We start from the raw sequence: 72089 nt of genomic DNA, 5'->3' as shown, positions 1-72089 counted from the left end.
GAGATAGTCTAAAAGCGACTTCCGATCGTCAAAAATCATATGCCGACCTTAAACGAAAAGAGATTGAATTTCAAGTCGGTGACAAGGTATTCTGAAAGTGTCTCCTTGGAAGAAAGTCCTCCGATTTGGTCGAAAGGGTAAACCGAGTCCAAGATTTATCGGCCATATGAAATCATAGATGTAATTGGACCTGCCGCTTATCGATTGGCATTATCACCGAACTTGATAGAATCCATAATGTTTTTCATGTATCTATGTTACGACGATATTGATCAGATCCTTCACATGTTATTTCTCCGACAGAAGTGGGGATTCAACCGGATATGACTTACAGTGAAGAACAGGTCAAGATATTGGCACGAGAGACAAAAGAGCTTAGAAATAAAAAGATAAATTTGGTGAAAGTATTGTGGAAAAAGCACGGGATTGAGGAAGCGACATGGGAATCGAAGGAGGCAATGAGGAAACAATACCCAAATCTCTTTACTGGTAAGATTTTCGAAGACGAAAATCCTTAAAGGGGGGAGAGTTGTAATGACCTAAATTCAAAATTTTTGGAACAGTGGTTTCATAACCACAAATCCGATTTAAAGAGAAATTTATTTCAATATTTTTGCATGAAAATTAATATGATAGGAAAATCGTATGAAAATATTGATAGAAAAATTTTACCGATTTAGTGATTAGATAGAAAAAGAAATTATTGAAGAAATTGGGTAAAAACAAGGTATCGAGACCTCTATCTCATAAAACCGAGTCCAAAATAATTTTATAAATATTTATGAAATGTTATTAATGTGGTATTAAAATTTCGTTAGGAAATTTTAATGTTTGGGTAGTCAATTAAATGAAAAGGACTAAATTGTAATAGGTGTAAAAGTTGCTAGAATGATTAAATAGCTTAAAACTCTAATGAGAAAAGATTTAAAAGGCAATTAGACCCAAAATTTATTTGGGCTGGACGGCAAGGGTATGAAATCAGCAGAAAATTTGATAAATTAAGGGTAAAATTGGAATATTACAAAATTAACTAAATAAAAGTAGGACTAAATAGGAAATATCTAGATTTCTCTTCATTTCTCTTCAATTCCAGCAGCTAAAAACACCATAGGAGGGTTATCTAAGCTGGTATTTCATAATTTTTGTACCAAGTGAGTTAATCATTGCCTTTTTCTTGTAATTTTTGTGTTTCTAAGACTTTTACAACTAGGTCCTACTATTAAATTCATTAGTTTTTGATTTCATGGATGAAATTGAAAGTCACCATGGTTGATTGCTGTAATTTTATGATGAAATAGAATGAAATTAAAGCTTTAATTTGTTTATGAGATGATTTTATTAGGTAATTTCAATAGAAATTAATTTTTAGGACCAAATTGTGAAAATGCTTGGAATTAAAGTCTATTGCTGAAATTCTGATTCCTAAAGGTTGTAACTAGTTTAAGGTGATAGAATAAAATGTTGATTGAAAAAAATCAGCTCAATTGAGAGGCTAATTGAGTACGGACGAAATTATCATTTATTAAAAGCTTAGGGGAAAAATGGTAATAAACAGCTTGCACAAAAACAGTTTGGACAGCAGCAGTAGACTAAATTTGAAAAATTACCATAAATTTTAGAAATAAAATTAGAAGATAAAAAAAATATGGCATTAAAGCTTATTGAGTCTAGTTTCTCATAGAAGAAATAGTGTAAGTAATGGATTTGTAAATTTTGAGATATAATAAATTTTGTGAGACAAGGTCAGAATGAATTCGGGTTCCCCTGTTCTGACTTTGAAAACTCATAAAAAATTGAATAAAAACAATTATGGGCTTAAATTTATATTTCTAGAATCTTTAATGAGTCTATTTTTAATAGAAATAAACGAGAACATTATTTGAATTCTGTATGAAGAGATAATTAATTTTTAGTGAAAAAGGGTCAGAACTGTCGACAGCAGAACAGGGTTGACTTTAAAGAATAAAATTTACTTATTGGATAAACCAAAAATTCTTAAAATTTTATGGTAAAAATATATATGAGTCTAGTTTCAGAGAAAATTAACAGATCTTAATTTGGAGTTCCGTAGCTCAAGTTATAAATAATTTAGTGACTATGACTCAAGTAGACAGCTTTGAATGAACTATAAATAATAGTTGAATTATAGAGAATGTTGCATATGAACATGAAATGTATTAAATTGATAATTAAATTTATTTATTTAGATCCGGAAGATTCAAATACGAAGCTAGATCGAGGAAAAGAAAAAGTTCGGGATTAGTAGATTTTTATTGTTTACAAATAAGTATCAAGGTAAGTTCGTGTAACTTGAATTATATTCTTAAATGTTTAAGATTGTATGTTATTGATGTGAATATGATTTGAGTGTTCATTGTATGAAAATTAATGAAACATTGATATATTTGATAAAATGGGAAGAAATCCCGATTGAATGAAAGGAAAATTCGATGAATCTGTGAAAAGGAATTGACGGTAAAAAGGATCTAGCCCGAACGGGTGATCCTATCCTGATATAGCCCTCCCGAATAATATGTGTAAAATGGATTTAGCCCGAACGGGTATTCGAATTAGGGTCTCAATTTAGCTCGATGGTAATTCAGATCCAAGCTCATTAGAGTAATTGTCGTTGTGAGGATTTAGCTCGACCGGTAATCCCGACAATACTCTATGAGTTTATATTGCGGATTTAGCCTGACCGGTAATCCCGCTGCAAGGTTAAGGTTCGTGGGAGTGTGCTCTCTGAAATGGAAATGTGCGCACATGAATATGAATTGATGGACCCGGAATTGTACACTAAAAGTGTACTTCTGAAAATCCATCGAAATTCCGATAAATTCAACGGGATAAATATGGAAAATAATAAAGGAATGAAAATCATGGTATTGATGAGTACATCAATCATGGTATATATTATTGGTACATGGAAATTATTGTACTAACTTGAATGTTGAGTTTGTGCATATTAGGGTAATAATGCATTGAATGGATATATGGATGTTTATTGTATTGTATTGAAAATATTAGGTAAGTATAATTCTTGTTACATGAGCTTACTAAGCACGAAGTGCTTACCCCGTTTCCTTTTTCCCTGTTTTGTAGTGTTAAGAGCTCAGAGGTCGGATTTGGTCGGAGACACATCACACTGTCAACCTCAGGATTTCAGTATATAAAGAAACTTTATTTTGGAAATCAATGGCATGTATAAGCTAACAAAGTAAATGTTAATGTGAAATGAATGTAAAGTTAGCCATTAGTATGGTTAACAAACCTGGTTTTAGATATGTGATGGCGTTATCTTATAAATATGCATGAATTTATCTTGAAAATATGTTGAATTGATTTGGTTGATGTGGATTGGTCTCGATTTAATATTGCAGGGAATGTTAGATATTTATAAAGGGGCTATATTGAATATAAAAAAAAATTTAATTCGTAAACTCCGGTAATGCCTCGTACCCTATTCCTGCAATGAATACGGGTAGGGGTATTACAATTTTTCTTCCATGTGTCAGACACCCTCACCTGCGACTGAAAAAGATGTTGGTCGTCATAATCACCCACAACTTGAACATTGACCTTTACAGAAATATACCCCTAAGACCACACCATCGAACCTTCAATTTTAGGGGTCTCTTGGGGTTTTGATATTAAAAAGTTTGTATACCCCTAGGACCACACCTTATCTACGATGGCAAATGCTATCGGGAGCACGATCCTGTTTCCGTCTTGAGTAACCGAAAGAAGTAAGATCTGTGTATATTTTCCATATAGCCAGGTCTCATCCACTTGCACAAACGGCTTGCAGTGGGGAAATGCGCGCACACATGGATCAAACGTTCAGAACATCTGATGAAAAATTCTTTTTCCCGACTGTAGTTGGTCATCTGGGCTGTAATAAGGTCGTGTCTGTAACTCAATTTTAGTCCTCGGCACGTACTCTCGCATAGCGGCTATCCATCCCTGTAGCTCGTTATACGACGCATCAAAATCCCCATACAATTGCTCTATTGCCATTTGTTTAGCTATCCACGCCTTTCGATATGATACTTGATACTGAAATCATGCCTGCATTTCGGCTATCAGTATCGAAATCCCCATACAATTGCTCCATTGCCATACGTGTTGATGTGCATGTGTGAGGCCCAGTAAATTTACGTATCTCCCACATCTACGAATTTTGAATAAATGTAGCTCGTACCTGCCAATTGCAACCTTCCGTCAACTTCCAACATTCCCCAATGTATAATATCGGTTTAGACACTGCAACTTTGTAATCCACTGATATATTCATGCTATACCGCTTAATAGTAAAAACACACTCTTCTTTACTTTCGAATTTCTGGCCTACGAACAACTCCTTAGGTTTGGAACTTACGGCCAGCCGGTGAGTAGGAAGTATTTTAGGGTACTCCGGGAACTCAGCTGCATACACCGTGTTGGGGTCTATGAGTGACATATTTGGCCCAGGATTATTGTGTATCATAATACTTCGCATCTGGTTCCCAACCGATGACGCGTTAATGTTTCCATCGTCATTCACGTCTTCATCGTCAATATCATCGGGGACATCGTCTACATCGGGATCACTATCACTATCGACCTCTTGATCACAAGGATCATTACTATCGTATCCATCATCACCAACCACATCAATATCGGGTGTAACATTAAGATCAATATCGATCCCACGTATAGTCGATTCACCATCAACACGTACGATATTGGAGCCACCATACACGGTTCTTGAACTCCATGTTCTTCATCATATGCATTGAGATCATCATTTTGCTCTGTACCAGCAACTCAGCAAATAAGTGAATCGGTGCATTTTTGTCACTCTCATTCCCACAGTAAAGAGCGATCATTGTCTCAACGTCTTCGTCATCTACAAGTTTCATTTCGGTGAATTTGATGGGATCTGTCGAAATTAAAAACTTGTAGAAAAGTTTTGAGATCTTTCTCCCACAACGTCTAACAATTTTTGCGTTAATCATTCCCTTCATATCATCCAACGAGACATTTCTATTAAATCTCATTGCTATTTATTGCCGACATTCAAATATGCATCCAACGGTTGTTGTCAAGATGATTTCATCGAAATAAATGCATACGAAAAATTGATTATCCATCTTCAATACTCAATATGTTAAAAAATAAACAAAATTTCCCAAAATAATTTCGAACAGCAAATAAATTACTTAAATAAAAATTAATTAATCAATATGCAATTTTAAATATATTAAAATAAAACATAACATTCATAATAAACACATAATTAATCTAAATACAAAACTTACTAAAAATCACAATAAACAAAATAACTTTTAAAACAAAACACAAAAATAACATTAAACAAACTATATTAATACTAACAAAATATTTTTTCTTATCATATTCTATTCTATTTAAAAATAACAAAAAAAAGAAAAGATACCTTTTATTTCTTCCTTCTCTCTATTCTCTTCTCGTAATCTTTTTTTTACTGAAATTTTTTTCCTTCTATCTTTTTTCTTCTCTTCTCCCTCTCTTCTTCTTCTGCAAGTTTTTTTTCACTGCTATGTGCTTCGTTTTAACACTGAGGGGTTTAAATAAGGGATTGGGGGTGTGGGTGCCGCCTCTGCCATGTCACCAACTAGTGCTGCCTCTGGAAGAGGCTTCACCAGTATTTTAATTTTTTTTCTAATTTTTTTCAGATTCAACTTTTTTTTTCAGTTTTCAGTTTTTTCAGCTTTTTTTTTACTGTAGATGCCAGCTGGCAGGGTGGTCACGCCATTGCCATAGGTGGCACCACCCTGCCCATACCATTTCCGTCAATAATTTGGCCTTAGTACCATTTTGGTATTTTTTTAATTATTTTATATTATATTGGTAAAAAAACCCAGTGAAATGACAACAAAACAGTGGAAAATAACAACAACAAAACAATAGATTTTTTATCTGGGCCGGGTCTAGGCCAAAAAACCTTACTCGGGGCTCAACCAATTTTCTAAATGGGCATTAATTTTTTTGCCCAAACTTATTTTTTGAGCTTATATTTTTACCCAAATCCTTTTACTTTTCGGATGGGCCTTTTGGCCAAATCGAGTAATCTGACCCATGGACATGTCTAATTTAATTTACCCCCATAATTATTCAACTATTCAAAATTATCATTTAGGCTACCTTGCCATTAACTTGTCCCGTTAACTCAACTTTTCTCAAATATATCATTATTATCAAATTGTTAATAAATTGTTATTTTGGTCATCAATTATAAAAAGTTGCAAAATAATCATTGGTGTTATAAAAAGTTACAAAATAAACCATAGACCCCGAACCTGAACCTTGAACTCAAACTCAAACTTCGAACTCAAACCTTGAACCTTGACCTTAAAACTAATATGCCAAGTTCAGGGTTTTGGTTAAATTTTTTTTACCAAAATTATGTATCAATAAGGTGGAAAAAAAATTTCTAAAACATCGTTACATAATTGGAAAGGGATATGGGATAACATAATGCTCTTGTTTCATACAATCCTTTCTCCAAAGTATTAAAGTGTTAAAAAAATAGAAAAATTTCAATGCATTAATAGGAGGAAATTCAAAGTAAAAAGGGTCATTAAAATTATCAAAAGATAAAAGTGACATTTTAAAAAAAAAATTATGTTTCTCTTTTTCTCACTTTCCCCCAAATTAAGGTATAAAAAATTGAGAGAAAATAAGAGGAAGCAAGGGATTCTCAACTTCATTAACTTTCTCTACTATGTAAAAAATAGGTTATCCAAACAAGTAAGGGCATAGCTAGTGAGCTGGCAGGAGCCCTCAGACTTTCTTAAAATGGAAAAACTTTTATTTAGGCATTTTAAATTAATAAAGATAAAATTATACTTTAGTCCCTTAAAAAATTATAAAAATTTGATTTAATCCTTTTAAAAATTATAAAGATACTTGCTATTCAAATAGTGAAATTACATTTTTATTATTGTAAAAATAAAAATTAAATTTCAGCTCCCTAAAAAAAATTCTGCCTTTGCCCTTGCAAACAAGGAAAAAATTCTTTCCATTGAGTTACTTAACTTTCCTTCCCCTTACCTCAATCCAAACATAGTGTTAGTCATTAACATTATCCATATTTGTATTTTGATTATTTCTCCATTAAATTATTAAGAATGCAAATGTTATCATTCCTTATTCACATGATAATAAATTTAACTCTTTCTTATTTACAAATTCTATAAATTTGATCTTAATTCTAAAAAATTAACAAATTTAGCTCTCAAATTTTCACATTTTATCAATTTAATTTTTATTTTTAAAAAAATTAAAAAACTTATACTAGATCTAAATAAAAATTTAAGAAAATAAAATTGATGCAAATCACTCCAAGAAAAACAATAGCTTGATATTTTTTCCTTGTCGACCCTTAAGTGCATCTTTAATTACATGAAACCATTTTACTAGTTAGAATAAAAAATTGAGAAATCGAAAATCCAACCAAATTATGGTGTTTAGATAATTTGGTTTACAAGTTAAATAATTATAATTACTCGCATTAAACTTAAGCAATTTTTATTTTATTTAATTTACAATTATTTTTAATTTTTATGATGTAAAAATAAATAATTTATATTGAAAATAACTTTAAAATTATATATAACAAATTATTTTCAAAAATTATATATATAAGAGTTAGTGGAATATTAAATTTAAAAAATAAATTAATCAAAAATTGAAAATAACATTATTAAAACAAACAATTACAAACCTGAAACCTTTGTATGGAAACTTCTATCAAAGTAAAGCAATCAACTTTTTAAAAGTGAGGCAATCATAATCTTTCCTCGAAATTTTAAAATTTTAAATTTGGTTAAAATATGCTATATAAGTAACTTTTATATATTCAAAATTAAAATTTTTATATTTAAAAATTTAAATTTAATTGTTAATTTCAACTAAAATTTCTTTTAAATTTATTGGGAGTAATATTTTAAAATAAAAATAATATCCACTTAGTAGTCATATGATAAAAAAGACATCGTAATGAATAATTAGACTTATATTTTAAATTTGAAAAGTAAAGGTATTAAATTATCTAAAATAAAAATAGGAGGTTAAATTCAAAATTTACAAATACTACCGACAAGTTAAGCAAAAATTTGTACATTGATAAATTAACCCATGCCGTTTCATATTTTTTAAAAGTGTTACAGTACAATACAACTAAAGTATATATATATATATATATATATATATATATATATATATATATATATATATATATATATATATATATATCTAAGTAACCACATAGTATCAAATTATTAGTACAAATAAATTATTCAAGTAATTGTAAAGAAAATTAAACTTATTATAATATAAACAGACTAAAAATTAATACAATAATACTCAGATAATGAAACTAGAGAGCGACACGTATAATAAATCATACTTGTGTAAAAGAAGGTTAGGACTTATGGTATTCGGATTGCAGTAAAAGGCGGAAAGGAACCCAAGGTAAAGTAGCACACCTTTTCCCTTGGTTGGTTAACTTCTTTTCTTTTAAAATTGCAAAATATCTTTTTATCCTATTAATATTTATATAAATTATTTTATAAAATGATATAATTAAAATAATCATTATAGTCAAACATTTCCTCTACTTTCCATAGTTTAACTAAATAAGGGTCGTAAATATTACTTTACTTTACTAATTTTAATTATTCAAACAAAAAATTTACTCAAACATAGAATTAAAAATTATTTCTTAGAGAGTATTTGGTATGATGGAAGATGATTAATTTCCTGAGGATTTAATTGGTGGGAGAGTAACTCCCATTTTGGTATGCTAAATATTATAAACTTTCCGAAAAATGTTACTTTCCTTCAACCCTGAGAATGTGTTGGTGGGAAAGTAATTTTTCTTGTAGGTGGAAAGTTAAAATTTATTTTGAGACAAAACCACCCTTTTTATTATTTATTTATTTTCATTATTTTTGCGCAATATTTTTCACCATAAAATCATAAAAAATTATTTAACTTTTTCTTACATACTATTGAATCAAATTATAAAGTATATACTAATTTAATACATATTATATATTTAAATTTTATTTTCAACTTAATCATGATAAAAGAGATAAATTTATAGATTTATTTTCTTTTAAAATATATTAATCAGTATTATTAAAATAAGTAAATAAAATTATTTATTTATTAATAATAAACTAACCTTTGTTAATAATAAATATCATTGAAAATATTAAAAATACTTAAATTTATATTTTATTTGGTGGAGTATTTTTAAAAGGCAACACATTGTTAGCAAAGTGATTAATAAACCAAACACATTAATGTAACTTTCTCAAAAAAGAAAAACAAAATTTGGTAAAAAAAAGTACATCATAAAGCAAAAACCAATAATCAATTAAAGCTTAGTCCGACATTGGCACAACACGATCAGCAATCAACAAGCTTTGAATTGCAATTATGCTTTTTATCATCAATTGATGTTACATTCAATATTTCATACTATCATTGATTGGTGTGTGTTCAAGCATCTGTTCACATCAATTTCACATACACAATTAATTTCATGCAAACTAAAAACAATTTTGCAAGTACATTATCAACATGTGAAATAAAGAGCCTAGCTCGGCTGACACATGCAATTAGGTTTGCAAGTAGGGTTCGTACATAGGGGCTCGCACACCAACTCATGTTGGGGTTCGCATACCAATCATACAGGGTTCACTTATTATAGTATGTAGGGTTCGCATGTAACATCCTGATTTTGGGCCCAGTCAAAATAGTGGTTTCGGGACCACGAATCTGACGTAGTAAATCTTGTTTTTATTATATTTTCATGGTCTACAGTTTCACGGAGGTCTCGAAACCATTGTTTTGACTGGGCCCAAAATTGGGATGTTACATCACAAATTTAACCTACAGGGTTCACATACTTCAGTATGCAAGGTTTGCGTATATAAACATATAGGTTCTCATGTAACAACATTTAGGGTTCGCAAGCAATATAGGGTTCACATATTAAATCCTATATGGTTCAATATATGGATTCACATATATAACAATTTATATAAGGTTTTACATGCATGGGCTCGTGTACAGAGGTTCGCCTACACGGGTTAGCGCATATGGGTTCACATGCATTAGGGTTCGCATATAAGTATGCTTACACTACATGTAGGGTTCGCATAAATATCCTAAGGGTTCATATATCAATTCCTATAAGGCTTTGCATATGAGTTCGCAATAAGGGGTTCGCCTATAAGGATTAGCATACAAGGGAGTTTGCCTATTGAGTTTTACATGCAAAAGGGTTCGCATATACAAGGAGTTCTCTAAAGGAATTCACCTATATGGTCTCGCGTACAAGGGATTACACATACATGGGGTTCTCCTAGGGTGCTTTCCTATACAAGTCCTTTACTTTCTACTACCTCAATTATACATAAAGATTTAAGTTTAGATCTCATACATGATGTTAAGACACAAAAACCTTAATTTGGGTGAAGATATTAATGATTTACTCGAGAGGAGAGGGGCAATTTTGAAAACTTTGAATTCTTTTGCTTGAAGATTGTTTTGGTAATAGTGGAGAAAAAGATGAACTTGGGAGTTTCTTTTTGAAAAATTTGCTAGATAAAAATTCTAGGGTTTGAAAAGATTTTTTTATTTATAAAATTATTTTTCCCTAATTGAAATAGGTTTTAGAAATTTATGTAGAATTTAGACTATTTTAAATAAGGGCTAAATTAAAAAAATAGTTTTAGGCTGGGTATTTTGAAAATTTGGCACTTTTATAGGGTAAAAGTAAGAAAATAAAATATTTTGACTGAATGGTACACAAGGGGTTTCAAACCTAAAACCTATGGGTAAGTTAAGACTTTACCACTAAACCAACAAAATCATTCTTACTAATTCTTTAACAAAAATAATTTTTAAGGCATTCTAAGTTCTCTTACTCCATACTTAAAAAAGTAAAAATCTAAATTTTATTCCTATTTCTTCTAGGCTTATTTTTGAGATGTGACAATTACGGTCCTTCTAAACCAATCAGGAAATTATTGAGAAAACTATGTCGTTGTTACCATAGTTTCCTAAATTCTGCATGTTCCATAAAAACCACTCCTTGAAAGAAGATTGAAAAAAAAATACCCTGCACTCGCCTTGGAACTTCTGGTAACCATCCTGATTTAAAGAATGTGCAATCCCGAATGACATGTAAACGTGTTTCTAGAACACAGCTACATCTAGGACAACCACCATCGCTTGTCATGTGTCTCCTCACTCGTTTTCTATTAGTCAATAGTTTATCATGCCATAAAAGCCATAAAAAAACCCAAACCCTCTAAGATGTCTTCACTTTCTAAACTGTCTTTCAAACATCAGAACCACCCCTATTGTCAAAGTGAAACATGTTCCTATAAGTTTCAACAGCGAAAAATACATTTTTCCTCATCCATTTTTATGCCAAGCAATCTTGACCTGCATTAGGAAAAGGAGGTAAGATAGGTGCAATTTGTGTGATAATTTGATCCGATACAAGACATCTCAAACGACACCCATCCTAACTTCCACTTTTTGTAACCAAATCACATACTCGTAAGGTATCATTCAGTTGTCCAAAACCTTCATAAAGCAATCGAAGTGGCCCTATTTGTCGAACCTACACATCATTCTAAAATTCACAAGATAACCATTCCCAATAGACCAGTAAACATTAGCTATAACTTCATGCCATACCTTCATCAACGATCTCCAAAGAAATAGATAGTTACTTCTGGAAGTAGAATTTGGCAGCAGTCATTGTATACTATATTTGTTTCTCAACACTTTAACCTACAAAGCATCTGTTTTAGATAAAATCTGAAAACCAAAATTTAAAAGGAAAATTTTATTTTGGTCAGCTAAACTCCTTAATCCCAATACTCCAACATCAATAGGATGGAAAAAAATCATCCCAAGATGCTAAAACTAGCTTTCTAGAATTAGAACTAGATCCCTAAAAGAATTTTTTGGCAATTTGTTCAATCTCCCTGCATACAGAAACAAGAATAAGAACCGTATACATAAAGTAGTTAGAAATAGCCAAAAGAACTACTTTTACCAATGTTAAACGACCTGCCAGTGAAAGCCTTATCGCCTCCCATCCTAACAACTTTTTTCTTATTTTATCCACTATGAAAACAAAGGTACTTGTTGTAACTCTATTATGGAATAGTGACATTCCAAGATAGATACCCATATCCTCCACACAGGAAAACCCCACATCATTACAAATAGCCTTAACCAGATCTTTAGGCGTATTAAAAGAGAAAAAGACTTGTGATTTACTTTTGTTCACCTTTTGATTCAAGAAGTAGCAAAAAGTGTCCAAAATACTATTAGCAACATCCACTTGAACTCTACTAGCCTCACAGAACAAAATAAGATCATCTGTAAAAAATACGTGAGATAAGGTCGGGCCACTCTCTGATAGAAGACGTGGTTTCCAAACACCATATTCAAATGACTCTCTAATTAGATGCCCAAATCTTTCCATGCAAATAAAGAACAGATAAAAGATAGCGGATTGCCTTATCTTAATCCACGAGTAAGCCGAAAAGAATCTATAATAGCACTATTCCAAAGAACATGAAAAGTTGATGTAGACACACAATTCAAAATCACAGTGACTATTAATGAAGGAAAATTGACCTCCAATAGGGAATCTTTTAAAAAGTCCCACTTGATTCTATCATATGCCTTCTTTAGATCAATTTTCAACATCATCCCATACTTAGTACCTCGAAAACCTTTCATCAAATGTACCACTTATTGCACAATCACTATATTATCAGTTATATATCTGCCTGAAATAAAGCTTACTTGATTTGGACTAGAAAGTTTCACCATTAAAGACCTCAATCTATTAACTAAAGTCTTCACGATAATTTTATACATCACCATGCATAACCTTATAGGTCTGAACTAAGAAACCCTTTCAAAATTTTGAGACTTGAGTAACAAAACTAGCAAAGTCCTGTTAAGTTTAGGATCCAGATCTTGCCTTGTCAACACTTTCTTAACAAGATAACAAACTGACGACCTAACAACATCCCATTGAGGCTAAAACAATTTTTCCTAAAAACCATCCACTCCAGGGGCTTTTAATGGAGCCATACCAAAAACCGTCTTCTTACTTCATAATTAGAAATTGTCAATAATAAATTACCCAACTCATCAGAAGTGATTTGGGGAAATTTACCATGACATGAAAAGTCACCAGTAACCGAAGAGTCCATAGTGTAAAGATATTTATAAAAATCCACAACATGATTATTCAACACCTCATCATTGAAACACCAATCATATTCAATAATAAGACTCTCAATTCTATTTTTTCTCCGCCTAGTCAATGTTCAACTATGACAATAGCTCGTGTTTCTGTCACCATTCATAAGCCACATAGATCGAGAATTCTAGAACCACAATAACTCCTCGTGCTTTAGAACTTCCTTAATTTCCTGAAAAAGTGTCAATTCCCGATATCGGAGTCCAGAAGAACTTCTCCACTCCAAAATTCTTTGTAGCTGACTTAACTCAGAAATCAATTTTCATTTACGCACAAAAATATTTCCATAAACCCGTTTATTCCACTCATGAACTACTTCCTGAAAATGCTATAAATTTATACTAATATCGCCTTTATTATTCCAACTTTCTCAAAATTTTAATTAATAATTTCACAATATACCAAATATTGTAATGTTACATCCTATTACCATGATAATGTGCCAATCCCACCAATAAAGTGGATGACATGGGAGTTTTAAGGTTGTAATGAAGCCCAAGTTACGACAAAGCAAAGATTTAGTCCAACATGATGAAACTATACAAAGAAACGCAAATGGACCATTTGGCATCCATTAAAGATGGAGGAGAAGACTCATACTAGCAAAAATATTAATTTTGGAAAAAGAAATTATATGATCCCTATGATTACAATTAGGCAAGACCCCCGAAAGTTTGGTCGATAATGTGATTAATACCTAAATTTTGAAATTTTTCATTTTAAGTTACTAACAAAATACAAAGGCTAAAGGTAATCCTAATCAATAATTAGTATTTTAATAGTAATTTTTATTTATCGCTGTACTTAAAACAAATAATCGAAAGAGAGCGAAAATAAAGCCATTTTTTGCTTAAAGATGCGTTAGTGACTGCATCCTGTTCGTTTCCATCTCTTCTCTTTTACTCTCAGGTCAGTCTCCTTCAATTAATTAAATGTTTTGGATTGAACAAAGTTCTGTATTGGTTGTTAAATTTAATTTGGGTCAGTCTATTTTTATTTTAGCATATACTTTATAAGATTTTAAATACTGGGCAAGTATTATTTCCTTTTCTTTTTCTCTTTTTGAACTAATGCCTTTTTCAGTTTTTCTAATAAAGAAATTCTTTTTAAAATTAAATGAAGAAAACAAATACATTTTTTAGGTATATTTGGGAATTGCTAAAACATGAGTTGATTTATGTACCCAACTGTCAATAAAAAACCTGGTTTCCATGAGTTCACCTGAGTTTAGTGTAGAATATAATGAATGGTATCCCTGTTTGTTGAATCAATTATATTTCTAAGTTCCCAGAATAACATATAATCAAGGTTGGGATACTTGTTTCTAATGAATTGATTTAGATTTTTTTTCTTTTTTTGGAGAAATAAATTGATTTAGATTTGATTATATCTGTTGGCTAGTTTTCTTATATAAGTAATTCTTTAAGATTATTGGTTTCATGTCTTATAGCTGAATTAAGTCGTGAAGTTCCAAAATTTTACACCTTTCCAACACTTTTAATAAGTTACCCCCTTGATCTGGTACGCCTAGCTGCAACTCTCACACCATAAAATTTTAAGCATCTATCTTGATCTTTGTAATTAAACCTTAAGATATTATAGTTCTGACATTTATGATATTAATTCTATTTTCTTTTTACTATTTTTATCCAGGATTAAGCCTAAACAATATGAAGTTCAAAAAAGGGAACTTGGTGGAGGTGTTAAGAAGAGAACATGATCCATACGGCTCCTAGTTTACTAGTAACAGAATTTTAGCAGATGGTGACAACTATATTGTTAGGTAAAAACTGCTCATGGACCACGAAGCAAAATGAGTTGTAGAGAATGTGCGAGGGATGGATGTTAGACCCCTGCCTCTAAGTGTAAATGGTAAGCGTTGGGTAGTTGGGGATATAGTTAAGGTGTTTGATACTCAGTGTTGGAGGGTTGCAAAGGTCGCAAAAGTGTTGAACAACAGCAGCCGATTTGTCATTAAGTTCTTTGGGTCCATACAACTTAAGGAATTTCATGCATCAAGTTTAAGGATTAGGCAGGCTTGGCATGACAACATGTGGATAGTAATAAGGAAGGTAGATGTCTTACATCATCATGCTTTTTCCTATATTCTTGTCTAAATGTGTATACTTGATTCTTGCTTGCAGTTTATCTTTACTATTATTTCTTATAATAATCATAGTAGTTCTTAAGATTTGGTATTATGAGAGAGTTTAAAGAAAAAAACTTCATATAATAAGTCCTAACTAATGTGTTGAACCAACCAGAATATCTAAACCAGACTACATACATTGTAGGTTGCTAAGAATTTTACACCAAAAACTCCATACCGAGCTGGTGGCTTGCGTTTTAGGACTTCATTGCATTTTAGCATTGCCATGCAATCTAAAGTAAGGTATAAAGAGGGAGAATATAATAATGGTGAGGCTCATAATATCACCAAGCTGCTGCCTGTGAGAGCAAAGAGTAAAGGCTATGCCCATAAATATGAAGAATACAACATGGGGAAACCTCTCTATATTCTAGAGGCTGTGATGGAAAGAGAACTCTTCCTTCGTATACGCAGATAGATATTTCTTGCTCACATGTAGCGGTTGATGAAAACTTCATTAAGCAATCAACTAACAGGAATAACAGAATGGAAGGCAAATTTCCTCACTGTTTATATGATTCTTCTAGGCCTGTTTGGTCTACTGAAGATAATGATCAATGCTCTGTTGCTAGCTGTAGTTTTAACGGTGACTGTGTCATCCCATTCTCTCATAAATTGTTGGACAACGCACCTGATAATTTCGATGTTGAGTCAGCTTTCCCTTCTTTGTGTGGCAAAAGAGACTTACCCTTGCCTTCTGTGAACAAAGTATACTATATCCATGAACTAGAGCTTTGTGCTTACAAGTCAACAATGGAGGCATTGTTTGCTTCAGGTCCTTTATCTTGGGAGCAGGAAACCCTGTTTACAAATCTCTGCCTCAGCCGTAAGATTTCAGATGAGGAACACCTATTCCAGCTGAGACACCTTTTGTCTGCTCAAGTTCTTTGATCTTGTATCTGTATCTTGCCTATGGAACTGCTCAACCATTGACAGTTTAGAGATGTGAGAGCTATTGCATCTAAATCTCATACAGGCAGAGCTTAACCTTAATGGGCCAATAATGGGAACTCATGCCTTTTAAAGATTGATTTGACTGAATAACTTGAATGTCATTTTGCTTTGGTAATATCGGTTGTATGTGGAAATAACTTTCTCCAATTCTTAGTTCCTGTTAATTCATCGCCATGTCTCATTCTCTGATGCATTCTTAACTTTGAAATGATTGTATGAACATGGGTTGAAATTGTGCACATTAATACCATGGATTTTCATTTCATGAATAGATATCAGGATTACTGTCCTGAAACAAGTTCATAGAATCAAGTAATATATGGAACAACTTCGAGAAGAGGCTAAACAAAGAGAAGAATGATCTGTTTGGAAGCTCATATCTGCAAGAGATGCATCTGATATACAAATTTCATCTGAATCAGAAAAGTAAATTATAGAATTTAATTTGAGCCATCCATAACTTTTTGGTATTGCCCATTGTTGATTGAAACATTTGTTAACATAAACAACTCAGCTGTAACATTTTAACATGTCTTGGGAACAAATGTTAGATTGCCTCAAATCAAAGAATCTGGCATCTACAACCTTTGGCATCTTGGGGCCCTTCAAACCATCTATCCCAAGATGGGTTTATAGGACCATTTGTTCTGTGATCAGAATAAACCTACGAATTAGAAGGAAATGCAACTTTATCTACAACAAAAGATACAAGAACAAAACAAGTTGTAATTATAATGGGAGTAGTGGATCAGGTCTTTTCTCCATTATAAGCAGCAACCTGAGAAGGAAACAAGAGATAGATATTAATTCCAATCAAACTGGTTAGCATACAACTTTTTGTGTGATAAAATGATAACCATTTAGATCCCAACATCCTATCCCTCCCCCACCTACTTGTGCAACTTCCTTGGAAAGAAAATTATTATACTTACTCCTCAGACAATGTTGATACATTGTTAGTTCTCTCAAGCTCTTCCATCTATTCCTGGGAAAAATGAAAAATACATGAAATAATAAGACATACTAAACTGTAATGTGTTACCTTTTTAGGGCACAGCAAATTTTTGAGTCACTAAAGTTTGACATTGCTCAAAGTAAGACATGTCAATTAGAAATCATCATCTGCCTAAGAAAGCAGTAAAGATGTGCAAAAATGAGACACGACAAAAGCTAAATTTATGAGCCTATGATCAACAACTTTATACTAATTAGGCTAGTCTATGGGGTGCTAATGTACAAGATAATATAAGGCAAATTGAGGCACTCTATATAGGTTTTATTACGTGGTGCAAGTGCATAACATTGCTAAAAGTATGACCAATCAAAGTGACGGTTAGCAAGATCAGCAAGTCAAAGTCAAAGTCGAATAATAATTCCAAAAGCTCTTAGTCATAACAGGATTCATCCAGCCCTTTTTACACTGAATATCACCTTAATTCTTCAAATACGGGAAGCAATCAAGACCAAAAAAGTTCAGAATTCAGATTATAGTGTTTTAAGAACTAAAGGTTATCTCGTTAGGTAAAAAAGGAAAAAAAAAAGTTTAGCACATCCCATATAGAGCGACCATAACATGACTGATCTGGAACTTTATCCCGCCTCCAATAGGGACTTCCTAAACATCAGTATAACTTGATGAAGAGCATATCTGCAACATCCCTGGCAAATTTTTGCAAATCCAAGAATTACTATTTTGCAAAAAAAATTACAGTATTCCAGTAAAACATCTAAAATTTTTATCAGAAGCCTATTAAATTAGACCTCACGTAAGTGGTAAGAAAACTATTAACCACTCATGATACTAACTGCTAGGTAGGATACTTGAATTCCACAATTATAGTAGTGAGAGTTTTGTATGGAGCCGAGGTCTTTTACCCTGGAAGCTAGCTTTTAGGGCGTGGTTCTAAATTGCAAAGCCAACCTAAAGGGTTGCTTGGATTCTAGTGGATGGTTGACTTAAATACCGCATTAAATTTATAGTATTTTATAGGAAGTTTATTTGGACTTTTGACTCTCCTATCGAAAGCTAGCTTTTGGATGTGGTTGTCTTGTGTTCCCAACCCAATGTTAAGATCTACCATGAATACTTTCCTCCTCAACTCAAGCATAAAGAGCTTGGCTTCCAATTAAAACTATTACCCAAATAATACCATTCAACAAAATTTCAGTTGGATATGAGAATTATAGAAAAAAAAGTTTACAAGAGGCAGCAAAATCAAGAAATAAGAGGAAAAAAGGAAAAAAGAGGGAGAAGGAAAGCAAAAATATAAACATGAAAAAGAAAAAGAAAACGCTAACCTCGAGGAACTTGGATTCTTGTTTGACACACTTAAGTTCAGCAAGAATTCAATGCTTGCCTCTGGTATCAGTTGCAGAACCGGATAGTTGTTGTTCATCCGCCGACGACATCGTTTCTGACCCATTACTACTTTCGCCTGCCCTGCCTGGCTTCAAAGATCCAAAAATTCAATGCGGCTTGCTCATTCTAAAACGACAGCGAATCATTCCAGTTACTTTTTAGAATTTTGAATTTTTTTCACAGCATACAGTCAAAAGGCAACCAACTCTTTTAAAAACCTGCAGATCTGAAGTTATTACAAAGCTTTGATCTTTTATTTATTTTCCTTTCTATTTACTCACTCTGAAACGACTTATTTCTTCCTCACTGTTTTCTTCGAAAGCTGTTCTGCTTTTGCTAGTTTCCTAAAAAATAAACACACACAAAAATAAAATAATAATATTTGTAAACAATGGACAACCTTTTTTTCCTTTCCTTTCCTAATTCCTAATCAACCCATTTTGATAATCTTGTGGCATTTAATATCCAATGTCCCGAACTTGAAGTAGACTAATAATTGAAATTATTTTATGAGAAAAAGTGGAGAAATTGTAGCAGGCGGCCAGTGGCGTAACATCCTGATTTTGAGCTTACTTGGAACAATGGTTTCGGGACCACAAATCCGATGAAGAAAATTTTATTTTTATTATATTTTTATGGTCTACGATTTCATGGGATAATTTCGTGAAAATTTTGTTCAAAAATTTTGACGTTTAGGCACTCAATTTAGTTAAAGGACTAAATTGTAAAAGGTTGCAAAATGTGTGTTCTAGTTCACAAAGGTACTAAGTACTTGTGAGTAATGGGTTTTTAAATTGGAAATCCTTAAATGGTAAATAGCCCATTTTGTAATTAGTGGACAAAAATGGACATGGCATGGTATGTTTTTATTTATTTTTCATTAAGGGTATTTTAGTAAGAAAAAGATGTCATCTTCTTTATTTTTCTCATGCTATAACCGTATATGGAGATGGAAGACATGGCTACGGTTTGTAAAACTTCCAAGCTTGATTATTAAGGAAATCGAGATTCAGGCTAAAATCGAGAAAATACCAAGTAGTGGACTTAAATGGTAAAAATGACCATTTTCGTATACGAGGTAAGTTCATATGATTTTTAATAATGCAATGTGTATTTTAATGTTATTGCTTTGATAGTATATGAGATGCAAGTTTATATGTAAATAATATATTGTTTTATTATATTATAATATTTTATTTTGTGACATGTGATATAAGTTTTAGTATTGTTCAATTAATGGACACAAACGGTGATTTGTGGTTGATGAATTTAGATTAAATGAGGAAATCTCAGTTGAACCTTCGGAATGGAAAAACGTGGTGCTAAGTGGATATACCACGGTTATACGTGTAACGTGGTGCTAAGTGGATATACCACGATTACACATATTGATACATGTAATGTAGTGCTAAGTGGATATGCCACGGTTACATATATCGATTCATTAACGTGGTGCTAAGTGGATATACCACGCTTAAACATGTAACGTGGTGCTAAGTGGATATGCCACAGTTATACATGTTAATTTGAAAAGTGGCGCTAAGTGCGTATGCCACAATTGTATGTTAGCCCAATAGTGTGGTGTTATGTGCATATACCACTAAGTTGGGCATTGATTACGAAAAGTGGAGCTATGTGCTAAAACCACCGGATATTGTTACTTTTCGAAGTGTTCACCGGGAGAAACAAGTTTGCTAAATGAAATTTAACGTAAAAAAAATGTGGGATAATATCAGAATATGAATATATGAGTTTTGAATTATGAGTTAGATATGTGACTAAATTTTTGATAAGATGAATATGGATAAGTATTATCTTGAAAGTTGATAACAAGAAATTTTAGTGAAGGAATGAAATTTGGGATAAACAATCTAAAACAGAAGCAGGGGAGTGACTTTGAAAAATCACCAAAAATGGTAGAAGTTGAACTAGAAGCGGAATGAGATACGAAATTAAAGCTTATTGAATATATTTTCATATAAAAGAAACAGAGAAAACAAAGGAATTTTGTATTTTGAGATATTTATATTTTTGTAAGACTAGTTCAGACTAATTTTGTGATCCCCTGTTCTGAAATATAAAAATCATTAAAAGTTTGTACAAAAATATTTAAGGAACATAATTTATATGTTTGGATTCCTTATTGAATTTATTTTCAGAAGAAAGAAATGAAAACCTCATTTGAATTTGGTAGCGAAAGATAATTAAATTTTAGTGAAGAGTGGTCAGAGCTACTGAACCGCGAAATAGGGGAGAATTCAATGAATAAACTGTATTAATTTGCCAGACCAAAAATTATGAAATTTTTATTGTAAGAAGACATGTGAATCTAGTTTCTGGGAAAATTAACGGAATTTGGAATCCTGTATCTTGAGTTATAAATAAATTACCGACTATGACTCGTGTAGACAGCTTGACCAGAATATGAATAAAAGTGTAATTATAGTTGTTTTAGCTAAGGAAACATATTGGTAAATTGCTTATTAATTTCATATGGACTTACTAAGCGTAAAGCTTACCCCCCTCTCCATTTTTTTAGTATTTACAGGTCAGCTCGGGGTTGGAGATTGTCGGAAGCAGCATCACATTATCAGAACATTGATGTGTAGCGTCGATAAACTTCAAGTGTTTTCAAGTGAGTGACATGTATAGAGTTTTAGTCTGTATGATAGTTGTTAGTATGATTTAGCCAAACGTATTGGCTTATTATGGTTAAATCGTATATAGCCATGTAATATGGTTTATATTCGATTATTGGGTTGTAAGTCTAATTGATTATGCGTGCTTGATTCATTGCTTTATGATCTATGTGCATGTGAATGAATGTTTCGAAATAAAAATGAAATTTTATAGCCCGTATTTTAGTTGGATGTTTGTATATTTGTCCGATAATGCCTCGTACCCTATCCCGATCTCTGGTACGGGTAAGGGGTGTTACAAGCGGAGACAAATTCCCTTTTTGTTATTGATAGGGAAAATCGGTCCACCCTTGTTTGGAAAATTTTCCTATCACTGCTGTCTATTTCTATTATACCATCATCTGCATTTAGACACTTTAGTCATTCCTTTCGGCTCTTGTTTGTCTCAATCCATTGCATTTCATTTTTTCTCTTTTCCCCCCAACCATCTCCATTAGGAATTTTTTGAGTACTGATACTAATGTAGAAGCTTTCACAATTACAAGAGTGCTATGCAAAATAACAAATTTCATTTTAAAGGACAAACTTCTCTAACTGTTGAATTGACTTTGGGTTAATTGGTATAAATTGGTTTGGTGTCGTAGACATTATAAGACAATGTCAAAGATGTATTTATTAAGAGTGTCTCCAATACAATAGAAAAATAAATTGACAAAAAAGAAAAAGCTGAACGGAAAATGCAAAGTTGAAATAGCACCAAAATATATGATTGTATTCAATAAGAAATCAAGAGTGAAAGCTTGGTAGAGTTCTTATTTCTATCGATGGGCACCTTAATTTCTCACTTTTTGCTTTCCTGGTTCAACCGACTTACGTGGAATCTAATCATTAGAAATGAAAAACGACAATCAAAACGACAATACAGTAAAAAAGTGGGAACAAACATTCAGAAGAAGTTATGGGACCAATTCGCCACAATGTGTGACTGTGAAGCACACATGATCAAATCAAGCCAGTTGATTCATTTGAACCTTACCACCTTTTGATGGTGGTGGGAATTCTTCATAAATGGAATTCAGCTTAGATTCATAATTCTCCCCGTCACCCCACAGTGCATAAGCTTCCTCTCCATGGATTACGTCATCCCCGGTTTGTAATTCGTCCTCAGCTAATCTCAGTGGAATGACTAGACTGATCAACAGACATATCACGCTAGTGGTGAATATGTTGAGGAGCACTACAAATACGATTCCTAGCAATTGAATATCGAGTTGCTTGAACCCGACTGTGGTGTGACCTGTATGGAGTCCGTAGAAAAAACCAATGTAGTGTTGCCAGTTGTCTACCACGTAGAAAAGTCGGTTGAGCTTAGGCACCACAAACAGGCCAGTCAAGATGCCTCTTAGGCTACTTGCTACGGCATGCGTGTGGAATACCACCATGGTGTCATCGACTTACTTGAGGAGCCCTATCTTCTTGTGGAGGACCATCATGGTGTACCATGGGATGCTACCAGACATCATCCCCATTAATATTGCTGCCCAACCTTGCACCACTCCTAACCAAAGCAAGATGACAAAAATCTTTGGTTACTATCGATATATAAATACATTGTCATGTCATGCATCTATAGGTAATATCATGCACGTTATTACCATAGCTCATGGTCTTTTACCTGCTGTAGAGGTGATGCAAACTAAGCCAGTGATCATTCCCTGTGTGGCTCCAATCACTAATGGCTTTCCAAAGAAAATAATGTCAAGCATGAGCCATGTCAATAAACTTGTGGCAGTGCAGACGTGGGTGTTAAGGACAACTAACGATGCATCGGTCCTGACGGTATAGGGATCACCACCGTTGAAACCAGTCCATCCTATCCAAAGTAGTCCTGCCCCTGCCAGCATCAGCATGATATTGTTTGGTGGGAACCTCTCCTTGTCCTTGGTGGTTCTTGGTCCAACCTTCACCAATTTATACAACAATTGACTCAATTAAAAACCCTTTTTTTCTTATTAAAAATTGAACGCATTGATTGTGTAATATAATATTCTGGTCATTACTCAGTAAGCTGCAGTAAAACCAGCTACACCAGAAGACAAATGAATAACATATCCTCCAGAGTAATCGATAATGCTTTTCTTAGATAGCCACCCTTCAGGGCACCAAATACTGTATGCAGTTATAGTATAGGAAAATGTCAACCAAAGTGGCACAAACAACATCCATGCAAGGAAATTCATCCTTCCAAGCAATGCCCCAGCCACCAGAATCAAAGTGATAGCTGCAAACACAAACTGGAAGTAGATCATGGTTGCATTTGGTAAATATCCGAGAAAAGCCTGCTCGATGAGGTACTGAGCGTCCAAGGAAATATTAGGCATTCTTAGGAAATGAATGAACTTGTCCCCGAATGCCATCCGGTAACCCCACCCAACCCAACATACAAGAACCGCTGCAAAGGCGTAAAGTGCCATGAAGGTTGAGTTCACAGCCCATTTCTTTTTCACTATGCTACCGTATAGGATTACAAGACCCGACACACTTTGGAGACCTACCAGGGTAGCTGCAGTTAGCTGCCAAGAATTATCACCTTTGTTCAGCCAGGGCGGACTAGCCTCATCAGGGTTCAAGTTAGACGGCAGAGACATTTTGTGTTGGACCTAGTGTGTTTGTGTGTGAGGCTTAACAATTAAGATGTCGGAGTTCGGTATGTATGAAATAAATGATGTAGGCTCGGATGAAAAGAATAGAAACGAGAAGTGCTTATATATTGCCAAGTTCATTGGAAAAAAAGGTTTCTAAAATTGTTGTGACATGTCTGGATCATGTCGTCTTTGTAAATTTTTCTGTCTAAGCCGACGCAGGTATAAAAATACATCAATGACCTTGTTGTCTTTCATGTCTTTCGAGAGTGATTAAGGGAACAAGAATTATAAAAGTCAGAATAAGAAGTTAAGATCTGAGGTGTTTTTTTCTTGTTTTATCATCGTATGGCGGAGAATCCAAAAGCTGTTACTGGAACCTTTTTCCCTTTTGATATCGTCGAAGCTTTTTATTTTTTATCAAAGATATTGTCCAAGAGTTTATTATATGATAAATTAATAATTCATTTACACCTTGTTTGCCTTTAAAATATAATATAACCTGTCAATCACCCTTTTATTTTTGGTAATTACTTTCACTTTAATTACTCATTTTATATGTTTGTCATCATTTTATATAAATTCTTAAGTGATGACATAGTACAATCTTAGAATCTCACGTACAGTGATTCAATAATTGGACAAGTGGTTGAATTGATCAAACCATTGATTTCCGATTCAATCGATTCAATTACTAAACTAACAACAATTAATTAATTACTTAATTAATTAAAAATTTATAATTTTTAAAATAAAATTTTATTAAATTATTCAACTAGTGATTTTTAATTTTTATTAATTTTGAGCAATTTTCAATTCAACCAGTTCAATCATATTTTAAGAACGCTAATCACATCATTAAATTTTAACAGAATTCATGTTTAAAAGCAAAAAGAGATGTAGTTCATCCATTTTTCTTGGACTACGGATTGTTGGACTACGTCCAGGCTCAAATTAATAAACTTAATGGGAGAAGGCAATAGGCTTGAGTTTTTCCCTTCGAAGACCCAAACTCATCATTTTTCTTTTCTAATTTTTAATTAGAATTTGGGATTAATTCTACTTAGAAGTGTTCATACATGAGGTCAAGTTAAGTTCAAAAAATTTTTGTTTAAATCCGACCTTTTTTATATATGCTAAATTCGGACCTACCCTTATTACTATATATTGAATTCAATATATATATATAAAATAAATTTAAAAAATATATTATATAGCCAATCAACTTAGCAATATTTGGATGATCAACATGAACTACAATTCTGAGCTCAGATAAGAAATCGATGGTCATCTCTTCCAACGGACCATGGTTTAGCCGCTTAATCGCAACGGGGTTTCCAGTTTTCAATTTCCCTTTATAAACTTCTGCATACCTTCCTTCACCTATCCGAAAAGTGACACCACCATGTTTTTAGCAAAGATCATTGATGTTTTTCTATATCAAATAAATGAATGATTTGATTACCACAAGTTGCAGTCATGTCGGCGAAAGCGTTTCGATGTTGCCGTCTCCGTATATTGCGAAAACGAAAAGGTTCCCATCTCCTCTTTCAGAGGCTTTCTTGGTTAGTTTGATGTCAATTGGTGTTTCACCACTACAAGTGGAAAATTTTAACAAACAGATAGTGTGAACAAATTGAATGAAAAGAAATTAAAGAACAAGATGGCAAGAAACAGCAATGATTACAAATGCATCATATATATATATATATATATATATATATGAAAAGAGGCCTAGAAAGATCAAACATGAGTATAAATACATAAACCCAAAGCTACAAAACATAAACGAGGGACTCAAAGGCTAAATGTCCAAAAAGGATGCATTCAAAAGTACCATAGCGAGCAGAATCTTTGGTACCTGAGAACCCACAAAAAAGGAAGAAGAAAATCATCAAATGCTAATTATTTTATGAAAATAAACCTTAAAATTAAACTCAAAGCATCCACACAATATACATATATACACATATAACATCAAAGCATAAAAACATATGAATATTCTAAAATTCTTTGAGAACCCAATGCTGCAAAAACACAAACAAAATGAAAATGAAAAAAAGAAGCAATATGCAAGAATATACCATAAATGAACAGTAGGTTCTTGCGTACCTCCCATGTTTTTTTTTTTTTTTTTTAAACCAGGGAGACCAGAGAAGAAAAAAAGAAAAAAGAAAAATAAAGCTAAAGAAATATGGAGATACTTTAAAAACAATAGCCAAATAAATTAGAAAGGGGAATTAGGAATAGGGAGGAGTCTGGGAATAAGGTTGAAAAAATCTCGGCCGGCCCAGGGTTAAAATTTTTTTACTCATGTTTATTTTTTAAACGGCTTTGATTTTTGAGTTTATATTTTTTTCTGAATTTTTTTAAATTTTGAGTGGATCTTTAACAGTTGTACCTATGGATAGGTATATTTTATAACTATAATTATGCCCTTTTTGTCAAAATTTAGGAAATTTTTTTTTAAAGGAAATTGCTAACTGAAATATTAGACAAGAAGTTGATTTATTTATTTTTGGTACAAGAATTTGATATATTCAATTGTTATTTACATAAAATTCTTGGAAATGAATTTAAACTTAAAATGAAAAAGAAAGGAATGAAAGATTATAAAAGAGAAAATGAAATTACCATAAATCATCTCTTTCATGTATACGTCATTCTCATTTCTCATTAGAAAGGAGGAAAAGTCGTTGGAGAAATGAAACAAAAAGAAGGAAATATAAATTGGATTAGGAACATGAGGAGAGTAAAGAGTCCACGAACCACGATTGACAAATAAGCGTATTGTATAGCCAACATCAGCTGATTTACTTCTCTTACTTCACTACATTTGAACCATTAATTCCTAATCACAAACATAAGCACAATAATTGATTCAAGCTAGAATTACAAACAATTTCTAATTACAGAGAATAAATAAACAAACCTGCAGACTGAAACCGCCAGAGAGCAGAGTCCAGTCCAAAAGCTGTGGTGTCCGTTTCCTTTAAGTCTCAACCAAAGTTGCAGAAAGCCAGACGCTAAAATACTAAAACTAGCTAGCCCAAAACGGTACCCTTTTTTTGCTCCAATCTCGTTTACCCTTAAGGTGTTTATCTTGGTAATTGATATTTTGCTCAAATCTTTCAACAAGTAAAGATTGCAGCTTTTCAAATCGTGGGTTTTTTTTTTTTTTTTGCTTGCTTAATCCATGGCTTCTTCCATGCTCAATGGAGCAGAAAACTTCACTCTCATTAGGGGGGTAACCCCAAATAGGATTGATTTTTTAGGGTCAGGTTTTCATGGGAAACACTTATCCAATTTGGGTTTAGCCTCTAGTGCGAGGATCTCCAGGCCAGGAACAACAATGGCTCCAAAGTGCGGCTTATCAGCATCAAGGCCAGCTTCACAACCAAGATTCATACAACACAAAAAGGAGGCTTTTTGGTTCTACAGGTTCCTCTCAATTATATATGACCATGTGATAAACCCTGGTCACTGGACTGAAGACATGAGGGATGATGCACTTGAGCCAGCCGATCTTAACAACAGGAACATGATTGTTGTAGATGTTGGTGGTGGAACTGGTTTCACTACTTTGGGTATCGTTAAGCATGTGGATGCTAAGAACGTTACAATTCTCGACCAATCTCCGCACCAGCTTGCCAAGGCTAAGCAAAAGGAGTCTCTGAAGGAGTGCAGGATAATTGAAGGTGATGCAGAAGATCTCCCCTTCCGTACTGATTATGCCGACAGATATGTGTCTGCTGGCAGGTACATTTTTCCAACTCTTTTGGTGTTACTCGAATTTGTTTGCTTGAAATGCACTGACTATATGTTTTCACAATAAGATGCAAAATTTTGGGGGTTTGTGGTTGGATGGTGCTCTTTGTAATTGTTATGCACGATGGCTTAATTGGCCTTGTCATTATAGATTGGTTTTATTGTTCTTGTCTCTACGATATGATTTTGTAGAAGATACTGTCAATTGGGGCATCTCGGAGTACATAATCTATAATCACAAAATATGGTAATTTGCTAGCTGGTTTGCATGGATGATTTATTTTGAATTTAAGGGAGGGGAGATGGTAACTTGATGAAGTTTTATTGGGATCATGCTGTTATGTTTTTCAGCATAGAGTACTGGCCAGACCCACAACGGGGCATCAAGGAAGCATACAGGGTGTTGAAACTAGGAGGAAAAGCTTGTCTGATTGGTCCTGTGTACCCTACATTCTGGTTGTCACGCTTCTTTGCGGATGTTTGGATGCTTTTCCCTAAGGAGGAAGAGTACATTGAGTGGTTTGAAAAGGCTGGATTTAAGGATGTCCAACTCAAAAGGATTGGCCCTAAGTGGTATCGTGGAGTTCGCAGACATGGTTTGATCATGGGGTGCTCTGTAACTGGTGTCAAACCTGCATCTGGGGACTCTCCTTTGCAGGTAATCACTTTTTGATGTGGGAAATGGCTCGCTGCATCATTTTGTTGAACTTTTTCTCTATTGTTGACCATGCATGTATTGTATATCTTGAACATCCCGTATTATGAGCAAAGGATTTGATATCTGAGGTAAGGGTATCGTACATAGTTCCCCTATGTTAGCCTCCAGTTTAAGGACTCATAATCATAAGCTTATATTACTCTGTTGGAACTGCCTCAATCTCCTTGTCTTCAATATTGTTGAAATTCTGGTTCTGCTTTTGCTGTTTGCTCAGCATTAACTCTCAATCACCAGTTTATAAATATTAAATTTTCTTCCCCTCGGTAACTATTAACTAAACATAAGTCACTCCCCTTCCCTCCTCCTTTCATAATATGAAGTCATTGTATCAAGTACATTCTACATGGGTACTTTGTGTGTGTGGTGCAAAACAATATCCTTCGATAATGCAGGTTACTTAATCCTTTTTTCTATGAGGCCTCCGCTTGTTGGTTAAGGCGGAAGTCTTGGGTCTTTGAATATCTAAGTTCGAGTTCACCATATGCAATTGCGATATGTGGGTTTCCAGTCCTACCATGTGTGAATTTTGTCCGGTTTGGTCTGAATATTTCGTACTAGTTTGATTCTACATTGTAATTGGGTGGACTTTTGTTTGTACTTGTATTGTATTTGTAATAGTGAAACTTTCAGAAAATAGCATTTCATGTAGACGTGAGGCCATTTCGTGTTATTACTAAACTCTCTTGCTTCTCATTTATCTTTCCTTTTCAGCTTGGCCCGAAGGCAGAGGATGTATCGAAACCGATAAACCCATTAACATTCCTGTTGCGCTTTATACTGGGTACCATGGCAGCTACGTATTATGTATTGGTACCTATCTATATGTGGTTGAAGGATCAAATTGTGCCGGAAGGTCAACCAATCTAAACAGCGGCCATACCTGCTGCTGCCCTTCCAAGTTGCCTATATTTCTTTAGTCATAGCGTATGTAATGCAAGACATCTTCTAGCTATGTGTTTTATCATCTAATATTATCCTGTTTGTGATTCATATCTTCAAGCCTGTTTTCATGTAACATATTAGCTTTCTGTTTTCTTTGTTCAGAGCTGAATTATCATAGATAAACAAGAGATTAGAAAATAAAAAAAGTCCAGAGATCACCCTGGGGATCAATTCAGCAGATCAGCCTCTATGAACAAGTTTACCATATCAGCTTTCTGAAACATACTAGAGGCAGAGGGGGTAATTGGCAAATGTTTGTGATAGCATTTTCATTACCCGTTTCGTTTCTTACTTATAAGTGAAGCTTGTTGCCCTTGTTTAATTTGCATCTCCCAAAGCTGTCTGGTTTTTTACTACATGATCTCGTTTGCCTTCTGGCAGCGAAATATGAGCCTCTGATACGCAGCCAGTACATCCGTTAAATTTGTCAATAAAAAAATGTGGTAATCAGTTTTCATAAAATTAAAAAAAAAAAAATCATAAATACAAATAAATAATAACAACTAGTTCAAACAATTCTGTAATGGATCTTTTACCCTGTCTAGTCAGTCTTGTTTACTAGTTCAACAATTTTTTTCTTTCTTGGTTTGAAATATTTTCGGTTTTATGGTTAAATCGATTGGACATTTAATTTTTGGTTCAATCGGTTGGTCCAATTTGAATATGATAATCATAATTAATATGGATACAGAAATTGTAAAGTAAGAAATTATTGTTGTTGATATAAAACTAAACAAAATCCTTTTCTATTATTATTAAATAATGAATAATTTTTGTTTTTAGTTTCATGATTGTCTCTATCAACGCAATGTATTTATAGCAACACTCTAATAAATAGTTTTGATTTTGTCCATCATTTAAAATTCGTTTAATTTTTCTATATCTACAAAATAGAAGCAAATAGTCTTAAATGAAATTCCCTAAAGTTATAAAGCCAAAATTATAGGTTTTCTTCTTTGAAACGCGTAAGAAGTTCAGAACCCAAAAAAAAAAAAGAAAAAAGACGCGTAAGAAGTAAACTAATCTAATATACATATGAGAGAGAGGGGGAAAAGAAGAAAAGTGATTAAATGAATGTTTGCTCCAATTACCATTATTTTTTGTGAAGGAAAGAAATTGCATCGGTGTGAAACCTAAATCGTATGCTAGAAAAATCTTCATATTACAATAACCACTCTGACCAGAATTAGTTGAATGTCGCATTTTTTATTCCTTCCTTTTTAAAATATATTTTAGAAAAAATTTAAAAAAGGAGGAGAAGGAGAGTCAAAATTTATATGATTATATAATTTTTAAACACGATTATGATTATGATATGAGAAGACATAGAGAGATATAAGATCTACTTTATCAAAGATTATGATGTGAACCAAAAAAAGAAAAAAAAAATGGTAGTAATTAAAGATAAAAAGTCATGGTGTAGCTGAATTTAGGATGGAATGCCAAGTCCAAGACACAGAATTTGATGGAAATTCTAAACCTTTTTCCTGGGAGTTGATTCAAGGCTTCAATAATTTTCTGAAAAATTTAATGCTTTGAATGGAATTCAAACTCAAGCGTGTTTGAATATTTCCAATTCCTTTTGGCTGAAGTATACCAACTCCCCTATTTATATTCTTCCATACAAGGAGGCAACTAACTTATTCCTCTACCTTTCATTTCTTTCCTATTTCATCGCTAAAACCAGAATGGCAGATACATTGACAGAAGATCAAATTTCTGAGTTTCGTGAAGCCTTTTGCTTGATCGATAAAGATTCAGATGGTACGCACATACTGTCGTACGTTTTCTATCTTAATCAGTATTAGTGAAGATTAAGTTTACCCTTCACACCTATATGTTGAACATTAATGCAGGGTTCATTACCATGGGAGAGTTGGCAGCAGTGATCCAAACATTAGATGTAAACCCTACAAAAGAAGTTCAAGGCATGTTCAGTGAGGCTAATGTTGAAGGAAATGGGACGACCATCGATTTCAAAGATTTCTTAAATATTATGGCAAGTAAAATGAAGGTAAATTTTAAACAATTTTTATTTGCAAGTGATGCTCTTTTTTTCTTTTTAAGCTTAACAAAGTGGACTAGTGGAGAATGAAGCATGTACATAAATGTGACAGGAAAACTTGATGGATGAACTACAAGAAGCTTTCAAAGTATTTGACAGAGATGAAGATGGATTCATATCAGCAAACGAGGTAAAAACATTGCTTACCCATTACTTATCTAATTTGACAAGTGGAGGGAATTCATATTGAATTAAATGCCATGCAGTTGAGACAAGTGATGATGAATCTGGGAGAAAGATTAACAATGGAAGAAGCAGAGCAGATGATAAGAGAAGCCGACGTGGATGGAGATGGAGTAGTCAGCTATGAGGAGTTTGCAAGGATGATGATGATGGCCTTCTAAATACCTCTAACTCATTTTCCAGTTATTCTTTTAACTTTTTTTTTTTTTTTGGTTGGAGAATGGAATTATTTCTCCTATATCCTCAGCTTGTACCATACTGCAAATAACTATCCTTTTTTTTATCTTTCGATATTCCATGGTCTCATTGTATCTGATTAAATTTAAATTTACGTTAAATTAAACCTTTAAATGAAGTCAAGTTTTTTTAATTTTCTTTTCTTTGTTCACATTAGTCAAATTCTAAAATTACTTACAATTCTTTACCCATTTCCCAATTTTATAGAGGTTGAAATTTATAAATAATTTATGAATGAAAATTTGAGTAAATTAATAAAAATTTAAAATATACACCTCAAAAATGATAAATTTATTATTTAATATTTTCAAATTATAAAAATTAAATTTATTTTAACTCCCAAAATTTTATAATGTAAATTTGAAAAAAAATTAGCTTCCTCTCGATTGGCACTCGAAACCATGTTTTACGTATTTTGCAATTTTCCCAATGACGCGAAGTCCAGTTGTGGTTGTGACATCAGCAGTGACAAAATGGAATGAATGGAAAAAATTAAAATGTTTACACGGTGATTTTCTTTTTTCCTTTCCTTTTACAACATGATTGGGTGGGGAAAGGAATAGCACTCCCAGGGTAATTTTTTTTTTCTTATTTGGTTGAATGTAATACTTTTTTAATAGAATATTATTATTTCTCCGTTTCTTGTCTTATCAAAATAATAATTCTTTAGTATCATTAAAGAATGGTTATTTCATGTAATATTAAATAACAAAATAAAATTATGATCGCGGCTTTTGGAAAGTCATCATTCGAATAGATAACCTTGAAGCTGTCAATCTCATTCATGATGGAGTTCGCGATGGTTCTAATTCTGCTTTAGTTACGAGAATTATTTTGCTTTTGAAGGTTCTGAGTAAATGGAACCTTCAACATATTCCCAGAGAAGAGAATAGTATTGCTGACGGGATAGTTAGAAGAGACAAATAAATAGGGTTGCGGTTGATTGATAAAAACTACGAGATGAGTTTTTTTAGTGGTTGATAATTAAGTTATAATTTCCTTTTTACCAAAAAAGAAAAATAACAAAAATAAAATTAATTTTCACGTTAATCCTTTAAAACTTAGACTCAAAAAATATAAAAAATAAAATATCTGAAATACTTTAATATAATTTAATATAAAAATAATTAATTAAGAATGCTGTTAAATTATATATATTTATTTTTATTAAATTATATTTAATAATAATCCTATAAAAATTTAACAATAATAACAATAATTATTTACCTACAAAAATTCTGCTAAAGGTACTGTAACGGCCTAATTTTTAGTGGTGTCGGAAATAGTGATTTGAGATCACTAAATTCGACAAATAAGATTGAACAAGATAGTAATTTAATATTTATGAGTCAAGTAAGAATTTAGAAGAATTTGTGAAATGATGAAATTAGTGAATTAAAAGAATTTATTAGGTCAAACGGGTCAAAAATGAGGTATCGAGACCTCAAAGTTGAAAATCGAGCTATAAATATTTTTATAAATATTTATGGAGTGTCATTGAGTTAGTATTAAAGTTTCGTTAGAAAATTTTAACGTTTGGATGGCTAATTAATTAAAAAGGACTAAATTGAAAATAGCGCAAAATTTGTTAAATTGTGAGTAAATAGCTTAAGTATTTAAAAAGATGGATTTAAAGAGCAATTAGACCCAAAGGTTAATGGCTGGACGGTTTGGGTATGAAATAAGCAAGAAAACAATGTGAACAAGGGGCAAAATTGGAAATAGCATAAAAGTTAATAGTTAAATAATGATGTAATTGAAAATCTAGACATTTCTTCATATTTTCTCAGCTAAAACGCCATAGAAGGTCTGGAGAAAGCTGGTTTTTCATATTTTACATCATGTGAGTTTAATTCTTACTTTTCTTGATAATTTTTATGTTTTTATGACTTTTACAATTAGGTCCACTTGTAGAATTCATTAGTTTTTGATTTTATGGGTGAAATTGGAAGTTACCCTGGATGGATAATGGAATTTTATGATGAATTATTATGAAATTTAAGTTCTAATTTTATATTAAGGTGGTTTTATTAAGTGATTTTGATAGGAAATGATATTTAGGACCTAATTGTGAAAAAGTTGTGAATTGAAGGTTTCTGTTGAAATTAAGAATATAAAAGGCTTTGAAATAGTTTATAATGATAAAATAAAGTGTTAATTGAGAAAAATTAGTTCAATTGATGGGTGAATTGAGAAGGGACTAGATTGTCAAAATTGTAAATTTTGGGGTAAAAGTGCAATTTCGAAATTTGAACAGCATAAATTGTGAACTGAAATAGAATTGAAATGGATGCTAATGAAGGAATGATTTTATAATTATAGATCAAGAAAACGAACTGAATCGTGGAAAGGAGAAAATTCAAGAATAGTCCCTGAATTTCTACGACTTTTACAAATTAGTCCAGGTAAGTTCATATGGCAAATTTCAATGTTTTGATATGAAAATATTATGATTGTTAAAGTATTTTATTGTTGATGAATACTATCAATTTGCATTAACTAATGAATAATGTGTAACTAAAAGTACAAATTAGTAGGAACAATGGATTTGAGTGCTTCTATTCTGTGACCCTGATGAGTTGACGAAACATATGTGACAAGTGTGCCCGTTTAAGACCATAGCTGGGCTATGGCATCGGTGCAATGTGATAATGTGACTCCGTATAAGACCATAGCTAGGCTATGGCATCGGTATAATGTGATAATGTGATTCCGTATAAGACCATGTCTGGGATATGGCTTCGGTATGATATGTGAACCGTGTAAGACCATGGCAAGGCTATGGCTTCGGTGTGTGATGCGTATCAATGTGAAAGTCCATGGTTTACTATGGCAATGTGATAATGAAGCACTCAATTCCCTTATTGTTCCCTAATTTGACAATGAAGTAAATGAGAAATGGGCCTAAAGGAGTTAAATTGTGAGTTGCCATATGGAAATTATTCCAATGAGTTATTAATGAAATTGTGATTTGGAGGATGAAATAGTTAAACTAATAGATATATGATTGTGTACGATATTTGATATGATTTGTGTTTATATGCCTATGAGCTTACTAAGCTTCAATAAGCTTACTTGTGTGTGTTTAATATTTTTATGTAGATTGACTTGAAGTGAAGTGGGTAGATTGGATCAACACAACAGGGCACACTATTCAGATCAATTCCGGTAGTTTTTGTTTTATGTTTAAAGATTTATATGGCATGTATAGAGTTTGAATGAATTGAAGTAAAGATGTTATAAACTAGTTAACAATATTTGTACTAAAACAGTTTTCGTAAGTAGCAGTAGTTTGACTTTGAAAAATCACTAAAAATAGTAGAAATAGAATTAAATAATGAATAAATTATGGAATCTAATCTTGATGAGTCTATTTTCATATGGAAGAAGCAAAACAGGTATATGAGCTATATTTTATGAGATGTTTAAATTTTTGTGAAACAGGGCCAGAGCGATTTTGGATCCCCTGTTCTGACTTTGGAAATTCACCATAAATTTTACAAAGATAATTAGAAGTCATACTTTATATGTACAGATTCCTTATTGAGTCTAGTTTTATTAGAGACAAACGGCATAGTCATTGAAGCTCTGTACAGAGAGATATCTGATTCGTAATACACAAAGGTCAGAGTAGTCAAACCCTAAAACAGGGGAGATTTTAAATAATAAACTGTACTAATTGGCTTGACCAAAAATTCTAGAAAAAAATTGGTAAGTAGATATATGAGTATAAATTCAGAGAAAATTTACGGATTTGGATTTCGATTTTTATAACTCGCGATATGAATTATTTAGCAACTATGACACAGTTGGACAGCTTGTCTGAAAAGTATTATATAAATTATCTAAATTTGGTTAAGTGCTCAAATAAGTTTAGTAGTGCCTTGTGCTCGACTCCGGCAACGGTCTCGGGTAAGGGGCGTTACAGGTACTCTTACCATTTCATCTTTTTTCTTTATATTATTACAACATCTATTCATTCAATTAAACACAAGAATACTATTACAGTTCTATTCTATTCTATTCAACCAAACAATTGAATTTTTAATTATAACTCTATTCCATTACAGTGCTATCTATTCTACTGAACCAAACATGTCGTTAATGTTTAAACATTGGAGTTACTATTTTTTTGGCAAAAAAAAAAGGTTAACGGTGTAAAAAACCCTCAAACTTTTTCAAAAAAAAATTAAGTCTCCCTTTTTTTTGCACTTAATTGGTTACTTGAATTTTTAAAATGTATCAAAAAGACCTTTAAACTTTTTCAAAAAGAGTAATTAAGCCCCTAATTTTTCTTTTTGCACTCAATTGAGTACTTGAACTGTCAAATGCATTAAAAAGGCTATTTGACCATTAACTTTGACAGTTAATTATTAAAGTTAACTACCCTTAATTTTTTCAAATAAAGCGACTTGTGTCACAACTACGGAGTGACATGCAGTAAAAATTATAAAAATAAAAATAAATAAAAGTTATAAAATTATTAAATTTTAAATAAAAATATAAAATTTTATAAAATCATAAATAATTATAAAAGACATCAAAAAGACCTTTTAACCATTAATTTTAACCGTTGATCGTTAAACTAACGACCTCAAATTTTTTTCAGTTAAAGCCATCATGTGCCGCAACACAGCGTGACATATGATGAAAAATGATAAAAAATAAAAATCAATAAAAGTTATAGAAAGATTATAAAATACTTTTTTAGTACGATAATTTTTATAATTTTTTACTAATTTTATATTTCTTTACATTTTTATAATTTTCTTACAACTTTATAAAATTTTATAACTTTTTCTATATTTGTATATATTTTATAATTTTTACAATTTTAATAAATTTTATATTTTTAAAATTTAATTATTTTTATAATTTTTAATTATTTTAATTTTTATTATTTTTTCCCACATGTCACATCGTGATTGTGGCACAAATAACTTTAACTAAAAAAGTTAAAGCGCAATCCAAACTCAATTGAATGCAAAAAAGTAGGGATTTAATTACTTTTTTGAAACAAATTTAGAGTATTTTATTACATTGTGAAAATTTAAGTATCCAATTAAGTGTAAAAAAAAATAGGATTTAATTATTATTATTTTAATTTGAGAGCTTTTAGTAAGCCAAAAAATATTGAAGTTAATAGAAGTAGTGATATAATAACTATTTCGTTACAATTTAAAAAAAAAAAATGTATAACATGTATAAAAATAATATGTAACACGACAAATAAATTGTTTTATAAAGTTTAAGGAATAAAACTCACAATATTTAAAAACTCCGAATATTAAATTTCATTTTTGGCCAGAGGAATATTAATTACTTACTAAAAGAAATTAATTAAAATATAAGTATATAGATTTATATCCGTGTAAGACCTACTTGATTAAAGTTTTTTTATTTTTTTAATTTAAAATGATGTTTTCTTTTAAATGTACAATCTGTCGTACTACTACATCTAATACTTATTAATTAAGTATTATTTTGTTCTTAAATCTAGAATAAATTACAAATTCAATTATTTATAAATAATTTAAATTACACTTTGATTATCAAATTTTAAAACTAATGTTATCTACATATTTTGTTATAGTCACTGAATTGTTACCGAATATTAAGGGTATGGCCATAAAATCAACATTTGAATTCCACAATTTTTCATATAGGTTATTTAATTTAATTAAAATAATCTTCTCTATTCAACTATTTAACATTTTTTAACCACTTAAATTTCTTTTAACACTTAAAAACCTATTTTGTTGAGGGAATCTAGTTTTTCATTAATTAAACATATTTACCATAATTACTCTACTACATTGAAATTTAAATCAGTCATTAATCAAACCGTCCTCCTTCGAGTTTCAATCCACCTTCCTCCTTGAAACTCCAACTTCAACTTACCTTCCTTCTCTCTCTCAATTAAACCCCCAAAGCCCAAGATCAAGACCCCCAAATTTACACCTTTAGCTTCCATTTCTCCTTCCATATAACTTCTTCGTCTAATTTGTCAATTCCTTATAATTTTTGTAACATAAAAGATCATGCATATTCTTTAAGTAGAGAATTATTGCAGTGTTATGTGACGGCTTTTTACCACAACAATCATGATGCGATTCCTCCATCACGTTGTGCCAATATTGTGGTACGATAGCTTTCAAAACCGTTACAATACGGACATTACTCTAGGTTGCGGCCATAACTGAATACTATTCCAGAAGTTTAAACCATAAGATTAACATGCAGTCCATGATTCGTCGAGCTAGCATGCGAGCTTGGGCGCCATTGTGCATGACTTGAATGAACTCATGAGGGTCCGCATTGTGCAGCCGATGGCCGGATTGCATAGCGCCACATGGGCGAAGACCTAAGCCTTGCTAATGGGACTAAAGTTTGCACATGAGGAGAGCTCTGCAACATAGAGATCGAGAGTGACTCTTATGCAGTAGTTCTGAAACTCAATTATTTTTGTAATGATTTGATCTGTTGAGCTATTTGTTAAATGAGGTCTGAACTTAAGGGTTTTTTTTGTGTTATCTTTAAATATGTAGTCTGAATGGGTAATAAGCTAAAAGAATCTTTGAGCCACATGGGCTTAAGTGGGTTAGAGGACTTAAGGTGGCTTAAAGATTAATGAATTACCCAATGAACCTTTTATTTAAAAAAAAAACTACTACCAAGTTTCATAATATTATATTATGTTTCATTCTCTCCTCTCTCTCTCTTTCGGTAGTATTATGGTAAAGCAGCCAATGAACATTGTGAGAAAAAAAAAAAAAGCCCCAGACAAGGGAAATGTAGAAGCTATCCATGCTTGGGGGGATAAAGATGGGATCTCAAAAGTACCTACCAAGTAACCTTTTAGAGTTGGGAGAAACTCTGCCACTGAAAACCCTAAACATTAACTTCTTTGGGGCTTTTAAGATTCCCTCCAACACCAACCACACATCCCCAAACAACCAAAAGGAGAAGTGATGAATGGGGGAATATGCTGTACCACGTACTTGGTCCTGTTGCATGGCTCAACCTTCTATGACCCTTTTTCTTTTTCTTTTTTTATCCATTAGTCACCGGGACAAATGATTTAGATTGCTTAAGTTTTTGTTTATATTAGATCACGGATTCAAACATACCCTAATAAAAAAAATGCTTTGATCTTTGTGTTTTTCTGCTTAATGTGAAAAGTAATTCAATCCCTCTAGAAGATGTGGACTAAAACCTGCAACCGGCTGCTGCGGTTGCACCCAATTGACACATAATATGAAAGCAGAAAAAAGGACAGTCAAACTCAAACCCAAGCCTTGAAAAAGTTACCCAAAAATAAAAAATTAAAAAAAGGCAAGAAAAGCAAGAGTTAAAATAGAAAGAGAGAAATGAAAATGCATATATGGGGCAGCCTGCAATAGAAGATGATCTAATGACGTCCTTTCTTCAGTGATGATGGAGAAAACTGGAAATGATGATGTAGTGGTGAATATCTATCAAGCTCGTGATCCCAACAACAGGTGAAGCTACCACATGATCCCATCTATCCCTCAACAGAGAAGGAAGTTTAGATCATGCTGGCAGCTTCAACTGCTTGTAGGTTCACGCCACCCTCGTAATCTAATCATCCACCTCTTCAACCCAAACAAACACATTTATCTAATCTACTCATCTCAATAATTATCAAACAGATTAATATGAGAGAAATAAGGGCATATATATAGAGACAGAGAGAGAGAGGGGGGGGGATTTGAGTGATTTTGATGATTTGTTTGTTGATTATTTATAAGCAAGAGTAGTTAAGTTATGATGAAAAAGCTTAGGAAATAAAGTATAGTTTATAATATTTAAAAAAAAAAAAAAGAGCAAATGATAACAGAGGGCAGTGGGCAGTGGTCCAAAGTGAGACAAAATGAATATTATGATGGCCACGCCAATGCCATGCACACAGACAAAGGGCAGTGTGAAAGTTCTGAACTTTTTCACACAGTCTTCCTTCTTTATCTACATGTCTAGCTACTTCATCTTTTCATTTTCTTAAAATAATATCTGCTATCCCAAAATACCAATTGTTGACAATTGACTTATTAGTAGTAAACATGCTGTGCCAATTTTTAATCAGTTCTTTTAATAAATTCTTGGGCAAAAAAAAAATGGTTATAAGAAATTGTAATTGATGATCTGTTTTTAAAGGTGATGTAAATTTAAGCCTTGCTTCTGTTTGCATCTAAGCAAAAGAAAAAAAGAGACATAATCTTTGATCAAGCACTTAAGAGTCTAATCAATAAAAAGTGAGAAAACAGGTTGATAAAAAGATTGTAAAGTTGTAATGTACTGATTTTCACAATCTTTTATTATTTGCTTTTGGAAAACCTAACATTTACTATGATATAATTTGTAATAAATACCTATTAACATCAAATAAGTAAAACTATTTGTTTTAAGCGTTTGATGGTAGGGTTAGGCACAACTATAGCTGCTGATGTATGTGAAACCCGCCCTGGTTCAATGATTTGTTTAAATGAAAAAGGTTTAGATAAATACATGAAGCTTAAAAAATGAGTTTGGACAAAATTTAACACTCGTTTTTTTATATGGGCCTAGCATTGGGTCAGATTTTTTTTTTATTAGAGCTTGAGCCCAAACCCAGTTTGAATATATTATGTTAAAAATATATATTAATTATACATGTTAAATAATAATTATATATATTTATATTAAATCACTAACTCAATAACAATTAAATCTATTACCTAAAACCTAAAAAAGACCTTACCCAACTAAATAATCCAACCAAAAATATAAAATTTTAAAAATTATATTTAATATAATAAAGCATTATAATATTTATTTTTGTTTTTAATATAATAAAATATTTATTATATGTATGGTAGTGCTTATCATATAAATACTTTTTAATATATTAGAAACTTTTATTTTAGCCTTTTTTTAGTGCATTTAGTATTATATTTTTTAAAAAATTTAAATAAAATTTAATTAAAAAATTAAACATGGGTGAATCAAACCGAGCTCAAGTTTACTAATTTAAAATTAGATCATACTTGGATAAAAAAATAAACTCATTTTCGGACTGAGCCTAAACTTAAAAAAATAATTTAAATACTTTACATAAATCCGACTCGACTCAACTCATTAGTACCTCTAGACAAAAGAAACCAAATAGAGGCATGCCATTGCAAAGTCAACATCATAAAGGTATCCAAAATCTAGAGTTGATTTATCATTACTTTTAAATAGATAAGAAAAAAAATTGTTGCTTAGAATTTGGCTCAAATGGGGGTGCCAACAATGACTTAAAAATTTTCATTTGTAAATGTAAAGAGAAAAGTAAGAGGAATGCATATAGATTTCCACTTCCCATTATTCAGTCTTATAGAACATCTCCTTGCTCCAGAATTTCGTTTTTGATTCAGCCGAGAAATTTACTTTGGCTAATGGAAAATCATTTTTTCGTAATTGAATTTCAGTAACCAAATTGGTCTCCTTCAACTATGGCCTTTCCAGTTAATTATATCGTTCTTCGATTGGTTGTTTTATGTGGGATTAAGGTATAAGATTACCCAAGATTGGTAAGAACAAAAAAAAAAAAAAAAAAACACAGAGTGGCATATTACCAGTTCAATAACATCATTTGACTAGATATAGGATTGAAAAAACCAGAAGGGGAGCTATTAAGGCAGTTGATGTACGGCATACGAGGTTAATAGTTCACAGACGCACGCACGGTGCTGCAAATAATTTATATCCCATTCAAATGTAAAGAACAGCTTCACCTGGTGATGTGTAAAAAGGAAGGCATAATAAACAAGGGAACAACGAAAAGCTAAAGTTAGCAACGCATGCTTTCACCCTTCACCTAACCAAAAATATAAAGTAAAGAAACAACTTGCTCACCCTCTTCTTTTTTTCCTTTGCTGAGTAGAGAGATAGGATACATGGAAAGATTCTTTTAGGAAGGGGTGCATTTTAATTTTTTGAAATTATTTGGATAATCTTAAAAATAATTTCGTTCAATTGAAATTAACCATTTTACTCCAATTCATCAAAGTTTAGTATTCCGATGTTATTTTGATTATTACTTAAAATTAAGTCAGTTGATTTGATGTTACATTACAACTTGTAATGTTATATTCTAAAATGAAATTACATTTTTGAATTTTCAACATTTTGATTATCTCTTAATTTCATATTATTAAATAATATCAAGAAATCATAATATAAAATGTAATATCGTTATAACCCCTTTCTTAGGATATCTAAACTGTGGAATAGAATCTGAAATTAAAGAAAAAATTATCCTCTATTCTTATTATATTAATCAATATAGTCTTTTTTCTTAAAAGAAAAAATTCTATAATATCTATTAAGACCAATACTTAAAGTTCAACTGTTCCAACGATGACACATGGCAAGGGATTCTGCATATAAGACTTACCATGGATTATGTTATGTAAAGATTTAAGAGTTAAATTTTTAATGAAAAATGATTGTATAAAATAGTGATGCCGCATCATCTGTATTCCTTTATTAATTAGGTATGAATAAATATTTTCATTTTTCTCATATTTCTTAACAGTATTTAATTTCTACTTTCAATTTATTATTAATTAATTAAAATAAACCCCCAACAGAGTTAATTCTAATTATAATTAAAACCAAATCTTTTTTTCTTTAACTTTTCTCTCGTAATTTTGAACACCAAAATATAATATAATTTGTAATATAAAACTTCATAAATCAAATACAATTAAATTTAAAAAGTAAATATATCATAAATAAAATAAAATAAAATATTTTTATTTAAATATCATCAAATAGATTGCAATCAACTTTCAATATATTCATATTCTCTACTGCAAAATTTTCAAAACAGAGCAATGACAGATATGACTGAATCCTTTTAGGAAAATTTCTTTTACGAGTTGTATTTAGCATATTACCTTATGGTAATTCATTTCAATTCAATTTAGGCTTTAATTTTGTAATAATAAAAAGATGACATGGGAAGCAAAGAGATTCATCTCATAAAATTAAAGTGAAATAAAAATCAATCTATTAAATTATTATAATGTTATGAAAATTGAAAAGAAAAATATGAAAGAAAGTAAATTTATAAAAGACAATTCTATAACAAAAATAATATAGTAAAATTTATTTTAACGAGATATTACATCTCGTCAATCAAGCACTCAAATAAAGAGATTACATTTCATTTGTAATCTTACATTTTATTACTGAAATGTAATTTAAAATTCAACAAATCAAAGGCACCCTAAATATTATTATTTTTAATATTTTAATATGTTTTTCTTTCTTTAGTTTGTTTTAATTCCCTATTTAAAAGTTATTAACATGTTTTGATTTGTTATGGTATTTTGGTTGAACAAATAAAACATTTATTAAAAGATATTGAGTTTAATAAATCGAATTTCATTTGATGAATTCGTTCATAATTAATTTCAATAAATTAACAGAATTTCGATCAATAAAAGTTGGGGTGGTTAGGTTTTCTAGCAGCATTATGAAAATCATGAAGAAACGCAAAGCTTCATTTGTATAGCACCTGATGATAAAAATAAAAAAATAAAAAAGGAAGAAGAAGAAGAAGAAGAAAGAACGGTGGGAATTTGAGAGGTGAAACTTTATATAGGCTTGGGATAACATAATTGGATGGAACAAAATCTGGAGAGGAAAGGAGTTAGCATATTGAAATTGGTGCAATCGTGGAATTTGCAAGCAGAAACAGGTACAACAGCAAATTCGATTTCAACAGGTAGTAGGCTCTGAAGGGTAAACCAGCGGCAGCAGAAACTCAACACCTTGCCACACCGAGGTTCAAGGTAAAAATACTAATCAAATTCTCCAAAGAATTCAAACTATGATTCACAATAAAAATGGGAATTTTAGCCGAAAGTACTACACTCAAAAAATTCCTACAAACTATCCCTTCGTCCATTATAACCAGACCAATTCCACCAAATGATCCAGTTCTAATGCAATTTTGTTTTCTGCTATACAACTTCATTACACACTGTTAACAATTCCATGTATTTACATGCAAAAGACCAGAAGAGAGATATTTTCAAAAGCAATATCCCCCGGTTGCCAAAAATACAACAAAAGAGTCGCCTGTAATTCCACCATCGCAATGGAGAGCTCAAGCCATTAAATGCTTTCTAATTTTCAACATAAATAATAATATGCAAGGTTGGAGGAAATTTTCCCCACCTCATCCCCATAAATTATCCCAGCTTGTCCTGTTACAATACCTGGCCAGCCCTGTTGTCTTGCTTTTCCTTTTCATGTTATATGATGAACAAAGAACCACTTCCTCTCACAAATGCTTGCACAGACCTGATTAGGGTTTTAACACAACCAGGAACTGATCCTAGAGCTGAAAATCACACACATGCTACTTCAACATCATCACCCTTGATTGAAAGAGGATTTCAAGCTCTCATCCGGTAATGTCCAAGACAGCAGATGCCCACTAGAATCACCACTCAGCAACTGCTTCAGGTCACTCGTTAAGTGAAGAGCAGTAACTGGATGTTTATGGAACTTCAGGACCTTCTGGAGCACCAATCTGTACTCTGGAGACTTGCCCAAATCTAATCCTCCTGTTCCAATCATATTTGACTTGCTGTTGGTCTTATCTTGGTCAGTGCAGTGAACCATATGCCAGACCTTAATAGCCCCACTCTGGTGACCCGTTACATACCAGTTTGTGTCCTGCCAATCAGAGAAGGTACAGCTTGTAACAGAAAGTATAGAATCAGATGGCAGCTGGGATGTACTAATTACTGCTAGACAGTCCCCATTGATGCTCCAAACAGCAAGCAGAATTCCAGCAGCCGTCACAATTTCCCCAGATAAATCACTCACGTAAACTGCAGAAACTGGTGCTGGGAACTCAGGCAGTTGCCTAACAAATACTAATGTGCTTAGGTCCCATATGATAACAGTGCAGTCATCTGATCCACTCACAATCAGCATGTAAGGCTGACTGACACGAAGACATGTGATTTTAGCTGTATGACCACAAAGCACTTTTTCCAACAGCAATCGTCTAGAGGCACGGGGACCGTCCTCACTGATTCTCCAAACAGAAACTAAACCATCATCGGCGCCAGTCACCAAAATATGACCATCATGACTAACACCAGCACACTGAATTTGGTTGCCACCATGAAGATTCTCATGTGTTGAAAGGAGACGATCTTGGTCATAGCCCATAAATCTCAAGCTGCGATCAGGAAACCCCCATGCAAAATATTTGGCATATGTTCTAGGTTTAAGCAATGTGTTTGCCCCAGCAACAAGAATTTTCTCATTGAAAGTGACAATTTGAGAAATGGAAGAAGAGCTTTTCCGTATTTCATGTGGAACAAGAAAAGCTGAATGCTTCAGCGGATGAGGAGGAAGCTTTCTGTCAGACCGCCTTTTCACATGGGGTTTGAGGAATAGTTGCTTAGGTGTCTGTCCAAAATGATTGATCTGAGCTAGAATGGAGGCTTTCATTGAAGGATCTGTAACCGAGTCTATGTCTACACTTCCTTCATATGTGTAATGGTAGAAAACATTAACAGCTTCTTCAGCCGCCTGTCAGTTACAACAACAATAAACAGGATTAAAGAAGAAAACTGAAAAGATTTAAGACATTATCTTGGAATGACAACTTGGCATTGCTTATACAAGGGGCAGTACATGAAGTCAGACTAGGAAAAGAAAGAGAGAAAACAAACATAATACCGACTGACCCAGTATAACTTCACAGCAATCCAGAAAAGGACAAAGCAAATTATATCAGCAGGAATTGCTTATGACAGAAAACTTAAGTACTTTAATCATCTTTTTCAAGTGTGCATGTGGGTTAAAATGAGTAGCAATCTTTACAAATTACATGAAATTGAGGTTTAAATATGCTTCACAGACAGTGCCAATACCCACCTTTCCCCTTTGTTTATATCCAAAAATGAGGTCTATCCAATGGTGCAGATTTTCTGAGACAAAATCAGATTCTAGGGCCTCTCTATGCTTCCTGATGAACTCCCTAGCACTGCCTTTAGCCCAAGGAGGTAGGACAACATCTCCAACCTGGGTAATACAAACAACGGAAAAAAATAAATGAGAAATTAGAATCAAGTTTATTTTGGCACATTATCAAACAACAGAATAAAGATCAAATATCATAAACACAATTTAAGATCTAAAATTTTAACAAGACCTTTTCCCCTGACTGCTTCTCCCCCAAGTCAAGGTTGAAGCGATTTTCCAAAAATTCAGGCATGTAAAAGAATTCTGGAATCAGTTCTTTCACATCTGATGTATTACCCTTCCCAGCAGCACTGAACCAAGTGTCTCTTATGCAATTGAAAAGACGATCAGCATGATCAAACTGGCCACCCTGTAGCTTCTGATTTTCCACACTAAATGGAGGCAAGCGAAGAAGATAAAAGAGAACAATGCCAGCACTAGAATAATGGGAACCGTAATGAAATTTTGGGACCTCAGGGTCATCCCAGCTTTCGTATCTGAAAAACAGAAAGAGAACTGGAACGATAAGCAGTATAGGCATACAACTTCATATTTAAAGACAATGCAAAACAAGCATGCCAGCCATGATATGATCATTCCAAAAATGGTGAACATATACAGGATAATTATTAAATTGTTTTTTCCTTTTAAGTGGAAGGATTTTGGAAAATATTAGAATTGACCTTTTCTTAAATTCCTCTTCCCCTTCTGGTGTCTGACAACCCATTGGTTTGTCAAGTTTGCGGAAGGTTTTGGGATCTGACAAGTCCAGATTTTCACTCTCATAGTCAGCAAGAACCCATGGAAAGACTGGGTATTGAGTAAGATCACTGTATCCACGTCCCGCCAAGGTATTGAGATGCATGAGGTACTGGAAATTGCTGATTTCTCCATTTTGCCACCTCTTTGAGAAAGATTTAGCCATTATTTTAAAAAGACGGCCACCCTCACTGCTTTCCTGTTTTGTAGATCCTGAAATGGTCGTATCCAACCTGGTACAAGGGAAAGAATAACAAATGTGAATGATCTTTTCCAAGATGCAGACGATAAAGAAGAAAAACAAACAATTCAGGGATGAAGCTTAAGTGCAGCAAAGAAAAGAACATCAAAAGAAAAAGAGAAAAAATTCATTTGCCACAGGTAGATGATAAAAGGAAAGACAAAGGGATGCCCTTTTGTGTAACATGAGTATTGCAGCTTGCTTTTGAGAAGCAGTTAATACCACATCTCAAAGCCATTGTAGAAACATAATAAAAAGAAAGAGAAAAATGAATTCCAGGTTACATACAAGCTGTTCCTCGGTAGATTCATTGCAACCAGATTTTTGAATACTTCATCTCTCTCTCTTTTGTGAAACACCAGGAGATCATTACATCCATCCATGCTGAATAACTCAACAGCAACAGGACGAAGCTGGTAATCACGCTTCAAAATCTCATGAACACTATCAAGCTTCCACATACGCCAAGCGTGAGGTAAATTAACACTGCTGACCACTTTCTCCTTTCCCCATGCACCACCATTGTAGGCCCAGGCCCTGCCCCCTACCAATGTCTTGGGAGGTGAGGGACAGGATGAAGCTGATTTTGACTGGAAATCCATACAACCCATAACATCCTTCTTTACACCCAATGCCTGATCAATAACAGAGAGATCATCTTCGCATTCCTTCTCACAGATGCAACCAGAACTGTCAATGTAAAAGTTCTCTATTACATACAAACAAAACTCCCCAATCAGAAATATGCCATCATGTTTGTCAAGACCCACTACTCGCTCACAGTTATATCTGAATCTTATCTTTTCAAGAGGTTCCAGATAAGGTCTGATTAAATATTCACCATTATCATTTAGTTCCTTATCTGATTTATCCTCAGCAACTTTGACTTCATCCATTTTAACAGAAGATGACAGCCTAGGAGATCCATGTTCAGATTTTCCAGGTATGCTATCAGATATAGGGACAGAGACTGCACTGGATTTCCCACCAAACTCAAGGGCTGAGTGAAGACTAGCTTCTTCATTCCCACTACTATCTCTGTCATAATTCCATCCATCTCTAACAGATGTTACATCCTTCACATCATATGACTCTTTATACAATGACTCATCATATAGCTCAGTGTCAACACCATTCTGTTCAACACTATCATTCAAAAGATTAAATATTGCTTCAGAATCAGAATCAGAAACATCAGGACCATCCTCATTTTTCACTTTGGAGAACTCCGTCTCGCCTAATTCCATCTGCCAATCAAGAACATTTTGGATACTATCAATTCTCAATTTACAGCGCTCAAGCTTTTTGCGCATCCTGTATGGTCCCTCAATGGGGCAAAGTTGCCACTGAGGATCTTCTGGCATAGAGGATTGACGAATTGGGAATATTCCACGTTCGTGTACAAGTTGCTGGAGATGGGTTTGCCATTCGCTCTCAGCATGGAGAACCCATCCATACTTATCCTGACGGACAACTCGTAACTCAGTGGACATTGTATCACGAACCACCTCCAATGCATATCTCCTTTCATTCACTTTCTCCCAGTGTTTTAGGTCAACCTTTGAAGTATCTCGTGATCTTCTTCCCATTTCCCTCTTACGACGACCTTCCATGCCTTTAATTCTTACTCCAGGAAATTTTGCTGAGCCAGCAATATACTGTACCCACATTATTGCCGCACATTGCTCCAATACTTTATTTACCATCTGTTCAGAGTTCTGAAACCAATCAAAGAAAGACGATAAGCTTCCAGTCAACAATTTGTCAAAACCACCATGCAGTACATCTAGGTGCTGTCCTTGGTTAGGTTTAGAGACAAGCAAGTCTTCCAAAGAAGCTCTTCGATGAACCAACAAATACTTTATAACATCAATTGCCATGTTCTGAACATTTCGCCGCTGGTCACGAAGTAGAGAAATTAAATTTACACAGAGACAACAATTTAGATCAGTATCAAAATTGCTAGGACAGAATACAATTCGTCGGTGAGCAACTAATAACTGCAAAACTGTGGAGATATCAATCCCTGGATCTTCTTGAGAAGAGTTTATTGGCAATTTTTTCTTAGATTCCATCAGCAGACCCAAGGAGGAAAGGAGATCATCTTCTCCTATAGTGATCAGGAATGATGGTAGGAAGCAGTACAGTATCATCCTATTTGTATTCTTAAGAATTGAATTTACATAAGCATCAAGTTGTCTGCTTCCTCTTGCAATAGACAAAAGACCCTTGCCTGTTGGAGCAGCTGCTTCAATTCGACCATCTTTGTTTGCTAATTGCAACATTGATAACAAAAACTCCAGAGTTTTCAGCACACCACCAGGTTGGGGAAGAGCACCCATGTAAACACGATCAACAATCATCCAGCATAAAGCATCTAAGTTTGAGGACCATTTGGTCTTATCCAGCTTTTTATCATCTTCTTCATCATCACGCAAGAGACGCCTTTCAACAAAGTTCATTAATCTAGTAAGAAATAAACCTTGGAAAACCAACATGGATTCAGCTTCAACATATAGTGGAACCATTTCCAAGATGCTCTCCACAACTTGTGCTGCTTTTATTTGCTCTGTTAAAAAGTCAGCAAGCACTTCAGCTATAAAATCCAACATAGCAGTTGCACCAGCAGAACAAGGGCCACCACCATAGCCAGAATCATCCATCTCCAGAAGAAGATTTGGTGTAACAGAAAATGTCATATTTGCAACTGTTGGCCCTTGAGAACCACACTTCAAGTCTGAGGATTGATCAAAACCACTAACAGAAGAGTCCATGGAAGTTGGGGTGATTATGGGATTTTTGGATTCATTCTGGTTTACACTTAACCAAGAAGTCAGAACAACCAGGGGAGATGAAGAGGGAGAGTGGGGGATTTTGGAACTAGATTTCTCAGATAAAATAGGAGAATCCGGGATAACAAGAGATGCAGAACTCTGGGAATCTGGTGGCTGAATTGTAGGATTGTCTTTGATACCGTGAAAATTGAAGTCGTTTGTGCTTGAAGTGGCAGAAACCTGATCAACACTATCGCCTTCTACGCTCAGAATAACTTGCACATCTTCCTGCAATGATTTGTTTAGTTCATCCTGAGATGAAGTATGCTTCATCTCTTCTTTATCTTCGGCCATGTAATTCGAAGCAACAGGCATCTCTTCAGAACTTGAACTGACCTGTGCTTGAGGGAAACTTCCAGCACTAATTGATGTCTTGGAAGACTGTTCCTGCTCAGCAGGCAAGCTAGAGAATGTATTTTGTGAACTAGCATCATCACAATCATTTAAATTCCTCTCTTCTGTCTTTGTAGAGAGCTCTCTTGCCATCTTCACAGTGTGAGCAGACCTACAAGACAACACAAACAAAAATAAGATTTCTTGTGAAACAGATTGGAGATCGTGTAAGCATTAGTTACATTAAAATAAATATATTTTCAGGAACATTATATAAATATTAAATACGTCATTAATGTAAAACCAAATGTCCAAGTATAAATGGAGAATCAAAGACAAACCTAACACAAGAAAAATAGAGGTCAATGCAGCTTTCTAGAAACTCAGCTTGTCTGCAAGCAGCAGAGAAGGGAGGGCACATCTTTGCCAAATCAACCATAAATCTCAGAACTGATGTTGCAGCAGCAGGAGCAGATGCCTCTCCACCCATTAAGCGTGCAGCATATGTCTTGTGCATGAGAGCTTCACCTTGAAGCTCCCCAGACATGTCTACATTTTCCTCCACCAGTTCTGCAACAAGTTGGGAAATATTTCCAGTTTGGTGAGCAAGTATTGACTGCATGCTTAACCTATCAAAGGTAGATTTTGCCATAGCAATTATAGATTCCATTAGTTCTACAAAGTTCAACTCCAAGTGGCCTCCATCACTTGGCATTAGTGCATGAAAGTCCAGCATACGGACTTCTGGCAATCTTGGATAAACAGGCTTCCCAAATATCAGACAGAATAAGATATAGTATATATCAGGAGAATCATAGAAACTGGGAAGCACACGCATTACACCTTGATAACCTCCACTTGTGCGAAATTTAAGAGCAAAAGTGGGAGAAGATGCCAGACACACACCAAGAAGAGTCATGATCCATCTCATACTAGTAGGATGAACAGCTTCATCAAGAAAATATGTTATTAATTTAGAGGAGACAATTTTATGCCACTGCTCAAGCATCTCTTCTGTTTTGATCGTCACTTGAAGATCTATAAGCATCTCCAAAAGCATATTCCTGACTATGACATGCTTTCCCATGGATTCACGCATTATTTGATGTTGTGGTTTCAGCTCAGGTGGATCAAATGTCATAATAACAAACCTAACCACATTTTCTAGTTCAGATGCCAGGAACCCATCTTCCAATATGACCCCAAGTAGTACAACTAATTTTTCCAAAACAGGAACTTCAACATCACCACGCTGCAACGTTACCAGTAAATGTTGAACAAGGTTGATTCGTCGAAGAACCGTAAGGTTGTGATTCCTGTACCAATGCATGGAAACAAGATGCTCTAGAAAATTTAACAGTGCAATTTGAATGGAAACCGGGGCAGTTACCCACAGTGTCCAGTCAAGCAAAACATGTTCTACCATATCCGCATTTGACAAGACAATGCAATTTGAAGTTTCAACAGACATATCAGTATTTTCTAGCTCCGAAATATGACTTAATGAATCCTTTGGGGCAGAAAAATCATCCATGTCAACAAGAGATCCAACTGAAGATGTTTCATCACGGAACTTTGTGAAATTAAGATCCTCGAAGCCAGTTTCATGAATGGATGCAGTAGATGATATAAAAGTTTGGATTCGTTCCACTTTTTTTGGTTCAGAAAATGATGCTTCACATGCAGCAATCTGGAAAAATATCTCAAGACACTGCATATCAAATAACGACATCCTTCGACGTAGGAATAAAGCTAGTAGATGGTATCCCCTGTATGTTTGCATGTCTTTTACATTTTGAGAATTATGATGAAGTGAACAAGCAAGAAATGAAAGGGCCATATGGAGCATATCCTTAGTCTCAGCAGCCTCAACAAGTGCCAAAATGACAGACATCCCACCAATAGGCCGGATGGTATCACCAATAACACATTGCCTACAGATATAGATATCCCCATTAAGACGCCCAAATCGTGGTATACCTGCAGAGATAAGGGATGGCAGAATAACTTAGTTAAGATGAATTCTCACACAGTTACACATAGAAGACAGAAAATGTTATTCACCTCCAATGGGAGAAGCAGCAGCTGACAAGGGATCGACCAGATTGAGCAAGAAAGATGTACCAGATGCTCGAACAGCCTCCGCACATGTTCCATCAAATGCAAATATGAGTTTTTTCCCAGAGAGCTGAAACGTAAGGTTTCCTAATCTATCCAAATCCCACACAATTCCACTTCCATCTGCCTTAGAGTTTTCCTGCTTGCTTGCACTGTCAAGTTTCTGCATTCCAGGAGGTACAGCCAATTCAGCATCTAATGAATCTAAGATAGCCATGCTACCACCGCCACAAGCCTGGTTGGGAACAAAACGGAGAAGATCTGCATCTTGGAAAAGCCCTCTATATCCTCTACCAAGAATGTACATGACACAAATACAACCTGGTGTGAGCACTTCCTCAAAGAGATAGCAAGAGCGGAGTCTCCATGTAAAGTCACCAACCCTTGCACTAGTAACTGGAGTCCCAATGGCTACCTGCAAAGGTTTTCCAATGGGAGAGGGTGAATATCCTAATTTTCCTGTGTGTCTTAGCTTCCCATCAAGATAAACATAGGCAACACTAGCTTGGAATAGTCCAGCAAGAGCATTTGGTTTGCTATGAACAACAGCAAGGTGATGCCACCGGCCTTCTTCCAGTTCTAATCCAGAAAATGATAAGGAGCAAGAATTGCTGGTGGCAAGGGTAAGAACACCATCTTCTTGAAGATAGAGTTCTGCATAGAAAGTATTCTCATTATTTACTGCACCCACAGAAAACATCCGGAGGATACGCTGGTCCTGATGCTGCGCATTTGAGCCACTTTTCCTCTTTGAAGGACCAGATTTGGCAGGATCAGTTTCTTTTGCTTGTGTTCTCAAAAAGTTTTGAAACTGAAACCAACAAACAAATGAATATCCAGCAGCAGGAGGCCAAGATCTTTCTCCCATGGACACCAGAACCGAAGCATGCCCAGTCTTGCTCATGTCCATCTCAACAAATGGAGCCAAAGAAACATTTTCCAAGGCCGTATCTTCCATGAGAATTAACCTCTCCATCATATCAACAATTGTATGACCTGACTTCATCAGCCTCATTTGCAGAATATATCTTACAAGTGCTTGGAGCTCAGATGCAGACAACCTATCAGCAGAAATCAAAACCTTATTCAGAAAATAATAGAGGACAAACAAAAGTAATGTTTCCTAGACATGACCACATGGCGTACCTATATGCCCCTAGAATCTCTACAATCTTCAAAGCATAAGAGAGTAACGGCGATGAGCTTGAAAGGAAGGGTTGAATTGTCTCCAGAAGAAGTTCCACACAACCTACATGCATTACAAAAGAAGTATTAAGAAATTAATGTGTAATTCAGAAAGAGCATAAAGGCAATAGAAGATTCTTTCTCACCTACGGAGGTGAGATTTTCTTGATTGAAGGGGCCAGACCGAGCAAGTTCCCCAATAAGGTCCAGCACTTCTACTTGCACCTTAGGAGTGAAAAGCAACAACGAACGGATCAGAACTCTAACAGCACCAGCATTGTATATACGCTCCTTGTCAGGATTAACCAAACCGGATGGAGTGGTCAAAACAGAACTAGTGGACTCATTTTCAGCCATATCTGCTGATATGGCACTCTCTGGTGTCATGAAAGGTGGAAGGACAACTTCAAGAGCAAGTTCCAACAATAGATGTATCACTTGCTTCTCATAATCCACACACAGCAAGCCAGACTCAGATAGAAGATCATAAAATGTGTGTGATGATATGATAGCATGCAGTTTTGTCCTATTAATAGTATTACCACACACCCCTGCTGTCATAAGGCGCAATAAATATGTGAAGACTCTGAAGTAAACTAATAAAGAAGGTTCTTCTGAGGGACCATCACCCTGAAAACTATGGAGGGTGGTTAGCAGAAGAGAAAATCCAGTGGCTTCACCAAAGACTCTCTGAGCAGCATTATTTACTCCTAGAATGCGCCACAAGGTTCCCATTGTATCACATTTTGCATCACTTTGAAGCTTGTATTGATGTCCTGAATCACTTGTAACCATTCCACTCTTTAAAACTTCAACAAGTGATCCTAATTCTTCAGGATGACCCTGGAAAAAGAACGAGAAAACAATTATGGTGTGATAAACCACAAATGCATAACAATATCAGTTCACTCATTCATGAAAACATTCACAAGGACATTTAAAATTAAACAAACTGGAGCTTAAGATCAAAGGATGTTCATTGAAGTAAAATTAAAAAAAAGGTTAAAAAAGCGAAGAATAACATGCTTGAATGTAAGATCTATGACAAACAGATGAGCATGCATCATAACAAACCTGCATAGCATCTTCAGTGATCAAACATGACAATATCCGTAGGACACCAGGACGATGAACGTTGGACACCAAGAAGGGAAGAACTGTGGTCAAACCATTGGCGGATCGAAATGCAGCTTGGTTGGCCTCAGCTTTCTTCACTAATGAAACCATACAATCCCAGCCAATAGCAACTGTACTCTCAACTTCAAATATAGGGAACTTTCCTGAACCAGATTCCATGAGCTTGGGTGAAGTAATAATAACATCCTTGTTGTCCAAGTGTTTCTGGAAGCTGCTCGAGCTGGATTTTCTCTCCAACTGACTGGCACCACCACCATGCTCGTTGGGACCCAAAAGAAACTTATGTTGCTTCAGATCATCTAAAAGGACTTCCAGCACACCTACTTCTCGTAGGACTTTCTTGTATTGCTGATCAAACGATAAGAGCTTCACAAAAAAAGAAAGGATGGTGAGCTTTAATTCGGATGCAATTGGTTGCTGCAATAAGCAACATAGAGAAAGCAGCTCTTGCTCAGGAACGCAATTCACCACGGTCACAGCATATTCGAGAATTTTCAGAATTATATCTTGCAACGCTGAAGGAAATCCAGCCATATTTAATATCAAGAGAGGAACAGTCCTCAATTGCTGACACAACTTATAGTTTTCAATATGACTTGAAAATATTTTAAACATTCTGTTTAATACTTCTGCCTGCAAATCCCTGCTTTCTGCCTTGAGAAAAATGTCCTGCAACATCTGAACAGCTTCAAGGTCTTTAACTTTATTATTTCCCTGTTCCCACTTATCACCAAGTCTGTCAGTAGTTGATGTTTGACTTATGCTATGACCACTGGCCTTGGTGTGAGAATTTTTTGACGTTCTGTTTTCAGCAGGACCTGTTTGAGCTAGGTTAACAAGAATATCAAGTAGCCTAGTCAAAGTGGGTGAGAGATGTTCAGTGGAAGGGTCCTCTTTTCCTATGAAATCCATAGCCGGAGCTTCATCAAAAGCATGACCCTGATCGTTGTCAACATGAGGCTTCAAATAAATAGATTGAATGCCTTGATTCTGTGGCATTGAAGACAGAACTAGAACAAACTGAACAAGGAAGTGATAACCATGGGCATTACGTATATCTTCCCTAAGCCTGACACCACTGGCCTCTACAAATCGAAGTTCATGATATCAGCAATAAACACAAATCAAGGACAAATCTCGAATAACAATCATCAAACGAAAGAGCAGCTAAAAGATTATTTCTTTCCGTAGCTAAGACCACAAAGCTTACCATACATTACAAAATCCCTACACTAACCATAATTTTAGAAAAACAATTCTGCAAGAAAAATTCACAAACCAATTACCTGGTCTATAGGACAATTCCACACATTCAAGTAACAAGTCCACAATCCTAACAGTGTAGGCAGGGTCCCCGCAATCTGGATTAAAATCCTTAACAGCCATTAAAAGCACTTTAATCTGCACAACAAGAGAACAGCACGTGAACAAATGAAAACGCATATTTTTTACCAATGACAAGGCAACAAGGAAAAAATTGACCAGACACATATTGACATAAAATATAAATAACAAGATTACTGAAAGAAAAAGAATAAAACAAAACAAAATTATCAAACTTGGTTGCATGATGAGCATAATAGAAGTATACAGAAAAAATAGCTGTTCCAGTATATAGGTCATATAAAAAAATTCCAAAGAATGCAGAAAGCTAAGCATATAGAAAGAAGACACTTGAAAGGCAGAGTAAAGACTCCTCAAAATAAATATCTCAATCTCTCACAAGTCACCAAGTGCTTATTATCAGAACCCTTCCTATTTCTGTCATGTAAAAAAACTGGAAGAAAAGGAGCTGTTCCCAAAGGCACCATCTAAATTGTTGCATCAAGGTGAAGCTAAAATAAGCAGGCAATAAGAGAAAGACATATAAACACTAAATTGAAACAAAGTACCGAAGAACATTTTCAAATAAAATTAGAAGGTTTACACCCTCACGGTTTATGTTAAGCCTTTGTCTTAAAAAAAAACCACATCAACAATAATGGAAATACATACCAATCAACATTGTTATTTTTCTCACCAGATCCCTCTCTCCAATGAATTAATGGAAACTAAAACTCTAAAGCAATGAAGTAGCTGGTCGATTGAGTTACAACCATCATTGCTAGATATGAGTTGGTCGGTTGATGCCCAAACTCAAGGGAAATACCAAAAAAAAAATAAAAATAAAAAATAAAAAAATAAGAGACTTAATAAAGCATCCTACTGTTTTATATTTACAATTGCACACTCCTAAAAAAGCCACCGGAACTTTTCTGCCATTAGTTAACACAGGACCTACCTTCACTGAAGGCATGAACTCTGCTACTCTAAATTTTGGTCTAAATTACTCTACAAATAAATGCATAACTCATACCTTACTGCCAATATTATTCTTCAGTCTTCACAGCTAAACCCAAAATCAACTATCAGAAAGCCTTAAATGCAAAGACAATGTTCGATCCAATTACTAAGGATCCACTAAAGCATGGAAAATTATATTTAAAAGAAACTAAAAGAAATGAAATGGCATTCAAGCAAGCAACATTTGTTCTTCAGATATACTCTTTAAATTTCCCACAAAAACACATACCAGCTGATGTTTGTGAATGTATTTGGCCGTGCTTCCGTCATCATTGACCAAAAGAAGTGCAAGGATCTAGAAGAACAGCAAAATTATACCAGTTAAGAATCATCACGTGAAGCTAACATGAAACTGATTCAAATTAACAATTATATTGTAAAGCAAAACAAATTTACCTGCATAGCATGTCTATGAAGTTGTATGATGTGCAGTGAAACAAGACCTTCCTTATACTTAGAGAAGACTGTTACAGACCCGTTGACAACCATCTGAAATAGCAACATCAGAGAATCATCCTCAATCAAACTCTGTGCTGCTAAAGGATGGCTTGCCAATGCTTTCATAATATGCACCACACTTCCTTCTACCTGAATTAATAGAATAAGTTTCAAGTCAAACCAAAAGGCTTTATTCAAGTCAACTGTGTTCAAGACATGACTTGTTTACAAGAAAGGTAAACTGAAACAAAATTGGGATTTCCCAAAAAGGAAAGATGTAATTAGATGTTTAAAGAATAGATTAGTCATAAAAGAGATAACAAAAATCAGCCTTGTACAACAAGATTTCTTTTAAAATTTTAATCAACAATAGTAAAGAGAAAAAAGTACATGCACGTGCCAAAACATATGCAGCACACATACATACATACGTGTATATATATAGAATATGTATAAAGTAGTTCATAGTTCAAGTAATCTCGAGAGTAAAACCACCTCAAGTCGGCGGGCTTGCCCAACATCAGCAGCGGAATCCTTTTCAGCTAGCATTGGTTCCTCAGTGTAATTAATTTTCAGCCTCTGGTTGGCCTCATCAGGACTCAAAAGCGCATTCAAAACATGTATGAGACAGCAAAATATCCCAGAATCAAGGAGAGATTGTTTATCAATAGGCTGCAAACAACAGAAAAATTAACAATTAATGATATTTAAAAGAACTAGGAACACATGATTCCACCTATAGAACAACAATTAAGCTCTTATAAATTAACGAGTTATACCCCAGACACAAGCATTTCAACAGCAGTTAACAAATTTGAACCGGGACTGAAGCCACCCTGCAAATAAGCACAAATAAACGTAACTCCAAACGCGAAAACAACAGGGATATTTTAGATTCAGAGATGTAAACACTTTGATCCCAGGGCCAAACCTCAGTGACTTCTGAGAAAAACCGTAGAACTTTCAGTACATCCAAAGATCTTGTTTTGCTGCTAATTTTTAACTTCTCAATATCCGTTACAAATGCTCTTCCCACAACAAAAGAGAATATATGTGTTTCTACTAACCTGTAATTAATTAAAGAACTTAACATTAGTCAACTATTAATAGCACTAGATGTACAGTGCAGAGCGGGTAACTATTTGGCAAACTGTAAAGAAACAATTTAACTATTCCATAAGGAGAGAGATAAAAGAATTATTCAAAAGGCGCAAAAAAATTTATAAGTTGACAATTTCTTAATGAGATTTGAAACAGAAGCTGATGAAAATTTTAAATATTACAAGGACTTTACTTTTATTACAACAATCCTCGTCAGACTTAAGTAAACAGCAAGTTTCTACATAGTTTCAGTAGTCAAAGTTTGTTTTAAATTGCATAGGATGGGTCTTAGTAGCTAAAACTTAAAGCCAACAACATAAATGATAAATCTGAACAATGATAGAAAATACAGAGGACATGATCTTTCTAATGGCAATAAGATCAAGTCCAAACAAGAATGAATCATAAAGTACGACTAAACATTAAGATGATGAATTTTGAGGGAAAACTTCAGAGTAAGGCCATCTCCACATTAAAATACTTTCTGATGAAACATAGAAAAAAAATATTAATGTTACAGAAGGAAATTTTCCCAGTAATTAAACAAACATGTGAAGAATGGATGGAACAGAGCAACCAATGAAAGCAGTGCTTAACAACATGAAAGTGTACATATAAGCTGTGCTCAAAGATCAGAAAAGAGTTGAACTCCTTAATTCCAGACCCAAAAAAAAACTATACAATATTGAGAAAGCAGATAGGAGGATCAGCAATCATACAAGGTGACTAATTGGGCTACATTGGCATGCTGCTTGACTAATCTACAAAAGGCATCTATAGTCAAGTTCAAGGCCACTTCTTTCTCCTGCAAAGAGAATAAACATGTAAGGGAATCAAGATGCCGCATAAAAGAGTGTCAGGAGTTAAAACATAGATGAGAATGAACCTTTTCAGAATTGGATGAGCGAAACTCTTCCCAGAATCTCTTGAAGTCCAACTCCAATTCATGTTTGTCTCTGCTGTCACAAGTAAAAATATATACATAGAAATAAATTCACATCCATTGAGTGAAAGAAGTGGAAGTAGAGAAAATAAAGCACTTTGCAAGTGTAAAATGTAATTTAATTTTGTGAGCGGACTTTAAAAAAAATCTGGTCAGTTAATCACGATAAAACGTAACGGGAATATGAGTAGATCAGATACCGCATAAAAACAACAATAAAGGTGCCACCACATAGTGTATTCTCATACTCAACACATTGTTATAACAGGACTAAGAAAGAAGCTTGCACTGTGCCCCATAGTTTCATGGCAAAGTAAGTATATTTTGCGACAAAGAGAAAAAGGAGATAGCAAGACTCATTTGTAACTAAAGAGTTTCTAACATATAGTGATAGATTATATTAATGTGACATTTTATGACAATACAAAGTTCAAGCCTAAAAATTTAAGAAAAGAACACAGCCTCACACTTAAGACTGATCTCCATTACCTCCCATTTAGATCACTTGACAATAGGTGTCAAGTCATTTCAAAATGCCAAGGAAGGAAGTTAGGAACATGAAAAGATGGATTCAATAGTAAGTGAAACATTTCGACATAAGAAACAAAGAAAAGATGCAACAAAGCTTAGAAACTAAGGAGATAGAAAAAAAAAAAAAAGAGATAACAAAAACAATAATTAATAGAGAAGTAGCATTCATCCTACAGTCAGGCTATTATATTTCCAATAATTGCTAATAAATTCTTATTGTTATTCCCATCACACTAATAGGACTGTCCTCCAACACCAATTTAGGTCCCCCCTCCCCTTCCTTTGTACTAGACTTATTATCAACTTTTATAGGATCATTCTATAACTCATATTGTCACTATTTCTTCCCTTCTCGTTTGCTTCTATATTTTCAATCTCTTATGACCCTTAATATAAGGGGCAATACAGAACTCCGGACTTTGCTTGAGTTAACTCAATTGTGCAATCTTAAACTAATAGAATACTCTTTGCTTGGGCAAATAAAACAATAGCCACAAAACTATGCATTGGCACCCTCAAATTAAGTTCAACCATGCACACTAGCACATCGAACAGTACCCAAAAAAAAAAACTTTTCACATCTAAACTTAAATCTTTCAATCTTGTTTATTATAGAAAAAGCAACAGTATACTTAAAGAACATCTCATCAAAGCTTATCTTATCAAAAACATAAAGAAATCGACAAAGGCATTCGATATAACTGAAGGTGTACTTCTAATTTACCAAAATACATTAGATCAACGTTAAAAAGAGTCAACTGCAAGTAAAAAGGATAGAAGAAGATTAAAATAAATAAATAAAGCACGCAACCACGACTCTACCAGTTCATCTCCTAAATTGAATCATCATTGACTGATAAAAATGCAAACGGAGAAAAAAGTCAATAAATTTTCAAAAGTTCTGAAATAGGAAAAATATAATAAATCGAACCTCGATGGAGAGGAAACGTAGTCGTAGAGAGTTGAGGAAGCACTGGTATCGCGATTGGAAGACGAAGCAGCGGCAGAAGACGAAGAAGAAACAGTTGTAGCAGTGGCAGTTGGAGTAGGAGATTGAGCTAAACCGACTTTTTCCTTGATGTCCTTAAGCAATGATACCCATTTCATCTTTTTCCCTTTGGATCCTTGAAACATTTACATGCGCCTCTCTCCTCTCATCCGACGCCGCCGCCGACGCCTCCTCAAGCACCAGATCCCTACCTCCTAGAATCTCGTCAAGAAGGATCTCATTCCACCTCCGTCTCCGATTACTCAAAAAAACTCCAATAAAACTACATTCAAACCCCCAAAACAAAATCAAATAAAACCAAACCAGAAAGAAAAAGTGAAGAAAAAAGTAACTAGAAACTTAAAGAAACCGTGTCAATACAGCTGAAAAAAGAAATGCAATTATCGGATCTATGGGGTGATGAAGACGCTTCAAAGCAGACCGGGATCTGGGATTAATCTGCCCTTTTTCTTCTCAGTTCTCTTTTTTGTCGTCTTTTTTTTTTCTTTTTTTTTCAAATTACTAGTCGTTTGTTTTTTTTTCAACCCTAAAATATATATGAGCTAAAAAAAAACACGACTTCGGTTCAGCATAAAATAATTATGATCATCGACACTTAAATTGATTTTCTGTCTATTTTTTTTCTTCTGTTGGTTTTGGACGGCCACTCCCGCCTTGTTTATCGTTCTATATCTTTCCTTCTCTGCAGACTTTTCACTCTTATTACTTAAATTAATTTATATTGGGATAAACATATCGAATTAAAATTTCATGTTTTTTGGTGATAAAATTAATTTTTTATGTGCAATTTAAAAACAATTTACTATTACATATTCACACCGTCTTCTTTTTTATAATGTTTTGAGATGGGAAATATTGTTACTCTGCCCACGTCAGCATAGGATCCAAAAGCCACGTGGCACGTCGAGATTGACGGGCAAGACGTGACGGCTTCGTTCCGGCCTTTATTTGCTCCCGCAAAATGGAAGGCATTTTAAATCAAGGATAAACCCGTTTTGCCGGTTTATTAGGGATTTCATTTTCCAAATGGTATTCCTTAATAACAAAGGCAAATCAAATAATAGATAACTTTCTTTAAAGTGTCTCCACTTACAAATCCAAGGCATGCTTTTGTTTTTAAATAATAACTAATTAATTAATTACTATTATTAAATTTAAAAATTAACGGATAAAGCTAAATTTCAAATTTCAACTTTACTTTCCATTACTTGAAGTAGACAAACACCCTTTTTTTTAAAAAAAAAATTACTGGTGAAAATAGAATTACAAATTTATACTAATTTATGTAATATTTCAATCAGCTTCTGTCATGCATCAAATGGTAATGAAATGCGTTTAATAATAAAAGGAAAACTGCAAGGCCTTTGTTAAGACGGTTGTGGCTTTTAAAACTCCGGTCATTGCATTAATTATCATATCTGGCTGTATGATTTACTTTCCCCGTGATATATTTTATTATATGTTTATAATAAATAAATAAATAACAGATAAACTATATATTTTATTATATGTTTATAATAAATAAATAAATAACAGATAAACTATGTAATTTTGCTTGTTTTGGAATGGACATTCCTTGCTTGTATGTCAAAGCCAATGGATAAAATTAGGTGAATTGAAATCCGACAGAGGACCTAATTTACGGTTGTGGCTGGTAAATTAGCCTTAATTTTATACCCAAGATACAGACAGCAGTGTAGATTTAGGAAAAATGAGTCAAGTCCTTCATTCCTTTCACCCCAAGTTCCTTTTTCCTTATGGGAAAAAACATATAAAGTAGTTGAGATTTGCGAAGCAGTCCCCAGAATCTGTCAAATAAGATGGCAATTCAAGTGTTGCATGACTGCCAAACTCTCTGAATATAAAATCCCCCCAAAAAAAAGAATAATTTGAGGTCATTTTCATTTTGCCGTGTTGCTCTTTACGCATGGTAAAAATATGGAGGGAGTGCCGCTTATGCAATGATCGTTTATGTATTTTTTTAACCAGTAACTTGGAGGAAAAACAAAAGGTGTTTAAAACAGACATTCAAACTTGGATATGATTAAAATGGATAAAGCCAATCTCAATAATAAGTTGGATTTAGTAAAACGATTCAATTTGAGGTTTCCAAACTAATTGGGATAGTTTATATGCAACTGTATATAGATAATTGATTTATTCTGCTGCTTCATTCAAACCTTGAAAATTAACAAATTGTGGAATTAAAAGAACAGAATTAGTAGTATTTAAATTGTGATATATATGTTTTGGAATTTCATTAAGAAAAATGTTTAAAAGGATACTAATGGGTCAACAAAAGTTTGCATGTGACTAAATAAATGGAGAAATAAATTTTAAGAAAGGAAAATCGCCTTGGCTGGTGCTAATCTAATATGCATTACATAAATACAACAATTTGTTTATCATTACATTTATTAAAAGATAAAATAATAGAATTTAAACTCGGCATGAATGTCTTCCCCACAGTCATACACACGTATTTTTTTAAATTTAGATACGTGATTTGCATATATTAGAATTATAATCTCCCGCCAGTCCCGTGACGATGGCCCAATTAGGATTTTAAACAATTTGTCACGAATTAGTACTTTTTCACAATGGAACATTCGCGCGTTGCCCACCGGCAAAAGATAGTATACATGATGTTTTTGTTTCCTAATCTGTTTTTTTTTTTTTTTTATAATTCTAGTAATAATGTAATAAATTATGTCTAAAAAATAATTGAGTAATTATTATATAGTGGCATTAATAATAGATTAATTTGTTTCATGAAAACAAATATTGAAATATATTTATCATCTTAAATAAAAGTTTATGGTTTTTAAATATAAATAATTTTATATAAGATAATTTACATGATTTAATTTTCTACTTAAATATTAAAAAATTCATAAAATAAGTAAAATTTTAATTAGGCTTTTAATAAAAATTAAATTTAATTAATATTTAGATTAAAAGTTAACAATCAATTAAATTCTTGAAATATAATTTTTCATCAAAATCTCTTACAGATCATTAATTGGTTTCACGGCAAGTTGACGATTAATGTGGTTAAAATAACCGACATGATTTTGACATGAAAAATGCTAATGTAACAACTTGATTGATTTTAAATTATCTTACAATGGCTTAATTTATTTTTTATTATTTTAGGAGGGTTTTAACATTTAAATATAAAAATTATTAAAATATTTTAAAAATTAAAAGCATATAAATATATAAGTATAAAATTTATAGAATAATTTAAAATATTAAAATTTTATTAAAATGTTATGAAAATTAAAAGATTATAGAAAAATACATACACAATATTAAAATTGTATTAAAAATTAGAAAATTATAAAAATATTAAAAACATAAACAGCCGTGGAAAAATATTAAAATTTTCTTAAAGGTTTGGCGTCTCTAGTTTTGGTAATAAATAAATGGGGAGTTTGAAGTATGATACTGTTTGGATTTAAATAAGATGTCCAGTAAAAAGTTTCATAATAATAAATTTAGTCTTTATTGACATGAGGTGAGTGATGTATAATAATTTTAATTTTGGGAATATGATCATGAGAAGTTATTAAGGATGGACCACGATGTGAGGTGTGAAGGAAAAAAAAGTAATTTTAAAATTTTAAAAATTTAATATTTTTAAATAACTTTTAAAAATTTTATAGTTTTTATGAAAAATATTAAATGTTTTATTTTCAATAATTTTTTATCATTTTAATAATTTTTATATTTTCATATTATGTTGTTATTTTTATTGTTTTTATAACATTTTAGTAATTTCGAGATTAAAATACTAAAAATCATCATAAATGATAAAAAAGGCTAATTAATTCATTGTAAAGCAATTGAAAAGCACCAAACGTGATGACATCTATTACCACTTAACAAGCTATTAGGAATTTTAAAAATTATATTTCAGGAGTTAAATTTATTGCTAATTTTCTATTAAGACGTTAATAAAATATAATTTTTAATTAAAAGCTTAATTAATTTTATAATTATTTAAGAGTTTTTCAGCATTAAAATTTTTTCTTAAAAAATGAATTGATTAAACGAGTAAGTAATTTCTACTCTTTTTTTTTATGAGATGGATGTGATTGATTTTATTTGATAGGTTTACAGTTCAAATGAAGACTTTCATGTTGATCCCATAAAATTATTTATACTTTAAAATATATAATTTTTTTAGCTTACTTCAACATAACTAGGAGATTAAATTGGTACGTGTTTACCAGAAGGGAAATTGAGTAGCGAATGGACCGACTGCAAGCTTGGCAAATATACTGTAGCTTGCATATCTTTACTACACCATCGGATGAAATTCTACACCTGCCGCATGATCACTATCAAAATTTGGCTACTTCGAGAATGATTGCTAGTAATTTCGCTTTGCTTCTTCATTTACCAAAAAAAGAGATATTTTTTAGAAAGTAAATTAATTTTTGGTCAATTAAAATTAGATTTTGGAAAAAAAATATGTTATACAATAATGTTTTCATGAGAAAACGACAAGCTGGGCTATGGATTTGATGAATTTTAAATTGATTAATATATTATTTAATATATAAATTTATTTTAATATGTAATTTAATATTCAAATACTATCTCCATTACTTAGACCAATTTTTTAAAACGCCCATAATATTTTTGGCACAAAACAATATCTTATGAGGCTTTATAAAAAAAGTATTTTTATAAAATAAATAAATAAATAAAACTTGAAAACATTACTTGACTACGTAAAAAAATTATAGTTAATTTATTGAAAATAAAAATATATTAGTTTTAGATTTTTATACAATTTTTTTGTGTGATAAGAAGATGATATCATATTGACTACGTGTTAAATATTCATTAAATTATATAAAAAATTATCGTAATTTAATATGGGTATTTGCTTCTTTAACAAGATAAAATATTAAAACTTAAAGTAGGGTTTGATACGATGGTGATAGAAACCTAGTAAGCTAATAAACTCTTGAAGAAAAGTTACTGAGAATAGAAAAAGATTTATTCAAATAATGTTATTCAACTTTGCTTGCTTTGAATTGTGCCATATACACGTTTATATACACTTGAGAAATCTTTCACTGTTGTTAACAATTTACCAGCTTGTTAACTGCCTAACCACCTAACTAATCACACATTAATCACATGTGTAATCTCATACTATAACATTCATCCAGCTTCCTCGATTGGGATGACTTGAAGAAGATGACGAAATCGGGTAAACATCAAAACAGACAATGGTTTAGTTAGAATATCCACCACTTGGTCACATGCGGGAATTTCTCCAACAACCAATTCGCCACTAGCCACCTTCTCTCGAACAAAGAACAGATCAAGTTCAACATGTTTGAACTTAGAGTGCAGAACAGGGTTAGCTGCAATGGCTACGACACTAGAATTATCACACCACATTGTCGGGAGATCAACCGAACTTGGTTTTAACTCTGTTAACAGTGAGACCAGCCACGTAACATCACTAGTGGCTACTGCTAAACTTTGATACTCAACCTTTGCCGTAGACCGATAAATAACTTTTTGTTTCTTAGAACACCAAGAAATAGGTGTGTGACCAAAATACACACAGTATCCCGTAGTAGACCGACGATCATCGAAATCCAATCCCCAATTTGCATCAGCATAACCAACCAAAGACAACCTATTAGATCTTCGAAAAAGCAAGCCATGAGAAAGAGTACCACATAAATACCGTAAAACTCATTTTAACGCTACCATGTGTAGTGTAGTGGGAGCCTGCATGAACTAGCACACCCGATTAACAGCATATGCAATATCTGGCCGTGTTAAAATGATATATTGAAGAGCTCCAGCAATACTGCGATATTCAGTTGGATCAACAAAGGGTTCACCCTCATCCTTTTGACAACATAGAAGAGCTTACCATCGGTGTATGAACACTTTTGGCATTAGTCATAGAACTCTGAGTAAAAAGCTCATGAATGTATTTGCACTGACATAAATGAAGACTGCCTGAGGAAGATCTACTGACTTCAATTCCCAAAAAATAATGGAGCTCACCCATATCCTTTAGAGCAAATTTGTTGTGTAGCTGCTGAACAAAACAAGTTATTTCATCAGATGAACTGCCAGTGATAACAATATCATCCACATATACAAGAACGTAGAAAGTGTGACCAGAAGAAGACCGAACAAATAATGAAGCATCTAATTTTGACAACGTAAACCCAGCAGAAATAATGAGCTGTTTTAACTTGTCAAACCAGGCACGAGGAGCTTGCTGTAAGCCATGCAAAGTTTTAGTCAGACGACATACTAACTTTTCACCATTTGGACCAGATTGCACAAAGCCGGGAGGTTGCTGCATAAACACGTCATCGGTTAGATCTCTATTCAAAAAGGTATTATTGACATCAACCTGCCGGAGATGCTAACCCTTGGTTACAACAATAGATAGGATGGCTCGAATGGTAGTGGGTTTGACTACAGGACTGAACGTCTCCTTAAAATAGTAGCCAGGTACCTGTGAGCACCCCTTGGCAACCAATCGTGCCTTTCATCGGTTAATCGTCCCATCAGGATTCTTCTTGATCTTAAACAACCATTTACAATCGATCACTTTCCGTTCAGGAGGGAGGGGACTAAGCTCCCAGGTCGAGTTAGCTAGTAAAGCATCAAACTCAGCTTGGACCGCTAGACGCCAGTCTGGATGAGCAAGGGCCTCCTCAACAGAACATGGCTCAACCTCAACTTTGTCTGTACACAATGCTTTGGGCTTAAATATCGGAGCTTTAGACCCGGTAACCATAGCATAAGTATTAGTAGTAGAGATAGAAGAAACAATAAGATGCTCAGTAGGAAAAGTTGCAGTAGCGGGAACCTTCTCTCAAACAACAGATCCTGAATCGGAACTATGTTGAGAAGTACTACACGGAGCAAAAGAATCATGCTGAGTTATGTCACCATTATGACTATCTAGAGAAGCTCCAATTGCAGACTCAGGATCCGGACGAGTCTCTTTAGGGATAACAGACCGAACAACAGATACATACGTAGTAGTATTCAGAGACAACTTATCACCGGTAGTAGTAGAAAGCTGAAACAGAAACCGATTTTTATCAAAAACAACATGTCGAGAAACAATGACCTTCTCATCTGGCGTTAGAGAAAAATAGCCTTTATGATGTGGGCTATACCTTAGGAATGTAGACGGCTGAGACCGAAACTCAAGCTTGTGTTTAACAAACAAACGTAAGTACGAAAAATAACAACAACCAAACACTCTGAAATGATCGTAAGTCAGTTCGCGACCAAACAGACTTTGAAACTGGGTCTTCCCTTCTAGAACCGGAGTGGGTAATCGATTAATGAGATGAAGCGCACTGCAGAACGCATAACCCCAAAGAACTCCAAATTGTAAATTTGTAATGACCGAATTTTACTGTTCTCAAAAAGTGTATTTTGGTCTTCGTTTCGAAAATGGATTCGTAAATATTTATTAAAAATATTTACGAAGTAAAATGAGTGGTTAATTAGAGTTTAATTAAGTGAATTTAAATTTAATTAAGAGTAATTAAGTAAAAGACCAAATTGAATAAAGTGTGAAAGTTGAATTATAGATTAAAAGAAAATAAAAGGACTAAAAGGGCAATTATACAAAAGTATAAATTGAGGCGGTTTATCGTGAAGATAATTTAAGATTTTTTTATGTTTAGTATATTATTATATTATTATATTATTATATAATAAAGATATTTTATGTTTTAATTATATTATATTATGTTATATTTTATTTTATATATAAACTAAAGAAGCAAATGAAAGGAAATAGAAACAGAATGAAACAAAACAGAGAGCAGGGGAGAAAAAGAAAGAAAGAAGGGGAGAAAAGGGAAAATTGAAGGTTTGAAGCTTTAAGCTTTAATAGGTAAGTCAATCAAGCCCTTTTTACTTAATTTTGATGTTTTAGAAGTTTTAGAACAAAGTTTTGATGAAATTAAGTTGATATTTTGATAGTTATTAGATTTCTAGATATTGTCCATGTTAAATAAAATGATGAATTAAGGGCTAAAATGATAGAAATTCAAGTTAAAAATGATACAAGGATTGAATTGTAAAGTGATTCATAAGTTTTATGCTTTAAGGACTAAATTGAAAGAATTTAGAAATTATGGTTTTATGATGAAAAATAGATAATTATGTCTAAGTTTGGTTAAAAATTGAGTAGAAATAAAGTATGAATTAAGATAGAAAAGTAAGTGAATTTAGTTAGGATTAAATTGAAATTAAAGTAAATCAACATTTTGTACTAAGACTATTTTGGACAGCAGCAGTAGTCTAAGTTTGAAAAATCACAAAAAATTGTAGAAATTGAATTAGAGGATGAATAAAATATGTAATTAAATCTTATTGAGTCTAGTTTCTTATAGAAGAAACGGTATAAGCAATTGAATTGTAAATTATGAGATATAATGAATTTTGTAAGACAAGGTCAGAATGAATTCAGGTTTCCCTGTTCTGACTTTGGAAAATCACCAAAAATTGAAGAAAAATAATTAGAGGTTTAAAGTTATATGTTTAGAATTCCTAATGAGTCTATTTTCAGGAAAAATCAACGAGAATATTATCCGAGTTCTGTACTGTGAGATAATTAATTTTTAGTGAAGAAGGGATGAAACTATCAGACAGCAGAATAGGGGTGAATTTAAGGAATAAACTGTACTTAATGGCTAAACCAAAAATTCTGAAAATTTTATTGTAAGAAGATTTGTGAGTCTAGTTTCAGGAAAAATTAGTGGATCTTAATTTAGAATTACTCAAGATATGAATTAGTAATGTATTAATGATTATGAATTGTATTAATTTCGTAGTCAATGTGGTACCGGAAATCTCGGCTAAGAAAGGACAAGACAAAGTCAACGGGAGTTAGCTCGAAAATTACGGTTTGTATTTCTATAATCCAAACTTAGTTATTATTTGTTATATTTATATACATATGGCAATTGTTAGTGTTAGAATTATGATGTTTTACAATTAGAATGGATTGATTTTGGTATGCGATGAATTTATTGAATTTATATTGATTGAAATTATTTTGATTGAATTTATATTGATTGAATTATATAATATATATGATTTATGTAGAAATTTGAATATTGAATGAATATTATATTGAAAAATATATTGATTAGAAATATGAGGAAATTGATATGAATATATGAGATTGTGATATTTGAATATTTGATATTGAAAAGTGAATTGAATTGTATTGAATTATGAATTAATGTGAATAATTGAAATATATTGTTGAATTGAATGAAATTGTGAAAATGGGTGAATATATGTGATTATCAGAATGGTATATTGATGAAATAATTATTAAATTGAGAAAGTGAATGAAATACCCTATTAACTAGTCGGGCTGAGTCGGATATAATTGGCATGCCATAGAATCTGGAAGTGTACGGGATTTGCCGACTTTATCGATCAGGCACTTTATGTGTCGTATTTCAGCACCTCGTGTGTCGTATCGTGCACCTCGTGTGTCGTTTTAGGCACTTTATGTGTCGATAACGATCAGGTACTATGTACCGCTTTAGGCACAATGTGCCATACTTGGTGTGTTTGGGTTGGAATCTGTATCCGTCAAGGTCCGGTTTGTTAATAGGGTAAATAAGTGAAAGATAAATCGAATAAATTTGATTGATCAAGCTATTGAAATGAAACGAGAAATTGAATTGAGAATTGAAAATTTAGATATGAATTGAAAATATGAACCAAAGGTTCATGAAATGATTGAGTTCGAATTGATGATATATAATGCCACTTGATGAATTGAAATGTGATTTGAGATATATGAATCGTATGTATATACTTGAAAGCTACCAGGATAGTAAGTTGATATGATATAAATGAAATTGACTGTTATTGAAATGAATTAAAATGGAATATGATTGATAAGTGTATAGTTGAATATAGTTTAATGATATTGAATTGTGAGTAAATTAAGGAAAGCTATACCGAGTAGTAAGTGAAAGAATGGAGTAAATAATAATGGATTTAGTTAAGAATTGAACAATTATGTTATTGTGTTTATTATATGATTTGTATAGAATTTATATGGCAAGTAGTTGAAATTTATCTTTGAATAAATAGTTGAATAATTGTAATTGTTATTATGATCTTAAGTATTAGTTATATTATTAATTGTTCGGATTATAGAAATACCACTGAGTATACCATACTCAGCGTATGGTTTGTTTCTGTGCACAGGTTAAGTAAAGATAGTACGTTGAATCAGTATCCCAGGACGATCCCGAATTCATTAAGGTAAAGTATGTTGAGTATTGATAATGGTATGACCCAGGATGTTTAATAAGAGTCATTTAGGTTGTAAAAGTATTGATGAAATAAGTAAATCATGGTTGGCAATGGTATATAGTATGAATTTTGAAATTTACTAAAAATTCGTAGTGATTCTAAATTAGTTTCGAATTGAATTTACTGTTCATATTGGATCGTAAGGGCCCATTAAAGGGACTACATCTTAAAACTAGGATGTGTGTGAGTATTTATTTTAATTAATGACCGGAATTGGACTGTACTGACTGGTAATGTCTCGTAACCTTGTTCCGGTAACGGTATAGGGTTAGGGGACGTTACAAAATTAGCCTGAGCCAGAAGAGTAAGACCAGTCTCCACAATATGTCTGTGTTTACGCTCAGCAACACTATTCTGTTCAGACGTGTAAGGGTAAGAAACTCGATGAAGAATCTCCTGATTAGCTAAAACGGAGGAAAATGCACGAAACTCAACTCCCCAATCACTTTGAAATTTCTTAATATGCTTTCCAAACTGAGTGAAAATCATCTTCTGAAATTGACCAAAACACTTATCAAATAGACCTAGGTAAAACGACTAGTCATGTCAATGAAAGAAACATAATACAAATTCCCTTCACGGGTAACAGCGGCTGGTCCCCACAAATCAGAAACAATCAATTCAAACAAATCAACATATTTAGTGCTAGAATATGAAAATGGCAACTTATGCGATTTACCTTTCTAACAAGCTACACAAACACCATCAAGATGACTT

The 72089-nt window shown here is 33.1% G+C and overlaps 4 protein-coding genes, 2 long non-coding RNA genes and 1 pseudogene across 8 annotated transcripts; 4 read left to right on the top strand and 3 right to left on the bottom strand.

Annotated features, from left to right (window-relative positions):
- The first annotated feature begins 15174 nt into the window (after positions 1 to 15174).
- LOC108471473 (uncharacterized) lies at positions 15175 to 16376 on the top strand. The gene is made up of 3 exons (XM_017773087.1): positions 15175 to 15408; positions 15631 to 15786; positions 15900 to 16376. The coding sequence occupies exons 1-3, from the start codon at positions 15175 to 15177 to the stop codon at positions 16374 to 16376; spliced, it is 867 nt and encodes a 288-aa protein (XP_017628576.1).
- A 6068-nt stretch (positions 16377 to 22444) lies between these two features.
- On the bottom strand, positions 22445 to 24091 carry LOC108471472 (ammonium transporter 2 member 5-like; annotated as a pseudogene).
- A 1171-nt stretch (positions 24092 to 25262) lies between these two features.
- Positions 25263 to 26390, bottom strand: LOC128284365 (uncharacterized). 2 transcript variants are annotated; one of them, XR_008274795.1, is made up of 4 exons: positions 26192 to 26390; positions 25917 to 25940; positions 25545 to 25674; positions 25263 to 25462 (listed from the first exon to the last, which is right to left on the bottom strand). It is a non-coding gene; the product is annotated as an uncharacterized LOC128284365 (long non-coding RNA). The 2 variants fall into 2 exon arrangements; XR_008274794.1 differs by having other exon boundaries at positions 26164 to 26389.
- A 405-nt stretch (positions 26391 to 26795) lies between these two features.
- LOC108474174 (2-methyl-6-phytyl-1,4-hydroquinone methyltransferase, chloroplastic-like) lies at positions 26796 to 29564 on the top strand. Its single transcript, XM_017776097.2, has 3 exons — positions 26796 to 27838; positions 28199 to 28505; positions 29277 to 29564. The coding sequence occupies exons 1-3, from the start codon at positions 27276 to 27278 to the stop codon at positions 29430 to 29432; spliced, it is 1026 nt and encodes a 341-aa protein (XP_017631586.1). The 5' UTR covers positions 26796 to 27275; the 3' UTR covers positions 29433 to 29564.
- Positions 29565 to 30546: 982 nt separating this feature from the next.
- Positions 30547 to 32125, top strand: LOC108472953 (calmodulin-like). Its single transcript, XM_017774518.2, has 4 exons — positions 30547 to 31271; positions 31364 to 31521; positions 31625 to 31702; positions 31779 to 32125. Exons 1-4 carry the CDS (start codon positions 31196 to 31198, stop codon positions 31914 to 31916), a joined length of 450 nt encoding a protein of 149 aa, XP_017630007.1. The 5' UTR covers positions 30547 to 31195; the 3' UTR covers positions 31917 to 32125.
- A 1631-nt stretch (positions 32126 to 33756) lies between these two features.
- On the top strand, positions 33757 to 35261 carry LOC128283428 (uncharacterized). The gene is made up of 3 exons (XR_008273773.1): positions 33757 to 33835; positions 34315 to 34397; positions 35095 to 35261. It is a non-coding gene; the product is annotated as an uncharacterized LOC128283428 (long non-coding RNA).
- Positions 35262 to 43853: 8592 nt separating this feature from the next.
- LOC108473168 (protein SPIRRIG-like) lies at positions 43854 to 62086 on the bottom strand. Of its 2 annotated transcripts, none has more exons than XM_017774708.2 (20): positions 61365 to 62086; positions 60927 to 61266; positions 59408 to 59480; positions 59241 to 59326; positions 58352 to 58487; positions 58200 to 58256; positions 57916 to 58092; positions 57379 to 57570; positions 57212 to 57277; positions 55926 to 56040; positions 54577 to 55724; positions 53649 to 54345; positions 53464 to 53566; positions 52264 to 53378; positions 50541 to 52179; positions 47321 to 50371; positions 46716 to 47024; positions 46223 to 46529; positions 45946 to 46092; positions 43854 to 45597 (listed from the first exon to the last, which is right to left on the bottom strand). In XM_017774708.2, exons 2-20 carry the CDS (start codon positions 61127 to 61129, stop codon positions 44422 to 44424), a joined length of 10797 nt encoding a protein of 3598 aa, XP_017630197.1. In that variant the 5' UTR covers positions 61130 to 61266; positions 61365 to 62086; the 3' UTR covers positions 43854 to 44421. The 2 variants fall into 2 exon arrangements, with proteins under 2 accessions (XP_017630197.1, XP_052877911.1); XM_053021951.1 differs by having other exon boundaries at positions 59408 to 59477.
- Positions 62087 to 72089: the final 10003 nt, after the last annotated feature.

The sequence above is a fragment of the Gossypium arboreum genome, chromosome 11 (genome assembly GCF_025698485.1).
Source record: "Gossypium arboreum isolate Shixiya-1 chromosome 11, ASM2569848v2, whole genome shotgun sequence".
NCBI classification, from domain to species: domain Eukaryota; kingdom Viridiplantae; phylum Streptophyta; class Magnoliopsida; order Malvales; family Malvaceae; genus Gossypium; species Gossypium arboreum.
The sequence above is the reverse complement of the archived record's forward strand: the minus strand, read 5'-3'. Positions and strand labels throughout refer to the sequence as shown.

Coding starts and splice junctions, on each gene's coding strand:
- LOC108474174 (XM_017776097.2), top strand. CDS start 27,276: ATGGCTTCTTCCATGCTCAATGGAGCAGAAAACTTCACTCTCATTAGG. Junction 27,839..28,198: donor AGATATGTGTCTGCTGGCAG/GTACATTTTTCC, acceptor TATGTTTTTCAG/CATAGAGTACTGGCCAGACC. Junction 28,506..29,276: donor CTGGGGACTCTCCTTTGCAG/GTAATCACTTTT, acceptor TTTCCTTTTCAG/CTTGGCCCGAAGGCAGAGGA.
- LOC108473168 (XM_017774708.2), bottom strand. CDS start 61,129: ATGTTTCAAGGATCCAAAGGGAAAAAGATGAAATGGGTATCATTGCTT. Junction 53,567..53,648: donor AGAAAATCTCACCTCCGTAG/GTGAGAAAGAAT, acceptor TAATGCATGTAG/GTTGTGTGGAACTTCTTCTG. Junction 47,025..47,320: donor AATCTACCGAGGAACAGCTT/GTATGTAACCTG, acceptor CCCTTGTACCAG/GTTGGATACGACCATTTCAG.
- LOC108471473 (XM_017773087.1), top strand. CDS start 15,175: ATGGATGTTAGACCCCTGCCTCTAAGTGTAAATGGTAAGCGTTGGGTA. Junction 15,409..15,630: donor TGTGGATAGTAATAAGGAAG/GTAGATGTCTTA, acceptor CATACATTGTAG/GTTGCTAAGAATTTTACACC. Junction 15,787..15,899: donor ATATCACCAAGCTGCTGCCT/GTGAGAGCAAAG, acceptor TCGTATACGCAG/ATAGATATTTCTTGCTCACA.
- LOC108472953 (XM_017774518.2), top strand. CDS start 31,196: ATGGCAGATACATTGACAGAAGATCAAATTTCTGAGTTTCGTGAAGCC. Junction 31,272..31,363: donor GATCGATAAAGATTCAGATG/GTACGCACATAC, acceptor ACATTAATGCAG/GGTTCATTACCATGGGAGAG. Junction 31,522..31,624: donor TTATGGCAAGTAAAATGAAG/GTAAATTTTAAA, acceptor TAAATGTGACAG/GAAAACTTGATGGATGAACT.